This window comes from Balearica regulorum, chromosome 3 (assembly GCF_011004875.1).
Source record: "Balearica regulorum gibbericeps isolate bBalReg1 chromosome 3, bBalReg1.pri, whole genome shotgun sequence".
In the NCBI taxonomy this organism is placed as follows: Eukaryota; Metazoa; Chordata; class Aves; order Gruiformes; family Gruidae; genus Balearica; species Balearica regulorum.
This window is the reverse complement of record NC_046186.1, coordinates 13,785,378-13,857,466: the sequence shown is the minus strand read 5'-3', so window position 1 is coordinate 13,857,466 and position 72,089 is coordinate 13,785,378. Positions and strand designations below refer to the sequence as shown.

The following is a 72,089-nucleotide window of genomic DNA, read 5'->3' as shown; positions in this document are numbered from 1 at the left end:
AAATTTAACCTGAAGTGACCTTGTTTAAACCTTCCCCAGTAGTGATCTTAAAAAGTACTCAGGTACTGTTGAACCAAGATGTTTTCCTAGTCAGGGAGGAAGCAGCAGTATCTTGGAGGACAATGGGTGTCTTTTTCCTCACTAATTGCTACCCCTCAGACAGCTGGATTGTGCTGGGGACTAGGACTGTATATGGTGGTCTGTGATGGAAACAGCAGTGCAAAAAGGTTCTGAGTTTCCAGTTATGATCCTCCTGTCCTGCCATCCCTTCAAAATATCTTTGTCTACCAGCTGCTACCCCAGGACTTTCTGCTCTTCACTTACCATCCTACAATGTGAGAACTAGATTCCTTTCTCACTCCTACCTTTGGGCTGAAGATCTCCACTGATTATCTCCCTGATCCCACACTCTGCTCCACAGCAGAACTTGGCTGGGGAAGGGCAGAAAGGCAGCAGAGACCTCACAGAGGCAACAGTGCCCTGGTGTGGGAGGGGGGGCAGAGGTGTGGGTCAGAAACTCAGGGCAATCGGGTAGCACAGAATGAGGAACACAGCTAGCACCAAGAGTACCACAACTGAACTAGTGACTAATAAAATGTGGGGGGTTAATACAATATATACTTAGAACAGCAGAACTATCATGAGACCAGTGCGCTGTTCATTCCCAGTTCAACCCCATAATGATACTCATTTCCATCTACCTTCTGCTTCTGCCTCACTCTACGCCTAAGTACAGGGAAGAAATACTTGGTTTTCATGGAATCATAAAACCGGCTCCCACCCAAGGCGATGCATCTGCACATGCTTTCAAGCAGAACACAGTCATGGGTCTGGCTGGACATGGAGGGATGATCTAGCCCACTGTTCCTCAACTCTTTTTAACGCTACTTCCAGATAATCTTTTTGAAATTATGCCAAGGATCATCTAGTACAGCATTCCCATGATGGTTTTCATTTATATCTGAATCAAATTCTGCTACCCTGGGAAAAGTCTACAGTGACTTTTATTTTTCCCCATTTTGTTTTCTTGCTTGCATGCCTGGAAATATATGTGTGTGCATTTATATTTAAAAGCTTTTGAAGTTGTTTCAAAACAATTGTGAAATCACCTTGTGATGTCTTACAGATCACCAAATGGTCCACAGATCACAGCTTGAGAAACATTCATCTACATTTGATGTCTATATTGGGAGGAGGTGAATTGCACCTTAAAGCTATCTCTACGCTAACAAATTAAACATGGCCAGGAAACAGTGCTGGGCACTGGAATTCAATCATCCCAACCAAAAAATTGCTAGAGCAGTTTCTGGCACAGCATTGGCCCGCACCAGCTATTGGTTTGCTGGGCACAGCTCAGAGGTCAGCATGGGTGAGGAACCATTACCAACATGAATTTTCTGTGTGGCCACTCTGTTTTGGATGGTAAAAGAAACTGCAGGTGCAGACCTAGACAGAATAACTTCGTTTGGCCTCACTGCGAGGAATAAGCCTGATACCATTTGTGTTACTCACACATATTGCAGTTGATGTGACAGACAATTAAATGTGGTCAGATGAAATACAGACTGTCTGTCTGTCCTCCATCTCAGAAGCTGTCACTACATCTTAACCTGTCACCTGCCACTACAAAATCAGAATATTTCCTAATAGCTCAGTAGGAGTGATAGAGTCTCCACCAGATTTCATGGTCTCTAGGATCAAACTGTTAAGCATAGTGTTTTCCTTTGCCATTGCCTTCCCTTTAACAGGTTTAATGAAGCATTTCTTTCATGAGATTTAGGAGTTGAAAGGTGTAGCAGAAAAGCTAGTATCACATTTATGGAAATTAATTTGCTTTCATTTTAGGTCTCCAGAAATAAGCGTTACAGTCTAGGCTAGTAAAAAAGACTTTCACAGTACTTGTGGACCATGACAACCTCCGCCAGAGGGTGATTCCTCCCAAACAAAGCAGACATTTGGGAGATGTAGAATTACTCTAGGGAGGATTTACAGACACTTCCCATGGTCATAAAAAGACATGAGACCAAATTTTAAGGTGAACTAAATTTCAGTCATGCAGTACGCATTTCAAGCCAAAATAGTGAAAAAGAGTTTCAGAAAGGAAGTGAATAACTGAAACAGAACAGACTGTTTAGGAAGGCAATGCTATCAAGGCCAGAGTGATTTCCCCCATATTTTGCTTTGAATTAAGCTAAATGCTGTACAATTGTATCTCCATAGCAATGAAAGATAACTTTATCTAAAAAATTGAGAAACAATGGGTTTGAATCTTGACTGTGCTTCAGCATTCTACATAAAAAAATGTATATTTACATCCTTCTATACTTTGTGTGCTTCATTCTTTCAAGCATTAGTTGTTTACAGCAAGGAGTCTGTCTATGTTCAGTGAACAGTGCAATAATGTCTCCATGGTCAGTTGTTCCTCAAAGTGCTACCATAAATAGCTAGAAATAAATAATAACCTGTGTCTTTTCTCTCTCTGTTTTGCCTAGCTAAGAATGCAGTCGCTCCTTAACTTGGATATTTCCTCAGAAGGATTTTCTGTGATTATACAAAACACACGAGGCAGGGAGGAAAGAAAATCTGTAGCTCAGTACTTGCTTAGATTTCCATCTGCTCCCAAATCACTGTTTTATATCTTGAATACATCTCCTGTGTTGTCTTTATTTTGTAATTCAGCAGAAAACAAGATTTATCCAATTGCCAGATTAGTCCTGTGTGTAGCATGAACATAGTTCAAGAGCCCTTATCAAGTTTTGGAGCAGTTTATCTCAGAGAGCTCAAATGGTGACCATTCATTATGCTGCAGCTGTGTTCTCCCAGAATACAAAGGACTCATGAGTTTCAGTACAAACCAACACGTGATCTTTCTTGGTAAAGAAAACCCCACTTTCTGTTGATATTTTCCAATGGAATTGAATGAGGAAAAGAAAACGGCACTTGGGCAGATGGTGGGGACAGGCTGAATGCTACTTATTCTGCTTCAAAACATCTGTCAGACTCACTGTCAGGAGCAGTCCTTGCTGAAAAAATGGTGTTTCTGTGCTATTCTTCAAACATAGTTTTTAAAACCTTAGAATTCCTGATCTAGCCTGCAAAAATGCCAAAACCTGAGCTACACCTCGAGCCATTGTAAGCCTTCTCACCACAGCTATGCTCAGCAGCTGGAGGCTGGGCTGCCTCGCCGTGGAGAAGGGGAGCAGAGACCACCACGGCCAAGAACAGACGCTCTCATTAACAGTGGACAGGTCCAAAGAGATGCTGAATTGCCCACTGAGTTCAGCGGAAGCCAAGATCATTCAGCATCTCAGCTGATCAAGTCGTAGGAACTTTACACTCGCAGCCTTTATTTTGCACAGCACCCAAAAGCCGTTAGTCTTGTTCCTTTCAGCAGGACTGCACGCGTGAGTGAGCTCTGCTCAGGACAGGAGGGTTGTGAAAACGGGCTCAGCTGTGAAGTACTGACTCTGTTATTGCGATGAATGTCACCGGTGGGAAATCATTGTCGTAGGAGTCTGTAAGCCATGTCCCTCCATTATATCTGGTTTGAATATATTTGAATAAATTTAGGAAGCAATTCATTTCAGCAGTAGACAGTACAACATAGACAATAAACAATAACACTATGCTTTTCAGACATATTAATTGTAGTCAAAGACTGAAGCGAAACACGAGGATTTCCAGTCCTAGCAGCGCTGAGTTGTTTCCATTTTCACGGGGCCAGCCCATGGGTGTGAAGGTGATGGGCATGCTGTGTTGAACCCAGCACACGCTTCTTTTCCCCCAGTTTTTCTCTGGGACCAATTGCTTGCTTTTTCTTTTTGCATTCCCACTCTTTCTTTCATGCCTGCTGTAGGCTGTCAATGAGGTACTTGACCTCCCTTTGAGGGTCCAGGTATACTTGGTTTCCTGTGCAGCTGGTGCCAACGCTGCTTCATGGATCACTTGACAGGGGAAATCCTGAGAGCCAGCCAGCTGGCACCATCTTTGCCAAAACCTAAAAACGTTGTTGTCTCAAACTTTTAAGCCCCTATCTGGAGACTCATAAATCCTACACTCTTGTCCAGGCTACGATCGCATGTGTAACAGCACGCAGCATGCTTGGTTTTGCTGGCGAGTGAAGGGGCGAATGCTTTCCAGGGCAATGTGCCACAGATGTAAAAGGCTGTGCACAATGTATTTTCATTGAAGCGACCTGGACTTACTAGTAACGTTTCAGTCTGAACTATTTTTGTTATGAGAGAAGATTTACTTTAAAAGAAAGACATTTGGGAAAATAAAATGTTGGTTTTCTGTTTATTTCAGCCTGTTTATTTCCTGAATTTGGCAGCATTTTCTATATAGTCAGCAGCGTAGTTTCCTAAGCCCTGGCAGAATTATTTTCCCCTATTGTCTGTTTGAGTCTTTCACACAGAAACAGGAAAGAGAAAAATGTTTTGTTTTGTTTTGTTTTTTTAAAGTTTTTCAAAGCTTGTGAAATACAAACCACAAATTATTGTTGTTATTCTTGTCCTTCCTCTTCTCCATCCTATAGCTTATTACATTTTTATCACAGTACATCTGCAGACTTTGTCTACATTTTATCCGCCATGCTGATATAGCTGTCTAGGTGAAGCTATGCTGGTATAATCCCCAATGTAAACAGCTTTGCTCTGCTTTAAGCATAGCTTTTCAATTTAACTTAAACCTCTTCTCAAGAGGCATAAACAGACCAAAAAATCCACTCTGATATTTGATTAAGACTGATCAGTTTGAGGTTTATTTGTATCCTACCCTCAAAACCTTTTGCATATAGACCAGACCATATCTGAAGCTCTTTTTGAGACTCAGGTTTCAGTCCTGTGAGATAACTAAAATGCAAATAAAGTAGCTTACTGCTGAAATGTAATTATCATATCTATGACAAACTTTTTTTAGCATATGACCTGGCATACCATATTTTGGGCCTTGAAACAAAAACAGTGATCAGTTTTTTTATAATGCATTATCTAACAGGGAATAGAGATATGATAGATTTTAGGCACCAATGATGTGGAGAGGTAACAACCTTTAATTAGGTTTCCCTTTGTTCACCTCCTGTCTAACGAAGCAGCAAATTCACAGTTCAGTAGCAAACGAGACGTAATCAAAAGAAAAATACTCATTTGTTTAACTTGTGCTCATGTCTTTTTCAGATGAAAATCTTTTATTATTGTTTGCTTTTCACTTCTTTTACAGGATGAAGAATAGATCTTGTAGACAAAAAAGCCTCAAAACAAGTATTCAGAACTGGCACCCTGTCAAAACTTTCAGATTGAGAAAATCTCGTATAAAATGTTGGAACCTCTTTGGTCTTCAGTTTCTGTGAGACAAAGAAAGGCTCATTACCTTGTCCTATTATAAATTAGAATCAAAGAATCATAGAATGGTTTGGGTTGGAAGGGACCTCAAAGATCATCTAGTTCCAACCTCCCTGCTACGGCCAGGGACACCCTCTACAAGACCACGTTGCCCAAAGCCTCATCCAACCTGGCCTTGAACACTTCCAGGGATGGGGCCTCCACAACCTCTCTGGGCAACCTGTTCCAGTGCCTCACCACTCTCACAGTAAAGAATTTCTTTCTAACATCTAATCTAAATCGACCCTCCTTCAGCTTAAACCCATTACCCCTTTTTCTGTCACTACACTCCCTGATAAACAGCCCCTCACCATCTTGCCTGTAGGCCCCTTCAGGTACTGGTAAGCTGCAATTAGATCTCCCCGGAGCCGCCTTTTCTCCAGGCTGAACAACTCAAACTCTCTCAGCCTGTCCTCATAGGATTGTTTGATTCCCAAAAGATGACTGTTTTTTATGCCATGTCCAGTGCAAGTTGACATGAAGAGGGAACACCTCTCGACACGGCCAAGTGCAATCTCTGCATGTTAGGGACCCAGCTGATAGAAGTGTAGCTGGCACTGTTAGGAGAAAGAAAGTTATTACCATCTCCCTCAGGAAACACAACTGTCCAACATTCTGGAAATATTTAGATGCTTTGAAGGCCCTCTCAGGATAACACCAAACCTACAAGAGCACTGCATGCAGCATTCAAACCATGCTGGAGATTTCTTGGCATTCATGTGGTACTAAACTGAGCTACAAATGGACTTTTTCCCCATTCTAAGGCTGCCCCTAACTATAGCTGCAGATTGGGATGAAGGCTCTTCACAACTTTGTACATGTTTCAACAACCTGTTCTTTCACTTACCGACTCTTACTAAATATGCCCATTCAGCTTCCCTGTAAGAAATAAAAAGAACGTTATGTAGAATATTCTCATGCATAGAGTAGTTATCTCAATAGCTAAAACCCACATTAATTTTCAACTTTGGGATGTACGTAACCCTCTTGATGTTTGGCAAATAGCCTGCCAAAATATGTCTTTGTGTATGCAAAACCATGGTAAATCATGTTAAATCTGTGGAGTGGTTATGATGGTATAACTGAAAGCAGAATCTATTCTTTTACATATAAGTAATATTATTAAAAGAAAAATAAAGAAAATCTCTTCGAGATTGCTTTCTAGCTCAAAATATCTATTGCAGAGTTGCTTCTTGTTCAGTAATGTGAGGTTCAGGGTACAATGGAAATGAATGGGAAGAAAAGCAGAATAGAAGAGTGGTAGCTGTTTTACAGGAGTTGCTTTCAAAGGAATTCTTACTATGCGCATCACTAGTACAAATTGTTGCTTTGAGCCAGCTCTGCAGACCTTTAAGTGGTGATTGTATATTTGTTTGAGCTCCATAGGTCTCTTTGAGCATAAATATTCTTTCTTAGTGACTAAACATGTGCCTGTGCTCTTCTTGGCTCATTAGGCATAGTTCTTGACTGGGGAAAAATATTCAGTGATGGCACCATTTAAATACAGTAGGCTGTAGAGCTTCAAAAAGACAATTCATTCACAGTAGATGACACAGATTTGTAACCTTTCTTATGCCCTTTTTATGGAAATGAAATGCAAGACTGACTTAAAATAATTAACACTAGAAAGTGAGGGTTGATTTCCAGTTAAGAGGAATGTGTTGATTTAGCCCTGCTTTTCTTTTGCTTTTTTTTTTCTTTTGCTTTTTTTTTCTTTTGCTTTTTTTCTCTTTTTCAGGACCTCTTAGATTCACATTTGTATTGTTGTGTTATACTTAAGCTGTACTGTTTGTGACCTTGTTTCCTAAAGCTGGACTTGTTTTTTTTTTTTAAAAAAAAGATAATAAATAGAGCTGAGATTGATAAGGATTGCAGCTTGAGAGACATGTCCGCCCACAATGTTACCTGAATTTAAGCTCTGAGTATAAAACTATGTAACTGAATTTGGGGAAATTGCATATATATTCTCCCCATCAGTCTTCCCTCTATGACCCTTAAAATATTCCCTCAAGACTTAATTCTCTCTGCCATGAGGACAAGGGCTTGCAGTGTCAGTGCTATCAGGGAAATGGAGTTACGAGAGATGTTTAAGCTCATCGAGCAGGCAGGTGAGAACCGAAAGACCTCGGAGAGCATCCGCTGTACAACATTGGTGCATTTGAAAACAAGCCACTGCATTACTGACCACTGAGTGACCCCTCACTGCCCAGGCCGATGGACATATAAACTCTTCATTAGTGTGGTGGTACCCATGGACCATGAGGAGCGTTCATCATGACACTGTGAAAGGGTATCACCAACATCAGTTTGAGTAGGTTGTACTATCTTCAAATATTAGTTAATCTAAGTCTTGGAAACCCCCCAAAACTTTAAGATAATACATATACCACAAAGTCCCCTCTCCAACAACAGTAATTAGTTTAGTTTGTTTTCATGCCACAAGCTCAAAGGAAACACCACCACAACCCCCCAGAAAAACCAAACTGAGCTTGATTTTCTGTTGCGTTTTATGTCCTTTGTGCTGCTTTGGGGCAGGTTTTTATTGTAAGAAACCAGTGAAACAATGTTTGTAGATAGTAACTTGCCATTGCTATAACCTGCCTGACCCATCAACCTGGGTGTAAAGAGGTGGGATGAGCAAAGCGGGCTATGACAGAGCTCCTGCTGCTTTTCAGAGACACAAAAAAGACACACGAGCAGTGTAATACAAAATGGAGAGTCCATAGCTAATGTTCTCACGTCCCTCTTGCATCCCAGGTACAATGGAGCCACATTTCACTCTGCGGTGAACAAGGGAATAAACAAGGTCCGTCTTATTTATAAAATATTCAAGGATACTCTAAGGTGAAAGTGAGACATGATGGTAAAGAGCAGAATTTGCCTCATCCTGCACATATGTATAAATGTAGAGATAAATCAGAAGGCAGACAGTGTTGGCCTTTACCGACATTAGATTAAACTAGCATATAAAGACTCGTTTCTTTCTTCTGGCCAGCAGGGGAAGATCCAGTGAAGACAGGAGAAGCCAAGGACAGAGGGCTGCACAGCCCACTGATGAGTGCTCTTCCTGCTGTGGAATGCTTTTTCCATCCACAAAGCCAGCTTCAGTAATCCCTCTTCCCATCATCCCTCCACAAGGGTAGCAGTATAGACAAGTAACCTAGCCCCAAATACTACTGCTAGCACAGCATACTGTAGATGACAACAAAATCATCTAGCTTTAGACAAAGAATTACACTGGACTGATTTTCCTAACTCTTACACTCAAACTACACCCTTTTACCCTAGAACTGAGACAAAATTTCTTTGAAATAGCAGTATGACCTGGAAGGGTTAGCTGGTTTATGAACTGCAGCTTACTTTGTCACACCTCCAGCTCTGCAATAAGATTGTCATACCAGGCACTGTCATAACAAGTAGAGTTTGAAATGGGACGTTTCTTCTAGGCCAGGTGTGTAGCTCAAAAGATGTTTGCCCTGGAGACAAATCTGAAGAGGGAAAGGGAAAAAGTCAACGAAGCAGATCCATTTTCATATGAATAAGCAATTTAAAAAGTAATTTATTAATTACAGCAATGAAAAATTCCTTTTAAAATCTGGTTGTTTCTTATTTCAACCTCTTTTACAATTAAAAAGGTAAAAATAGTAATTACATGGATATTTCATTTCTGGATATTCATGGATATTTCATTTCTGAATTTCTATTTCAGTAAAAATATGCAGCTCATGCCAATCATCCATCTCTGCTTAACTCTTGATAGTGCAAGCCATGTCTGACAGCCGTGTGTAACCGAGCTGTCTTTATTTGCAGTTACACATACACTGTCATGGAATTAGCCAAGCTGTAGAATTCCCAGACTTAAATCTCAGCAATTAAAGACCCAGGCTTTACCTGAGTCTACTTATCTTCTGAATTTAAAAGGCATTGACTTTTATTGGAGAAATCATGTATGTTTGATTCCATCAATACCATTTTTTGCTTAGAAACCTCTTGTCCTAATACTGACCCGGTGTGACCCCAGCTAGCTTGCACGTTTTCATAATGTCCTAAACAGGGCTTAGCACATCTACTGGCACAGGGGTGACAGCAAAAGTGCTGCCAGACTCTTTTAGCGAATTATCCACACAACACAGTGTCGTGCTAGCGTGAGCCCAAAAGCAGTATGTGGTGGCAGTAACTACACAAATATCTTTTTTACTGAAACAAAAACTGAACAAGCTGATAGCAGTTTCTACGAATTAAGCTTTCAAGGAAAACCTCTTGGTGGGTTCATTTCATGAAACCTGCTCACAGCGAAAGGACATTGATTATATCTCCCCAAAGCAAGAGTGTGTGTTTCCATGTAAACTCTTACCATATCAAAAGAACATCATGCTACATAAACACGGGGCGATGTGGTCAGCCAGTAACTTAAATGAAAGGAGTTACAGAGAGGTGTGACTCTGAGTTCACAAGCAAAATACCTTTGCTTTCATAATCACTGATGTAATAACGCAACTATCCACTTTTTAAAAAATACAGAAAAGAAAAAAAACAACAACCAAACTACACATTTGAGGCATCAGGAAATGATTCATCTAGTAAAATATTTCATCTCCACACATCAAAGTATTACATGCATGCATTGCACTCCTTGTCTTCTCCACTCATTTACACTCTGCTAAAACTGACATTTAGAAAATAACTAACCTCTGTTATCCAGCTACAGGCACTTCACTAATCATGAAAGAAGGAAGTTCATTAAGATTGAAATTATTGAGATCAGGAGAGATACATGTGACAGGAAGTTTGAGACCAAGAACAAAATTTCCTTCACTCAGCTGCAATGCAGATCTTTCATCTGTGGTACGAATCTCACTTTTTTCCCAAATGTCACTACATTTGCATGATGTGGAGATACTTTGCCTTTTAATGTCCTAGTGACATCAGCAGGAATCCAATAAACACATCATAAGCATGACTTGAGTTTCAAATTTGAAACAATTCATACTTCTTCTTTCGAGTGAGTCTTATACGAGCAAGAAAAGCAATAAAATGCATGCTATCTTTTTGCAATTTTACCTTTTTTAAACTTGTAAGTTTTGTGTCATGAATAACATCTCAGCCTTTCCACTGGACACTTTTGTATTACATTATGTTTACTTGGGTAATGCAAATAAATCCCATCTCTAGCATTATTCACACTTGGATTCTTGCTCTATGGCTTGGCATTTATTTTGAAGTGGATGCATTTCAGTTCCTCTACCACTTGTTAACATTTTCATTTGGGGAAAACTGTTTTCACTAGACTTGTCCTTTGCAGAGGCAGGTCTATCTGTCACAATAAGCTTGCTTTGACTTCATTTAGCATGAAGGGTTTCATCTTTAACTATGGAGCTGCCAGTGCTTTAGTTCTCATGATCCAGCTTTATTATTTTTCTTCCTAACAGAAGTTGTTGTCATCTGCGGGCTAACTGCTTATGATTTTTTTGTCCCTTGGAAGCATTTTTTTCCTACACTTGGTTTATCTTTCTACTCTTACTCTCCCTAGAATGGACTACGTACCTCAGGGTCTGCCATAAGAAACCCAGTAATACTTTGTGTCACTGCTTGATTACAAAAGACTTGGAAAGCACTGTAATAATATAGAAAGTAAATTTAGGAACCTAAATAAATTGAAGGCAATAAGGAGCAAAAAGAATGAAAGATTCTTTGACACGTTCAAAGTCAGCTGACATTCTATAACGCAATGCCGTGTTCCAATCAGGACTATGCTTTTTTTTTGTTTTGTTTTGTTTTTTTAATTCATAGTTGTCTTCATTCTCCTGTTATTTGTGGATAAGACACATGGTAAGAAGTCTGCTAGTCATCATATGTCTAATCTTCAGTATTTTATTCTCATAGATTGAAGGATAAGCATTTGCAAACTGAGCTACTTGACTTAAATAACGTCCCTAGTTACAGGTTATCTAGTGTGATGATAGCTTGTCTACTTGCTGCCTGTCTGAATACATTCCTGACTAGCTGCAGATTATTCCATGCTCTGCGTTATGCTAAAGCAGAAGAGCTACCTAATTTTCCCCTCCTTCTTTCCCTCCACAGCTGTCCTATCTATATAAAAAAGATGGGAAAATGATGACCCACTTGCAGTCTTCACATGCTGTGACCAGCAACGCTGGTAGAAAGAAAATCCAGAGTACAGAACCTATTGACAGAGGGTACAATTTGTTTTGTAATACAGCCAATTTGCTGTCAGCCTTTGCATTAGGAATCTGTTTATGAATATCTGGGTATAGTTGCCTGCTCGTCAGAAACTAAAAATAATTGCTTTAAGAGAGGGAACAGAATTTGCAAATATTTCTCTTTGACATCTGTGGTCTCTGATGCTACTCTAGCCAAATGGGGACTGTCAATCACTATTTGAAAAGATCCAGAAAATAGCAGAGTTAAAACAACTCCTTTCTTCCCTTCTGAAAAGCAGTATCATAGCTGGCTAAATAAGGTCTATACTGGAGGACAGGGAAGGGGAAGAGGGAGCATGTGCTTGTGTTGCAATATGACTCCTTACTCATCAGATGGCACCCATCATCATCACAACCACAGCCTTTCAGTGTGCTGGAATAAACTAATTATCTCACTGACAGCTCAGGTTTTAATCCCCATTTGTAAGCATTTGTCATGAGCCTTGGTCAGCCAGTTTTTAAAGATTGCCATGAATTATATATTTCTCCCTTAAGACTGCCTAAATAAGGACAATTACAATGCCCTGGAATGGGTTTCAATAAACACATTTGTGCGTGCTGCTGCCAGACAATGTGAATAGGACAAAGCTTTTTACAGTGCTGATTGTAAATTAGAGTTCTAATATTCAGTTCTTCTAGAGCTGAAGACTATTCAATGCCCATGACAATATGCAGGGAGAGATCCTCATCGTGCTGCAAATCAATGGAGCCACACTTTTAAAAGAGTAAGACACTGGCCCCACAGAATTTATTGACTTCAGTAGAGTGCATCCAAGTTCACATCTCCCTTCATTCTTCCAGTCCAAATGTGCATTACATACACTTACTGGAGAGCAAATGAAAGCCAGGCTTCATCCCCCTTATCTCTAGGCACTTAACTGGGATGTTGGTAGGACCCTGCCTACCCTTCATCTATCCTCAGTATGGAAGTAGGGCATATTTGTCCCTCAAAGACACGGGCAGGTGGTCCAAAAGGCAGAACCAATAGACAAAATTAAAGCAGAACTATTTTTATTTTTTTTCAAGAGGGAAAAACAACATTGCAGTAAAATTTATTGTGGAATATATGTATCTGATGGTGTGATGACTATGTGATATTATTCAGTTGTTAATATTGCACTCATTCTCATGATGCAGAGCCTTTCTTAAAGAAAAAAAAATGCAATACTGAAGTGACTAAATGAAACATTCATAAATCCCTCTTTTTTTAGTATCTGCTCACAATGCACTGTTCTGTAAGGTCTTAATGAATCAGTGAGGCAGTTTTCTTTATGGTATGCATTGATATTTAATATATAGGTTCAGGAAATACCTTCAGGAAAAGGGCCATTTTCTCTCTTCTCCATGTTGTTTAGCAAATTAACAGCTTGAGCCAGATTCATCACTGATGAAATTTTGTTCACCTCTGTTACATTAAATGGAGCTACAGCACAAAGGAATTGGTTGAGGGGGTTTACATTCTAGATCTTGAGCAATCTTTCCACGTAGTGCATGCTTTCCCTGTGTTTTACGCACATTTTCGGACACCTGGAAGGATAAACAAATAGTAGACACAAGCTGCAAGTAGAGGTAATGTACCACAATGAAGTTATGTTAGTTATTTAAACACTACTTCCAGCAAATCATCAATACTCAGAAACAGGCTGTTCTGTGTTTATGCACTAATTTTGCATGACCGTTTCAGTGACAAAAGTACCATTGCTTTTCTGGTTGCCTACCCAAGCAACCTATGTGACACTAAGTACTTTCACAGAATCACAGAATGGTAGGGGTTGGAAGGGACCTCTGGAGATCAACCCCCCTGCTAGAGCAGGATCACCTAGAGTAGCTTGTACAGGATTGCATCCAGGTGGGTTTTGAATATCTCCAGAAAAGGAGACTCCACAACCTCTCTGGGCAGCCTGTTCCAGTGCTTGATCACCCTCAAAGTGAAGAAGTTTTTCCTCATATTGAGATGGAACTTCCTGTGTTCCAGTTTGTGCCCGTTGCGCCTTGTCCTGTCACTGGGCACCACTGAAGAGAGTCTGGCCCCTTCCTCTAGACATCCACCCTTTAGATATGTATAAGCGTTGAGGAGATCCCCTTTCAGTCTTCTCTTCTCCAGGCTAACCAGACCCAGCTCTCTCAGCCTTTCCTCACAAGATGCTCCAGTCTGCTAATCATCTTTGTAGCCCTTCACTGGACTCTCTCCAGTAGTTCCTTGTCTTTCTTGAACTGGGGAGCCCAGAAATGGACACAGAACTCCAGATGTGGCCTCACCAGGGCAGAGCAGAAGGAGAGGATAATCTTCCTCGACCTGCTGGCCACACTCTTCTTAATGCACCCCAGGATACCATTGGCCTTCTTGGCCACGAGGGCACATTGTTGGCTCATGGAGAGCTTGTTGTCCACCAGGACTCCCAGGTCCTTCTCTGCAGTGCCGCTTCCCAGCAGGTCAACCCCTAACCTATACTGGTGCTTGGGGTTGCTCATCCCTAGGTGCAGGACCCTACACTTCCCCTTGTTGAATTTCATTAGGTTCCTCTCCACCTAATTCTCCAGCCTGTCCATATCTCACTGAATGGCAGCACAGCCTTCTGGTGTGTCGGCCACTCCTCCCAGTTTTGTATCGTCAGCAAACTTGCTGAAGGTACACTCTGTCCCCTCGTCCAGGTCATAGATGAATATGATGAACAAGACCGGACCCCTAGGGCAACTAGCCCAACTAGACTCTGTGCTGGTTGTCACAACTGAGTGAAAAAACTTGGAGTGAAAAAAGATTCTAGTATACAAAAGCAGTAACAGTTAAATACAAAAGAAGCAAGTATCTTAACATTCCCTCCCCTTCTAACATTTTTTCAGGTTGGAACAGGTTCTTCCTATTCACCTCTTAGCTGTTGTCAAGGGTAAGTGTACTTTTCATTCAGTATCAGGTAACATGAAGGTATTTACATGTTTTTACCCAGTCAGCTTTGATAAACAGACTGGTTTATTGTATTCTCTTCAGTCCTTGAATATTATTATGATTCTTTTCTATACCGCTTCCAATTGTTCACCATCTCTTTTGCAAATGTGAACATCAAAAGCATACATACATTATTTTTCTTTCTCAAGGGGAAAAGAAATGGGTAGGTAGTTCCATCTAATGAGCAGGTTCACTTGCAGAGATAAAATCAATTCCCTGCCTGTACTCCCTGGCTATCTATCCACATATCTTTCTAAAAGTTCATGTTTAACTGTATGTTAGTTATGGTTTATAAATCCATAACATGCTGTCTATTATATGACTCTCCCTGTGCTCCAAATCCCTTCCCCATTCCAAGGTGCACTTCATATTCCCTGGTCCCAGATAATTTTACCCTTACTATTCATTATTTTGTTAATTTTTGTACTATGAGTGTAAGCTGCGTAGGGCTATTGATGAACCTAGGCAGGATACAAGGCTTGAGGGAGAGTCTAGGGTTGAAGGCGATGTTCAGATTATTATTCTACATGACAGGCAAAGGTGGCAGAGATCAGGAAAACTGGTAGCTGTGAGGATATATTTGTTAGCAGCGCTGATGGCAGGCAGGGAAATACATGTTTCACTTCATCCATGCTGAATTTGATTTGTCAGATGAGTATACATTAAAAGATGTCAGAGAGAGAAGGCAGGACTTTGGTTTGCACGGAAGGGTTGTAACCGCACTAATATATAGTGCAGACCCAGGCACAGGTTCCATCCCTGGAACTCGTCCACCCACACTGTTAAACCACTCAGCATCCCCTGCCAGCATTTTCACCTTGCCACTACTCCAGAAAACAGCCTGGGAACTAGCAAAGGTCAGGGACCACTCCCAGAGGGCAATTTAGATGAGACCATCCTGATGTGAAAGGAAAGAAAATGTAACAGTGTGGAAGTGGCCAGATCGTGATAGTTGCCCTCAAAAAGAGAGAGTGGCTAGGTTTTTTGTACAGATGTAGCCAAGTAATCTTGTGTGGAGTAGACTGGTATATTTCTGAATACAGAAAACTCATAAGACCTCTAGCAGCTGAACCACTCTATGCCAAGGAGAGTACCCAAAGATAAGATGCAGAGGGACCAGGGAAACTGAAAAAGAAAGGGAAGAAAATTTTCAGAAATATTCAAACTGAGTACTTGGCATTAGAAACATTGTGGCATGGGTCAGTTTCCTAAGCAATTTCAATTTCTTTTTCTGACTGTACTGTTCACCTCAATAGTCTGCAAGGCACCTTTGATTATATTGGATGGAAATATCATCAGTAGTGATTTTATCAGCTTTCAAGACACTGATGAAAATGTGGAAAAAGATGATGTCTAATGCAGAAATACAGACACCTGCATGATGATTCTCTATTGACAGCTATTTTTGTGATCTGTCAGTTAGCCATCTCTTAATCTAGTATTATGTTTTATGGTTAGTGTACCGTGCTGTATTTTGAATAATAGTGTCAGGCAATATGAAGTCACTCTACAGGAGGCCAAATATAGCTGCACAACTGTTTTCTCAAACAATCATAATCTTATCAAAGTATCACATCAAATTCTTTGAGAAAAACTAATTTTCAGAAAATAATTTTGATCAGTTACGTTCCTCACCCTTTATTCCTTCCGAATCCCATGTCAGTCCTCTCGCCCCCTCCCTCCTAGGATTTGCATCAAACTATCCAGCTTGTGGTTACTCCAGTATTCCTATTCGCCTTTAATGAATGGAGGTACTACACTAATGCTTTAGCAGTTTCATGAAGTTGTCACATTTTTTCTGTAAGTTAGAGGTAAATAACATCAGGCAAGGTATATGAGGAACCAATTCTTTAAGGACTCTTTGATGTAAAAATATTTTAAAAAGACTATCTCTAGAAGATGTTTTTCCAAATCCTTTTTTTGTTTCCATTTGGCTGGTGGATGGATGAAGGACTTAATCTTCCTCAGATGATACAAAGTCATAGATCATCTTTCCAAATTCAGGAAAAAAATATGTATACTGAGCAATTCTGTATTTTCCTTATCATTTATACTTTGATCATGTCCAAGTGCTTCACCACTAGAAATTCCAATTCTTACTGCTTTTCTTCTGGGTTCCTAGCATTAGTATGCAATTCCTTGACTCCTCATTTTCTTTATCACATCAATTTAGTCTATTCACATCTCCTTCAGCTTGACTGTACATTGTATTTGCATTCCAGTGAGGAGATTTGATCCCCTAGCTGTGACTCACAGAGCATCCTATTTTTACAGCGCTCTCTCCCACTGGAAAATAGCCCAAAGCTCTGCTAAAATAAAACTGCACAAACAAAGTTTTCTGCCTCCTCCCTGTACTTGCTCACTTTCTGAAGTCCCAGCAGTCTTCCATTGTACTTTCTATAGATTAAAAAGCTTGACACACTCCACTGTCAAAAACACATGAAAAGTGTAGAAGTATTAGAAAGGCAAGTAAGATGTTTTGAAGCAAGATCTATAGAGGTAAAGACCTTCAAATGTAAATATTAGACATTTAAATAGGGGCCCTAAGACATTTTCATTACACAATTAGATTGCATGCAGAGTATCTGAATAGCAATATGTGCAGTCTAAGGGGGAAAAATTACATTGCTCTTTCACGCTTAAGAAACATACCAGGTAAGCAGAAAACTCTGGCTCCTTTTTTGCCTTTATTTTGGTTAGTAGAAATTTTGACATTGTCCTAAATGGGAAATGGAGCAGGATTATATCCTAATACATGCTTCCCCTCCTGGGTTCAGATTGTTATTGCCATGACCAAGCTCATTCAGCTTCTTGCAGCTGTGAGAAAATTGTAAAGAATCATTTCTCCTGCAGAAAAAAAGGAGATGGCTGCTGAACAGCAAGCAAGGAGATCGATCTACATGCTATGCTGATGTTGTGACTTCCCCGGTATCTAAAATAGTTCTGAAAATGTTTTCAGGAATCTGATATGAGGTGCCAGTAAAACTGGCTCTGCTGGCAGTTAAGTGTTTATAATTGACAAAGGTCAGCTAGATTGCATGAGTTTCAGTGATGGAAGAATAAAAATCAACGTATATATTATGAGTGTTCAAAAGTTATAGAACATTTAAAATCCATTAGATACAATTATCTTTCCAGATAATTTCAACAGGCATAAACAGTAAGTACATACTTTTCAGAGAATTTGTGCTTTCAGATTGTCTTAATGTTGCAAAATTAAAAAAAAAAAAACAAAACCAACAACGCAACTGTTACTGTTGGGGGGGTGCTGACACATTCCAGATTGTGAACTGTCTGTGCCCCTGAAGGCAAAGTTGTTTCATAAACTTTAGCAACTTTAAGTCTTTTTTCCCCCACAAAAAAATGCCAAAGACATCAAAGTAGGATATTGTAAAGGTGACAAATTTGATGTTATCTATCTGAATTGCTAGGAAACTGCGTTAATTATGTACAAATCTTTACAAGCTATAGCTGTCTCAGCTTTACATTGCCATACTTGTTGCATGAACCGTTAGGATATAAGACGATAATAAGGACTTACTAATTTAAAAGCTTATCTGAACACAACATCTTGATCCAGATAGCTAGGTAGATTTTTCGTCAAATTTCCTCTGCTTTTTGTTCCAAAAGTATTGAAATGAGAACAGTATATTGTGATGTATTGAACATCTTATCACAGTAGGTTACCTAATGTTAGGAGAAGCATAAAACAGATTTTTTTTTTTTTTTTTCTGTTTGGGGAGCTTTTTAACACTGGTGTTGTGGTTAGGGTCGAGACTTAATCAGATCTGGAAAAGAGCACTCATTTTCTCTTTTAATTATGTCCATGCTACCCAGCTCCATTCCCCCCCCCGTCCCCCGTGTTAGGAATACCTATGATGTTCTGATTAGTCATTTTGCAGAACAAAAATATCTGGAAAGGACCGGAATCACTCACAGCCACACAACTCTATTTCCAGCACCGGACAGCAGGGTGAGTGCAAGCATTTGGCATGTAAACAAGACCTCTCTGTTTATACACATATTGTAAGTATTAGGTGCTGGTGAGTTGTTTCTAGCAGACGTAGAACATCCGGACACTATTATACGTGGGAAAATAAAAGGGTTGATGGCTTACTTGGAATTAATGTTCACCCATTTTTCTCATCTATACAGGAGAATGCAAATCTTTTGTAACCTGGTACAGGTTGCTAAGACTATTTCAAAGCCAGAAGAGAGATCGTACAACTTCACAAATGCAAGAACAGGCAGCCAAGAAGGCCCATTGACAAAATACACCTCACTTACTTAGGCTTCATATTGTGTCGCACAGCCGTACATTTCTATACATGGTCAGAATACAAACATTGCCCTTGAATTGTGAGGACAAATTTGGTCACCCACCTGAACTTTGGAAGTGTGACCTCTGTCTTAAAAATGGCAGCTGAGTGATATCATAAAATAATTCTTCAGACACTTTGGACAAGAAATTAACTAAAACATCCAGCACTTGCACTCTCCGTCTTGCCTGATTTGGCTTATACTGGCCAGTGCGGAAGAAAGGATGTTGACTGGTCTGGAAATAATACACTGTTTTGAGCACCTTCTCTTAAAAAACAGAGAAAATGGTCATTATCAGTAATTGAATTAAGCACTGAAATTTTATCAGTTAGCATATCTCTAGAGCCAGACAGAAAACAAAAACCAAGAAAGAAATAATGAAGAGACATATTTTTAAAGTTCTTAGAAAGTGAAACTTCTGTCTACTAGCTTCTATTGGTCTATAATGCAGTAAGTGTCAAAATATGTTTCTATTATAACTTATTATCCACATCCATCTACGTAACCGTTATAATTCAAAAAGGCTATAAAAAGAAACAGATTGCATGCCTTTTCACAACAATTTTATTTAGATGAACCTAACCTGTTTTTACTATATTTTGGTTTAAGCGACCCATTTTTTTGTCAGGGTGATCATTACCATTAAAGTTTCAGAATAATCACCTCTATGACTTCACTGGCACTTTGTGTTAAAACACAGGTAAACGCAGTCATCTTCAACCCAGAAAAGGCGAGCCACCTTCCAAAGAAATGTCTGCTGAGAATGTCCAGACCAATCTGTACAGTAGCTCCAGCAGCAGCCAGCAAGTTCAGAATAAAACCAGGCAAGACAGCTGGAAACCAGCCAGGTGGCAGCTCTAATTTACACATAAGCAGCAGCTCTTACATTTAATAAACCCACATAGCTTCATGGCACTGTGCCGACATACATTAGCTGAAAGCCCACATAGCCTGGTTTTTTTTTTTCAGCGCTCACTCTTTTTTTTTTCATGTCTGCTGGCTTCCAAAGAGCATATGCCGTGTCCACCAGCTCGACAGAAGTACGCCTTTTCTATAAGCAGCGCTGCCGTACTTGTTGCAGAGCAATGCATGCCATTCCCAATGGGATCACCTGGATTCTCCACACTGTAATGACAGCTTTCATAGTGGTCCTGCAATGCTCCACTGCTCCTTGAGGGAACATCAATTTAGGAGCTAATGGTTCTAATCCCAAACTCACCCACAGATTAGGCAACTAAACCTTTTTCCAGACTGGCCTCAGAATTCTTACAATTTTATGTTCAAAACAAAGATGAAGTGCTGTAGTGGAAATAGATACTACTGCTGAAGGTCATCACAGACGAAATAAGCTATAAAAATTGGCACAAATAATACAGTAAGATCACATGCAAAGCTGTGATTTGGATTTTTCCTGGAGTAAGAAAACAAGACTTTAATGTGATTTCTATTACCTTCCAGAACACGACCCAGATGTCGCTCAAATGCATCTTACACCTTCGTCTGCTGTTTTCTCCTATTGCTGCTCTCAAAAAAACCCACAGCAAATGGAGAAAAAAGCAAACAAAATATTTTATTAACAACTAAGACATCAAATAATAAGTTTTTAAATTATTTTCTTGGTATTAGCAAAAATCTGTCTGAAAGACTTGGAAGCCTAACAGTGTAACAGTACAGCAGACTGTAGTCCATGTTTTGTAAAGGTTCCTTTTGTGGCCACCCCACGTTTATTTAGCTAGATAAGGAGAAATTGAGGTTAGAAGAATAATGACAATTTGTTCTATCTGTGACAGGAAATACTAATGAAACAATTTGCCAAAAGACAATTACAGGGGTGATGCTAAGTGTCTTCTTGTGGTGAGAGAAGAGATAAGAAAACAAGAGATACATTTTATGGATTTTTTCTAAGCATTTTTCACATTCCTCTACCTGCCACCAACAGTGACTTTAGTAGCTGACCAGCATTCCTTTAAGAAGCAAACAGATGGCTGGCATTTAAAAATCTCCACCCTCCTGTGTTTGGATCGGGACCAGATTCAGTGCTGACACAGTGAGTTACACATTGAGTGGAAAGAATATAATGGTCAACAGGACAATGGAAACAGAAAGAACGTTTTCTAATAATACCATTTCTTTTCTGAAAGGCTGTTCTTCCTTAAGTAGTCACAATATTTGACATCAGAAGTTGTTATGTGATGACAGTCAGCTTAGATTTAATTATCATTTAAGTGGTGTCGCTCTGGGAAATATGCCTTGCATTGGTCTGCTTTCTTGGAAGACCAAAAAATTGTATGAGACTGCCTTGCCTCACTCGCAAATAGTAGGATTGTACCGTGTGACTAACCCAATCACTGTATTTACTCACAGGGTAAAACACTACCATTCATTTATCATACCTGTGCAGATGAGTTCTAGTAATAGTACGTAGTAAAGATACGTGTATGTTTAGTCAGTGACATTTTATGGTGCGGGGACATGCTCTTCTAACTTGGATGGCTAAATTTACACATTTAAATGCTGTTTCAGGAGATGGCCAGTGTCCCCCACCTCCTCTTTTTTAACCTAGCTGAGCTGAAGTCCACACTCACAGGGGAGTACTGTTGCACAGCTCTCCTGCATCAAATGCTCCGTCACTCCTCAGTTTGTCCTTTTGGGAATGCTGCAACAAATCAGGAGAAATACATTTATTCTACAGTAAGCAACTACTTCTGTAATCTCTTTGGAGAGTAATGACGCGCCGATATCAAAGACCTTGGGTCCATTCCTTTCTCTAGCAGTTAGTTATCAGGCGTACTGAGCAGCCATGGAGACCAGATCAGACACTTTCCCTCATTCCCTCTGCAGAGGTACGAGACTGAAGGGCCCCTAACATAGTGTGTGTTCTCTGTACTAGCTGCTTATTACTCTACTGAGAGCAAAATGGACATTTCTTTTGTCTGTTTCTTTTTTTTTTTTTGCTCCTGTTTTTGTTCCTTGTGTCTCAACCTGCCCAGACTCCCAGTTCCTCCATTCTGTGCTGAACTGAGCTCTATATGATCTGTGTTGAGATACCAGCCTTCTTCAGATATTCAATCTAAAGCTAAGTTCTAAGGCTGTAGCACATTTCAAATGAAACAAGGGGTTTATATGAATGCAGACCAACTCAGCCTACCTACAGCCTTGGTTCTAGCAGAAGACATTTATACCACCACTATGAGCCAGCTTGCGTGTCCAGAGGATGTTATATTTGCTGATCTTGCAAGTACGTGTAAAGTTAAAAAAAAAAAAAAGATAGATTTGTGCTCGTAAGGTGAATAACATCATCTTTAATGTTTCTTTAAGTTAAGACTGAAGGTGGAATGGATGAAGAATACACTATTTTGGTAGCTGGACTCACTGAGGGATGTTTAAAGGCATCTGATTTGTGACCTTTATGAACCAAAGCCATACATACTTACAGCTGAGTGTGAAGATAAATAGCTTATTTGCAATTATTGACTTTAATATTGTTCATTTTTAAAATATATGCAGCCGTCCATCTAGCTATGTGACAGTCATAGTCAGGAAATCACTGGCTCTTCTGGCTGTGACGTAACACTTACTTCTTACATATCTAAGTTCAGATGAATAAGTAAACAAAATGTCATAAAATTCTGCATGCTTTATTGAAGAGGATGCACTAATATGACACGTATGATGACCTAACACTCATACTGCTATGTTTTTTGTTTGCAAGTGAAATAATTTTTTAAATGTTGTATTGGTTCGCATTGATCTGAAATAGAAAAGATTGATGTTAAAAGAGTCAAATGATTTTAGCATCATGCAACATGAAGTTTTACAATATACTCTTTGGCTCACTCGTCCTTATTCAGACAAAATGGCAACTATAATCAAAATAGGTTAAATAAAGGATTATGAAATCAGACCCCAAATGTTTGTTCATTTTATGAGAAAAAGTGATTAAAAGTCCTAGAACACTATAAAGTATGGATCAGATATGCAAGTGGTACTAATGAATTTGAAGAAAGCCTTTTAGTCTCCCAAGTAAATATAGAATTAGGCAGTTTTTATTTACCCAGGAGATAAGAACAGGTTGAAGAAACTGTTAAGGCTCTTTGGTAGCTTAGACAAACTTTTCCGTCTACTGCCAGTCTACTCTGGAAATAGCTCTTTACATAGTGCAGGTAAAGGCACTACATAACAGCAACTGCAGCTACAGTGGTATGTGGATCAAAAAGTAACCTGAAAGGCTTTTTTTATCTACAAAAATCTCACCTAAACTTGATGTGCCCTGATTTAGCAATCTATTATGCATGTGGTCTTACAGTTCTTCTTGTTGTTCACAACCTACTGTTTTCCAAGACAGGTAGATAATATGGACTGACATGGCTACAAAGACTGAGACAGTTCTCTTGCAACTCAGGTTCAATTTCACAATAAAATCTGCAAACTCAGTTTGAGCTGCACTGAGTTGCATAGGAGCCCTTAACTAAGCAGAGCGCTACTCTGGGACACTACACCTCTCTAACAAATCAATGCTTTCCCAGGGTGTGCAGAACATCCCAAATGCCATCTTGCAATTAAGATGTTCTTCGAGTCGTAAGTCCATTGATCACTTGCAATTTGAGATTTCCTGTCTTTTGTTTATAGTTCAAGTTGGCTAGGATAGAGTTTGTCTTTTCATTCTGTCACACAGAACCTATTTTGGTGAGGCTGTGGGCTACATTTGGGGCTTCCAGAATATTTGACAACAGAAATAGTCAATATTAACATAAGTTAACTCAGCCTTTAGTACCTGTGATGTATCTACCTGTTATTTCAAACTATAAACCAAACATTATTAAAAATAACCAGATGATGGATTCTACTGGACACAGCCTGTCAGGTAGCAGCAAGAGCAGGACTGGTGCAGAGGGGAGATGAGCCAGGAGCGGGTGGTGATCACAGCACAGGCAGGGCACTGACCACCCGGGCCAGGGCACAGTCCCCAGCAGGACCAGGTTGGCTGCAGTGAGAGGTCTCGTCAGCACTCCGAGACATGGTGAGGAAACGAGTTGGGAACAGCGGGAGGCAGGGCTGGAGATGGGACTGGAGACAGGGCAAACAACAGTGCAGGTCCAGGGTCCATCCAGTAACGTGGTCAGTAAGTCAGGAACAGGACTGGACTGGGCACAGACTGTTCTGAACATTCACTCTTCCTAAGAAAAAAACAGCCATTTATGCCCTTGTGGGCTGGTCTTGCTCCCCAGCTGATGTCTCTCAACCTACAAACTGCCCTTAGGACATCTCTGACTCTGTTAGCATGAGTACTCATAGCTGTACCTATTCATGTACATTATTAATCAGTCCCGTGAATGGCCAAAAGACATGAACACTGCTTTTTTTAAGACTTTTTGTACCAACAAATTGTTCGGCACTTACTCTGACAGATCCACCTTTCAGATCAGTTCAAAATAAATCAGTATATTCAGATGTCAGATTGTGATGAGCACCTTTACCACCAGCACAGATGTAAAACAATCCCTTTCTTTTACCTGTCATGAACTTTCAGCCTTAGATTCACTGCTCTTTGCAGATTAACTTCCCCTGAGATTCTGAAACATCAGCTATTTGCAGAAGTATTGTAATATCCTGGGCCAACTTAACTTCCTTTAATGTCAGGATCTGAGATTGCTGACATCTTGATGGAGAAACGATACAACAATTCTTGGCCCCAGGCGTGATGTCTTCAAATTGTATGACCATCTCCCGGTCTCTGGCCAGCTTTCAGTAGCATATTCAGGCAATTCATTACATAACTGCATTCCAAATCCAATTTGTTCTTTAATAAAGTGTTCTACTGTTACTCATCAATATCGTATCTGGTGACTTTCCAGGGACAATAAAAACCTAGAGCAAGGTCCTTGGTAGATATTAGGAAATATCTAACAGCTCTCAAATGTTCCTAGAAGTGAAACGGGAGAGCACAGAATCTTTAGAAACTGAGAGACGTACATCAAGGTACAAAACAGAGAAGAATTAAAATGCTTAAGCATGTTGTCTATTAGTAGATGTTTCCCATGTTTAAAACAAAGATGGGAATTAAAAATAACAATAATAAGAGAGGGAAAGGATGGTAAAATAAGGAGAATTTTTTTTCTCATTACTTCTAAATGTTTCTAAAGATAATTTATGTTTCTAGCTCACAAATTATACTTGGAAAGCTGCACTTATTTGATTCAGTTGACTGTAACTGCAAATGCAGCTGTTGAAAACTGAATTGTTTATTCTTTCGCTGTGCTTTCCTGGCTGTGACCAGATGCAACCAGCTGTTAACCAGTTGCTTCTCTCTGCTCATCTCCTGGCAACGCGATGATCAGCAAGCCCTGCAAAATGGTTATAACTAACTAGAAATAGGAAACAGTTTAGACATTTACCTCCAATCCAATGATATAGTGATGCAGTATTTATTTATTTAAGATTATTAATCTGGTCAAAGATTGATTTTAGTATGACTAAATTTGTATTTAAATTTATAGTATGCTTAAAAATGAGCTTAAACACGTGCTCAGCGAAGCATCTGTAAAGCCAAACACAGGCAAAAGATGCAGAAAGCATGTTTTGGCATATAATCTTGCAGTAAATGCTTTAGCATATGACCAAAAACATTCAAGGCACTGATTACATTCCCATAGGTAATGCAGTATTTGTTCCTCTATTCTCTACCGTATGGCACACAATTGAGTTTCCCCAGCCCATACTTAATATGCGCAGCATTTAAACACTGGATTATTACGGGTTCCTCCTAAGCTTTTCAATACCACGATAGCACCTCAGAACTTTACAAAAGGTAATGAATTCCTCTCACACCTGTTCTGTGAGTAAGAGTTATTCCCTCTGTTTATGGCAGAATGCCAAAACAATCAAAATATCATTAATTCTGGATGTCTGCTTTGTTCCATATGCACCCTCTTTTTTATAATATTTTACACAGTACAAGTACAGACTCCAGTTGCAGCTGGAGTTTTTATTTTTTAGTTTAGTATTTTTTTTAAGTCTAGGCCCAAAAAATATTGTGGCACCTTGAAAATGAAAACCATGTAATTCCTTCCTAACTTTGAAAATCTGATTAAAAGTGACTTCCCAGGCAGAAGGAGGACTGGCATAAAATTAATTTTTTTGCACGGCATTTTATTACTTACTTGATCTTGAGATCTTTCTTTCTCTTCCAGCAATATTCTGCCTCTTTCAACTTCTGCAATCATTCTGAGCAACATTTTGCACTTTACAACACTGATTCTGGTTCTGGAGGAGGACATCCTTTGCACTGTGTAAGCCTGGGACTCTAGAGTAAAAATAGGATGTGTTGCCATGAAGAGAGACCATGACATAAACAGACAACAGCTGAACTAGGAATGTACAGTTATTTTTAAATGTGAAGTTTCCTTGTAAATTTAATGTTCCTTTAAGATTTTTGGGCATAACAGATCAAATCCTCAATTATCATTCAACACTGACATTGACATAGTTTATTGCTTGGAGGAACTGCAGTTAGTACAAATAAAAGATGTGAATGCAAGCAGAACAATGGATTCTGGACCAACTGAGGAACTCCAAAGATAATTCCATATGACCCCTCTTCAGCTTACACTTCATGGTGAGGTAATTTGCTTGTGAAAATTAAACTTAGATATCAACAACCTAAAACATCTTCTGCATTTATTCATGGTTTTACTGATTCATGAAAGAATTACGAACAGAAGACCTTTTCTACAGAAATTACAAATATGGCTTTCAAAGAAAGAAACTCTTTTTATCTTTCAAGTCCAAACTAGTTTGAGTAGCAATGAAGAAGGTTGACTCTTTGCAATCCTTTATGATTTCAAACCAACCAAAAAGCATATCAAATCTCTCCTTCCTGAACAAGCTCATTCAGAAGCTAGCCAAAACCCATGAATGTTCATCTAAGTGAAGCTAAGAAAGTAGATCTGGCATTTGCTGGATTCATAACAAGATTCAGAACTGAACACACCTTAGTGGTGCTGGAAATGGTCTACTATAAATGCACAGGAAGCGTTTTGGATCTCCTTCCAGTTTAACTTTGCCAGCCATAAAATCTTCTTGCCTTATTGAGAAAAAATGGCATGATACCACCACCATATGTAAGAGGCTCCTGGTCTTCTCTGGAATGACATACCCAACCATAGTGGTAGGGAAATCTCTCTTATTGCTAGAATCACATCTTTTTCTGCTTGTTCCAGCATTTTACATGCAACATCAATTGAACAAATTCAATGTCAGCAACAAGTGGTTTTAACTTTAACTTTTAACAATGGTTTTAACTTTTCCTCTATAACATTCAACGACCTCATTATCATCAACATAGCCCAGCATTTAAAATCTGATGCTAGATAAAGAACAGCAGGCTGAAACCAAACCTCAGGAAGACAAGATGTATAATGATAAAAAGCGTTTCAATGGAAAACATTTCCAAAGTTTATAGCTAAGTTAGAGGGGGCATGCATAATATACATGCCCAATTAACCAATTAAATCTGCAGCATGAGTAATGCTTTCTATCACCTCAGATTGGGCAGGATAATCTTTTTTCAGATGATTATAATCTGAATTCAGATGAATTATATTCATCTCAGTCATTTCACTACCCCTCACAAAATCCAGGCACCTTAGGATTGGTGTTCTGGTTCTTTTTTGTCTTTTTTTTTCCTGATCACAAGAAGCATGAGCATGGGCATCTAAGTTTACTCTGCTCTGAACCATTACAAATTTACTTGTGCATCATTTTCCATTTCTCGATGTTTGGAAGCTCTGACCTAGTACTAAAGATATTGAAAAAGACATCAGCACTCAGTGCACTCCAGTGAGAGAAGAACTTGTATGTTTTCAGAAGACAGCTCACATATATATTAACATTTTAAAGACTAATTTCAGAAATCTAAAGCTGACTCATGATACTTAAATGTTTAGAAGCAGCAATTATGATGTGGCAATTCTTGTGCCACGTTTGTATCATCATTAGCTGTCTTCATTTATATTCCACTTTCATAACTCATTAGCAATGAGCAAGGGGTCTGCATGGCTCTCCAGACTGGTTCCTACAGAATACTCTTCCACTTCCTAGAGAATACAGTGTAAATTCATGGTCTCTTTTTTTAACCCAAGGCAATCTATATCCAAGGCATTCAATTTCCTAGATGTATTAAATATTTTGGATTAAGAATTTGACTAGCAAATATGGTCTTATACAGTGAATTCTCATAACAAGGACAACACTTATTTCCGTAAGAAATTCTGCTCTGTTAGAATTTTCATGGAAGATGGATTGAACATGGTCAACCCCCTCTAGGAAGTAATTTCTTAGTATTGTTATACAGTACTTTTTGAGCTGTCTTCTAAAATAATATAAATATAAACAAAAAAATATATATATATATAAAATCCTTAAACCTTACCAAACCAAGACATTTCACTGTATGTGAATTTTCTCAGCGTAGAAGTTCAGTTTTTGAAACCAGTCAAAAGCCATTTCAGAGACTGTAAAAATTGCATCCCAGAACAGCGTTTACCACAGTATTATGAACTCTCACAGGTCTATGGAATCTCATGATACTTTGTAATCTGCTTAAAATTCATGCTTCTGACAACTTGTGACTATTTGAAAAATCTCTCCATCAGTTTCTCAATCTCGTATTTATGACAGAAAACTCAGAAAGCGCACCTCAAAGAACAAAATCAATGGGCAAATAAAAAATAACCTGAAGTATGTTTTAATGGTTTTAGGATATCTCAGGACTGCGTTGGGACTTGATATATATTTAAATGTCTGGCATTGCCAACAGTGATATTCCTCTACACGGCAGTTAAGCTAACTGCTTTCATCTCCATTCTGCTTTCATAATCCAATGCCAAAGCACAATGCTATTCTTCTACATCTGGCATTTGTAAACCTCATTGTTGGGACATACACTGCTGAAACAATTCTTCGTTTTCTAAAGCACGTGCTTTTTCTAAAGATTCAGAAGCCATATTATTAATTTCCTAATTTCTTTTTAGTATGCTCATAAAGACAGACTTCTCTATGTCTGCAAATACTGATACAAGAAAAGGCCCTGAAACATGATAATGATAGCTAATAAAATATAAAAGCAAAGCTCTGCTTTCCTGTTGCTTTGCATACACAGTAATAAAACTACTTCCCCGGTAGGATATAAAGTTAACATCTCTTTCTAAATTGCTCCAGCACTTGTGCTCACAAATGGTATGGTATTAAGCCTAAAGGAACATAAACATTATTTTATGGCACAGTATACCCTTAGTATAGAAATACTGTGCACTATTCAAGAAAGAGGCACTCTAAAACACTTTCAAAGACTATGGTTCCCATTTGATTGATGAGTTAGGAGATCACAGCGAGTGTTGTCACATACAAAAAGTCAGGGCTGATAAGCCTACAGGACACACATTTAATCCTTGGGAGGAAGAAAGAAAAACTAACAGCAATACTGAAATGCAAGAGGCAAGAAGCAGCTGGCTTTAAATTAATACCTATTTAAATGGCGTAGATGGAAATAGGCCAACTTTTAAAGTAATTTAGAGGAATCCTATTTTTACCATATAACTAATTACTGAACTTCATGAATTAGTTCTATACTTTTTAAAACTCCATTAGTCATATCTACTTAAGAAAAAAGTAATCATACATTATTTCTTCAACACAGTGAATCATACTACAGTTGCATTTCAGGGTGGGATACCATCATTATGAAGCTTATAAGCTATATAAAGGTCTACAAGGTACTTGTGAAAAAGAGCAAGCACTCTGACAGAGGAGGAATTTCAATTTGAATGTACCAAGAGTGCAACTCTACAAGAGTGCTGCTGTTAATTACTAGAGAATCACCACATAGCAAGGGAACAGTATTCCCTCCTGAAGTGCCTTTCTTACCCTTCCTCCACAGGGAAGGAGGAGGCAGGCTATGAATTGCACAGGGTGCATAAGAATGGCTGCACTAAAGCAGTTCTAAATTGTTTTCCAACTTTAGCTTCAAACCATGCAAGGGGTAGCTAATGTTGCATAACTCTCAAATCCTGCATGGTCATCTAGGAAATGAAACAACCACAGTTACTATTCCGATGAATCTCACTGATATACTTTCACATTTACACTCCTTTGCTTGAGAACAATCAGAATCTAAATCATGCTCCTTGACTGTGATTGCTTACCTAAAATATACTGTTCTGCCAAAAACCATGCTGGCTGGCCAATGGTTTGCACGCACATTCTTCCAGTACTGGAAGTAATGGTTCTTCACCAGAAAAGTTGTTGGATAACTGTTTAGCCAAACTCCAAATAATTACCAGTTCTTTGAATTGCAGTAATTCTTAGAAATTCCATCTGATTTCAGCATCACATTGTGGTACGCACTTTACAAACACACTAAAGTTTAGGACAGTGCTGCCAAGTCTATTACCTGAACACAGTGAAGGTGAGACACAGGAGGAATGAGTAATTTGATCAAGGCTGCACAAGAAAGCTCTGGGAAAACTTACAGAAGCTAGATATCCTAATATAAGGGTTTAAGCATTACAGCATAAACTATAATAAACACTCATGCAAATGCAAAAAAAAATAAAATCCCAAAACTTTCAGACACAATAATTAAAGGAAAAAATATTCCTTTTAGAATACAAGATTAAGTGTTTTCTTTTCCAGTGACAGAACCCAGAATCCTTTTAACTAATTTGTTGAGGAAATATGCCACAGTGGAATTTAGTATGACTGATTAAACTATGTTAATACATTTTCCAGCTTTGGGTCCCCAGTCCCATTGCCCTATCTATGACCTTTCTAACTCAGGAATTATGTTACTTGTTCAACTAACAAGCATCCATCCATGCCACAGGATATCATGGTTGAACAGACATTACTTGAAGTGCAAGCCCAAAACAAAGAGTACATGCCATTATGAAGCGCTGAGTATACTATCTCTGATGATATTACTGCCACTATATAACATCATGATCTAAAGTGATTTTTAGAAGACTGATCCCCCTCATTTCAACTAACTATGACCTGTAAATCAACTCCATACACATCACGATCCCAGTATCTTTTCTAACAAGGTGTTCCCATGCAAAGGTGCCGTGTAGGGGAAAACAGCAGCTGGAAAAATCATTTACCTTTATACGTTACTTGTATGGAAGACTCAGTATGTTACTTCTCCCCTTTATTTCTTCTCATATATATCTCACTACCACAAAACCACACATACATAACAAATGTACACACATTCTGCTTGGTGAGGGTTTTCATGACTTTCCTTGGAATTATTACTAATGGTCTGACCAATTCATCCCCAAGATCGGCTTGTTGGAGGATGGTGAGCTGAACATCTGATTCTGAAACTACCAGCAATCCTCCACGCCTTTCCTCTTCAGGCTGACACTCAATCGTAAGCTCCAATTTAGCATCTACAGGACAGAAACAGTAGCAACAGACTGGAACATTAGTCTATGCAGCTGTATCATGAATCCTTTTACCACATTCAAGCCTCAGGTACCAACCTGGCAAAACATGTAAGCACATAAGATAGCTAAACCCATGAGCAAGAGCAGGACAAAACAATCTTAATGCAGACCTGCTCGTGGCTTTACAGTTTTTCTTAAAAAAATAATATAATATAATTCCAGCTGAAGCCTGCCCATTCTTGCTGAACTCTATATGGCTTTTCTAATAATTTACACCAAGAAAGATGTATTTCTCTTCTTGGTGCGCTGCTATCTCATCCTTTTGCCATCCCTTGGTCACTTGGTCCTGCCTTTCTTTCATAAAATCTTTTAAAACTGCATCACCTCAGCAAGAAGGCTGCAAGCTGCCTTTCATATCTAACGAAACTAAGACAACGGAGTTGTCTTACCACCATCTCTTGATCCCCCGTGGGAGTAGTTGTGTTAATCGCCAAAACTTGGAGGAAATTATTCCCATTCTCACTTGTTTTAAGGCCCCTTTAAGGCCAAAGCAGTGTGAGCTGACTCAGTATAAATAAGGCTCATTAAGTTTAATGCTGATGATGTCTGGCCAATGTTGGTGCAAGGAAAAGTTTTGCTTGCCATTTCACTACTATTTCTACTGCAGCACCTTCTGTTTCCTTCCTGAGACTAAGGCAATTTTTAGCTATTTATGGACAAATAATACAATCTTAACCTGGATTGGGAAGCAAAGGGTGTGAAAGAGGTGCTGCCCCATCCTTTCTCATTCTTATTGCTAAGGGCAGATTATTCTGAAGGAGGAAAAAAACTCTACCTTTTTTTGCCATCACATTTTTTTTGCATTACATCAGACAAACTTCTGGAAAAAAGGTAGAATTCCTACTGTAAATTGTCTGTGGTAACAAGAGGGTTTTTTCATTCAAAATGTAAATGCTGGTAGTATCAACATCTGGAGGACTGTAGCCTTAGGCACCATTACAAGAAGCAAGAGATTTGGACAGGATACATTCAATCTTGCTTTAATGGTATGATGTTCTGCCAAGATAAACTTCTAAGCTTTGACATATTTTATTTTGAAAAATGTTATCATCAGGTGTAAAGGAAATTCCTCTTCACTGAGGAGAGTTTTGTAGCAGTGTATCTGATGACATAATTACTATGTGACTACATATTTCATGAACATCTTTCCTGACCTGAATAAACAAGAAGCACCAAACATTCTTTCTAGTGACAACCCCATACACCAGTAGATTTAAATAACAACAAAAGGAAAGAACTCAGATTCTCACTGAGGGCTCTATAAGGGAATTATTTTCCATCAGCGTGCTGAACTTTCAAGCCATTGCTCTTAATTAAAGCAAGTCAGCCACTCCAAAGCTTCTTACACCAAGCCTCTCTGCCTTCAGCCTTACTCAAAATCTCAAGTCCTCACACTATTCCAAAGCCTTCACTTTTGCCATGCCTCACTTCCCACTTTGATTAAAAAACAGTCGCCTCCTCCTGCTGTGACTGCTCTGATGTTATGTGTGCCATCTTTCTCTTCAAAATTGTCATTATGGGCTGCTGAAAACTGTTGCTGACATTGCTTAGGCTTCTCTGTCCATCTTTGTCCACTTGATTCAGTTGCAGCTTTGACGGGACTTCAGAAAATTTAGAACGAGAATGCACTCACCACGTACCCTGCCTGGGGCTCTAATGGCAGAAAAAAAAAAGTCATGTCTGGGAAAAGTGAATATACAATATAGCCTTACGTGTTTACCTTATGAGCCTTCAACCACTGAAGAAGTGGGAAAAAAGGAGGATGTGAAATTCAAGTAGAATGATAGGAAGCATACAGCTCACCCAATCCCAAAATTTCCAAAGGCAACACATAATCACGAGGGTGACCTAGGTAAGGCTAAATTCAGTTCTGCAATGCCTAACTACTGGGCATCCTCAAATTAGGATGTATGTTGCTGCTTCCAAAGAGACCTAAAACCACTTTTCTTAGGGTTTTGGAGCTCTCTGTCCCAGACGGCTTATAGTACAGGACCATACCTCAAGTGAATAATACCGTGATGATAGTGGAAAACATTCTCAGCTGGTTTCAATCAGTAGAAGTTGACTGAAATCAACCAGTTAAAAGTCAACTATGATGATGTGAATTGAATTCTTAGAATCATGTTCAAGTAGCAATGTTTTGTAGTAAATCCATCAGAAACACTATTAAATCCCCCTTTTTTCTTGGACCGAAGAAAAATTGGACATTTCGCTGATAATCACACTGCACCCCCATAATCCTGTGTACTCAGCAGCAGCTGTTCCTGGGATGTCATTCCAAAACCTGCCTTCCAACAACTCAGACACATAGCTTCCACTTTCTTGGGTCATCTTTGCCTCCATAATCCACATGCATCACAGATGTAAAAAGTCATATCTTTTATATCTAATTCAGTTTGTACTTTTTCACTGTAGCATTAATGTAACACAACACGAGTATTTCCCAGGAGAAGTATTTATCATTATAACACAGGGCTCAATTCATTCACTAAAGGAGAAGTTTGCAGAGCTCCTGGAAGTGGCCAGCTTCAGATAACGAGACCATTGGATTAAATATAGGTTTAGACTTCTTTTTTTAATCTTTCCCTTTATCTCCATCCAAATCCCCACTCCCTTTTGGCTGCTGTCACTACAGCAGTTCAGATTCTGGCACAGAACCAGTAAAGGAGGTATTTCAAGAGATGGTAAATCAACTTATTCAACGCTCTCCCTGGCTTCCTTTCTCAGAGGTCAAATATGTTTTCAAACCAGTAAAAGAAGGGAAAGTTCTTTCAAGTTTCGCTTCTCACAAGGCAGGACAAGCAGAGGGTTTTTTTCCAATATTCACTGCTAACGACACGCAAGTCTCAGAAGAGTCTCTTTTCTTCTCTGAGCCATGGGATATGCACAAAGGCTTACTCATTATCTTTTCATATTTTCCCCAAAATGCCAGATACAGGGCTATCAGCATAATGGGACAAGGAATGTACACATACGTCACGTTTCATTATCCACCTTTATTTTTAACTCAGATTCCCAAGCCAGCTCCAAGAAAAAATGCCAGCATTTATGTGTATATGGGAACTCTCTCAAAGATAATTTCATGAGAACAAGCTTGCACAAATATCACAGTCTTAACATGTAGTTACTCTCTGTATATAATAATATCTCAGTTCCAAAGAGGTCAAAAGATATATTTTTGTAAGTATATTGAAAAACCTTGTATTCACATTACAACTAACAAGTAAATGACTGTAATGGCACAATTCACAGACCAGGTAGAAATGCCATTGCATTTCAGAAGGAGGTGCAGAAACAGAGCACACATTTTGACAGCCTTGTTAAACAGTGACACATCTTTCTATGTAATTACCCTGACTTCAGTTCAAATCCAAAAGTAATGCAATCAGAATAATACAACAAAATCTGTATACAACCATCCTGACAGCTGGCCAAGCCAGACTCATCTATTTGTCAAAAGACTAATCACCACTTCAGCATTTCACTGCTGCATGCCAAATTTACCTTTCATTTTTTACGGCACTTGCTGACCGACACTCAGCACTTATTTTCAAACATGATGATATTCTATGAGAAGCGGTTTATACTGCTATTTATATGCTTCATTAACTAGTTTTGAAGGTTAACATAAAATATAGGTGGGAAGGAAAGGGGGGAAAAAATAGCATCACTACTATAAATATTGGATTGCTTGTCCAAATTAATCTTAAAAAAAGGACTTTATGAAAGTGGTCCTTTAGCCAAACAAAAGCAACCACAACCAATATAGAGCAGCTGGAGTTACCTCTATGGCAGGACGTAAGATTAAATTATATAATGAGCATTATTCATAAGGTATTATTCATATCACCTTATGCAGACCTCTAAAGAAAGTCAAATGGATTGTGGCAAGTGTTCTCCACTGACTAGAAAGGCAGCCTGTAATGAATACCTCGGACACACATGTCTGCACTGCAGCCATCCCCTAAGGTGCAATGAATTCCTCTGTTTCATTCCAGCATTTAGCCTTACTTTCTATATAGCAGAGCAATTCTACCTTCCTTGCAGAGGATTGTTCCCCCATCACATTAGTAGAAACATACTACAAAACAAATATCAGGTATGTTTTCACTAGCTTAATTAGGAACATTTAATTTTGCTGAAGTTCTCAAAAGACTTCACAGAGGTGGTAACCATCATTACCCCCATTTTACAAGTCAGGAAAACTGAAAGTTAACATGAAAGTTAACATGACCTTGCCCATGATCTGCTACAGGCCAAAAGGTTAAACTAAAACTAGAATCAAAACCCTAGCACACACTCTTCAATACTACATTTCATCCTACCTTAGAATTATCATCAAGTAACATCAGTCCAACTCTGCTGCATACTATTCAACAAATTCACAGGTCTGAAAGGTGAGTATGAAGATTAAAAAGAAAAATAAAATATACAGTGAACAAGATGAAATTTCCTTTTTTTTAACAGCTTAAGACCAGCACTATCCCTGTCTATCACACGGTGCATCCCCACAGCACACTGGAGCATGATGCAGTTGCCTGGCTGGCATTGGCTGAGCTAGTGCCAGAAGGAAACCCATTACAGCAGTTTCAGAATGACGCTGAGCCCAAGTTACTAGCCTCGTGAAGAGACAAAACTCTCTATCCTGAGCAGTGGGCCAGGCAAATACAGTTTATATATCTTTAAGTACTTGAGCTATCAAAAGTACTGTGTGCTTCATAGATTTATCAGCCCAGGCTAGGTGAGCTGGGGATGGTCTTTGTGCTCTACTGCCCCATGCAGACATGTTCTAAATTCTCTGTAAAAGCAGCTAACTAAAATAACACTGCAGATTGTCCTATAAAAAAGAAAATCAATATAGATAAGGATTCAATGTCTTTTTTTTTAATATACATTTCTGAAACAGATAAACAGTTTTAAACATTTACTATTGGATAAATTGGAGTATAAAACCACACCTCTACACACACATACATATAGGACATCAACATATATACAGATAGATGCTTGTATATAAATAGAATATTCTTCTCCCACTGATCTGTTTACCTATATCCACTTTGTTGTTGTACTCTTGCAAGTACATTAAACGACCAAAGCATGATCTTTTCTTAATTGCTTACAAAAGAATCATTTCAGTAATATTTTTTCCAGAGTAGGCAGAAAACTAGTCCTCAACACCATGATGGACTAGAAGGAAGATGCCTTCCAACCTTGTATCCGTACTGCTCTCCTGCCAAGAACAAGTCTTTACCAGCAGTCTGAAACCCTGGCACACGAACATGATTTTCTGCACTGATTAATGCTGATCTAGCTGCCTGCACCCAGAATACAAGTCAAAGGAGCAGGGATGCCAGCACAATACTAGTATGTTTGAGGCAATGATCTTGCCAAAATGCTACATATTTAGCACTCTGGAACTGATGCAATGAAAATTGTTGTTAGAAGACTTGGGTAATGTCAGGATAGAAACAAAACATAATAAATTTTCATTGTTATTTTCTTCCTTTAATATAGATTTCAGCTCTTTTGAAGTAATGTACATTTCTGTAATTCCTTTGCTAATGTGGCCCATCTATTGTAAACTTCAATATTATACAGAATTATATTTGCGGATATCAAGAACATTTCAGTTCTGTTAAACATAAAATGTTCTTAGCGATGAAATGATGTCACTGGAAAACAAATATATACATTATCAGTACAGAAAACCTCTAGCTAAACCTCAATACTGTAATGGCTCATAAATATTAGATTACTGATGAAAAAACATTTAACATGTAAAGTCTGATCACATGAACATAGCTGTTCACAACCAAAGCAGGATTATCGTTTTGGATATTTCAGTTAACAATAAGACAAGGTTGTCCCTCCTATATGATGATCAAAAGACAAATTAATAAATAGTCAAAAATCAAGGATATACTTGTATAATACACATATATAAAACAACACTATATATATGTTTTTGCTTTTCCACAGCTCAAAGTGAAATAGCAACATTTTTAAACTCTTTTAATTAAGGGATGCAAGGACATTGTGTATTTAACTGCTGCTTCTGCCTTGACATTTCAAGGTACCCAAATCAAAAGTCATTAAAGACCACCAAAAAATTCCTTTTGATAAAACCAAAACAAGTAAGCAGTTTTAAAGGAAAATTGTTTTGTAATGATGCTTTGTAACATCATTCAGCCAAAACTGCATGCAACTTTTTCTTCTCTCATTCATACCCTCTTCTGGGTGGCCACAAGACTAACATACTGTCCTCTCTCCTGTCTTGTACTGTCTTTTTTCCAACTGCACTTTGGCTTGCCACATATCGGATGCTTCTTGTTCAGGTTTTCTCTCCTTTTTCCCTGTCACTTTAGGTACTGAGGAGTGAGGCAGCAGAACTGCCTTTATAATGCCATAAGAGACAGGATTAGAGGGAAGTTGACAGCTCTAGATCTTATAGTATGTGCTCAGATACTTCAGCAATATGTGGCAACACAAAATCTTTAAGACACGTGGACAGCCAAGGCCAAAGTTACAATGCTGATAAGCCCTAAAACATTCAAAGCAGAACACTGCAAGCAACAGGAATCCAATGTTAAATATGATCAGTGCAATAAATGGTTTATTATTCATTGAAGAGAAAAAAAATCAAAGTCATAAGCCACATTTGTTGCGGCACTTGCTTCTAAAAGTCTCTACTTCTGAAATTCTGTAATCTGTCAAACAAGTTTACTATAAATATGTACAATGATCAGAACGAAACGCCTCTTTCAGCCTCCTATTGATCATGGCTCACTTCAAAGCAATTTTCTGACTTACAGACTGTGGTTCATACAAACCCCTCTTTCCAGGCATTTGCCTGGAAAAACATACGAATATGTTAAACATATGAATAGATTGTAGGAGTTGCCAAAACAGATGCAAACCTGGGTCTGTTGAGTCTGGTATCTCATCTCTAGCAATCAGTGGTTTTACCAGAAGGCGAACACCTTTCAAGGCTCGGGTGTCCATGTTTTGGCAAGGGAGCTGAGAGTTTCACAGAAGCCCATGAGGACATGGCCAGCTCGCTCTGGGACACTATGGAAGGCATACAGAAGGAGGAGGAAATGGTAAGACATCCAAAGATTGTGGCATAGCCCTTCATATATTTCTGTTTACAGTCAGAGATACATCAATAATTTCTGTGACACATAAATAAACAAAACTTTGACACACTGATTTACTAAAGCAGGAATGGCAATAATAATAAAACCATCAAAACTTCATAAAGGCCTTTAATGTGTCTGAAGATATTTTCATTACTGCAATAAGTGTTAAGCGTTTCCTTTGCTGTTAACAGTTTTTATGGCAAAGCTTTGAAGAATGTCCCACAGGTTATCAGTAAAGGCTCTATCTGTTGCATATAAAATAAGAACAAACTAAACAATCCAGAAAACCACTTTCAAGTTGTGGCTCAGGACTAAAGTTGGAATCACGACAGGACAGATCTGTTGCTGGTCTCATCTGGCAGAGTCCCAATGGAAGGAAGCCATATCAATTGACACCAGCTGAGAATATAGTTTGATGCATCTCCTCATTCACTCACTTAAGTCTACATTTTTCTTTTTTTTCCCTTTTATGTTCTAGTCACCAACACCATTCTGGCCAGTCACTAATAGTCCTTAAAGGCTAATCTTCCTGTTAGCTTGCATTTAAAAATGAATCTCAGATGCAGGAAATGAAAGCCTTCCTCTCAAACATAAAGCAGATTGCAACTGAAAACTAAAGAATTCACGCTTCAAACCACTCTCCGAGGATGTCTTTCTCTATTGGTAACATTTGGAGATGTTTGAAAGGGAGCTAATGAAGACAGGTTTATGTGACTGGTTATAATTTTACCTTCCCGATTGCACATTTCACATTTGTCTCAGTGAATTATCTGGTAAAATATTTCACGATAATTATTTCTTTAAAATGCTTTGCAACCAGTGAAATATTTTGAGACGAAGTTTCAAAAACAGTCAGTAAAGAGAGCTTGCATAAAAGCACACAAATGGCTAATTGCTCAAAAAAAACGTTAAAACATTTAAGCACATGTAAACATAAAATGTTGTAATGCTTCAAACCACTAAATGATTGAACATAAGATGACAAAGCAGAGGGGGACAACTAGAAGAGGAACTGGGTAAGAATGAAGGACAAGCTATATAAGTAGCCCATTTTACAAGCCGTGCGAACAGCCCCAAAGCTCTTCCAGTGTTCACTGCCCGATCTTTCTTGCCATGGCGTTAAGAAGATTTTAACTAAACTAAGCTTTTCAGAGAATTAAACTAATTGAGATCAACTAGTCTTCCAAATGAAGTGCATTGCGGCATTAGCATGGGCGACTGTGAGGAGAAAAACTTACCCGATGAAGCTGTCAGACCTCTCCAGTCCTCTTCCCACCTACTACCTGCAGTGGGTCGAGAGAAGCAGGCAGCTGCCCTTCAGTGTCATTCTCTTCTCTCCACGCTGACAAGCTGAAAAATATAAGGGTGACTCTCCTGGGCTTCACTAAATTAATTTTCCAGAGAGTTTTCCCCTAGCTGTAACACGCAGTGGAGTGGGTATGGACTGAATAGGCTCAAACCCTTGACTTTCAAAGAAAAACTGAAGACGTGTGATGAGATTATAAAGATGTCCACCCATGCAAGAGGTCTACCATATTTGCTGCACCTGAAGGACACAGTATAAATTTGCATTGTTGATATCTTCAGAATTATTAGTAGGTGACAGTTACTGTTTATTTGCAGCATAGTAATACAGATTAGTGTCTCAGTGTGCTGAACATGAATTACGTTCACCATAACTTTAAAAAAAGTGAAAAAAAGAAGCAACTGTACTGATCTACTTTTATTAACTTTCTGCAAAAATTAACAAACTATTCTAACAAAAAACAAGTTTATCATTGCTCTGATTATGTACTGTCGAGCCATTTTTAACTGGCCTACTCACCTGTTACAGAAAAAATATTTTGACACAGCTCTTGTCCTGAAATGCATGTGCATATCGAATGTGTTCATTGTGTCACAGGTATTTATAAAAACAGGAATATAACACAAGAACAACCCAACTCTACTGTTATGTCACTGATGCTGTATGTCACTAAGCAGCAGACACTTCTGCAACGATTAAATTTAGGAAAGTTATACCTTCCTACTCATAAAGGAATACTTGCAAGAATGATAAATGCTTGTAAGTGATTTTACAATTAGGCTATATTTTCATCCACCATGTATACATTTAAGAGGAAGTAATTACTGTAATAATGCGTGGGGGTTACAGTATTGTAAAAGTGAATTTATCCACACATTTTGTATTAATAATGTTTCTTGTGGCAGCCTGACTAAGAGGAGCAGTGAGGTACTTTTCTCTATAATCACTTTTTGTGCACAAAGAAAATATTTGAATGCTCAAATTTAATAAATTCATAATTTTTAAATTCAGGTACTTGACTTCCTCTTGGCCTAGTTTCCCATTGAAAAAAAGCACATTCAACGGAGTTATCTGTCTGTCATTCCCTGACATGAATTTTGAACTCACTAGGCAGTTTCAACCAAACTTTACTGAGAGGGAAAAGTCTAAAAAAATATTAAAACTCTTACAGATTTCTTTGAAATTGGAAATTGGAGAGAGGAAAGAGTTCCTATTCATATTTCAACCAAGAAAAGCTCATTCTTAATTAGACATCAAGAATTCTCATAAAAGAGATATCAGAAACGAGGCTCTCAAAACTCCTCATTTCTATTACATCTCACTTAGTGGTCTTATCTGTAACTTTTTAAAATTCTTTTTGTTTTGTTTTGCTTTGCTTTAGAATACAACTGTAAGATACCAAATGCCTAGATGTTTATCTAGCCATATATAGGGTTTGAAAAATCTGTTGCAAGTAGGATGTTTTCCTGAGCAACTGCTATCAGCTTCTGCCAAATCTAAAAAATACATTTCTAGTCCTTCTGGTTTTAATGAAAATCTTCCCGTGCTCTCTGAGCAGCTAGAAAGGAAGCTGAGGGAGAAGACCAGCACACAAATGCCGGTCTGACCAACCGTCTTTGAAGAAACCAAATGTATACAAAAAGCACAGAAGGAAGCAAGCTTTTTCTTTTCACTATTGAAAGGGGATGTCTGATATATCTAGGAACACTTAAAGGTGGAACATTCAGCCACAGGACCCAGTTAAATCCAGTATCTCCTCTGTTCTTAGCAGCCAGAGTGATATTTGTAGAATCATAGAATCATAGAATGGTTTGGGTTGGAAGGGACCTCAAAGATCATCTAGTTCCAACCCCCCTGCCATGGGCAGGGACACCCTCCACTAGACCACGTTGCCCAAAGCCTCATCCAACCTGGTCTTGAAGACTTCCAGGGATGGGGCATCCACAGCTTCTCTGGGCAACCTGTTCCAGTGCCTCACCACCCTCACAGTAAGGAATTTCTTCCTAATATCTAATCTAAATCGACCCTCCTTCAGCTTAAACCCATTACGCCTTGTCCTGTCACTACACTCCCTGATAAACAGTCCCTGTTCAGATTTCCTGTAGGCCCCTTCAGGTACTGGAAGGCTGCTATAAGGTCTCCCCGGAGCCGCCTTTTCTCCAGGCAGAACAACCCCAACTCTCTCAGCCTGTCATCACAGGAGAGGTACTCCAGCCCTCTGATCATCTATTCTGATAATATTCTATCATCAGAATATTTCGTATGAATAATATGACTTCAAAATTAGTTTTAATTAAATAGAATTAGTTCTCTGATTGCTAGGTACTTTTTAAAATGTTTGTGAATGCACAGGTGAGATTGGCTAGTGACGTCTGTGGTGACTGTAAGTGAAATAACTCAAGTCTTTCAATGTCTGTGTTTGTACAATGTCTTGGTCATGTGAATCATTAGACAAGCACTAGGTATTACGGCTATTCAAGAGTATTTGAGAGTTTTCATGTCGCAAGAACATCTATGAATGTAGCACTGACGACGGCATTCTTTGCAGAGGCGACATCCAATGGCTTTGGGAGGCTTTCATCTTAATGGATGATGATGACGCGCTCTGCAATAACTTGTGGGGAAGCAATTGCTACCTCAGACTGTCACAGTCTGCATTCTGAGGAAATCTGCTTCCATTTCCATATGTGACACTGGGCAAGTCCCTCACCCCGTCTCACCTGAATGACAGTAAAAGTAATACCAGACTCTACCTTCAGGGAGAGTGTCAAGAGAAGTATTTTAGATTACAAACACTCAGCAGCTGCACAGCAGAGATCAGTACAACTACCAAGCAAGTTTACTGAGGGTATGCAGGAATAAATCTGCTGCTCTAAATCTGGCACCTTTTGTAACTGTTAACAGCTACCTCCAAATACTCAATCCACTTGAAAATGTGACTACTGCTATCTAATAGGTAGTGTATCAGGTCCTTGTTTAAGAAAAAAAAAAAAAATCCCAGGTCTGTGAGTGTTCATACTTATGTCCTTTCTAGTCCTACACAAAACATTTCACATGCCATTTCTGCTGGCTGAGACAGAACAGGGATAAATCACTCCAATACTGTCATGCTTTTGCCAAGTGCTCTCTGAACACGCACCTCCCTCCTGATTAAGGAAACCCTTTATAAACCTTTTTTACAATTTAACATGGAGTCGTGAGAGTATATATACATTACTTCTGACTAGCAAAGAAAACTCAGAAACGTACTGAAGTTTGGGTGCCTCTGAAGAAGACAACAGCATATCACACATCAAGTAATACTGTCCTGTTTCTTTTGATCTCCTTGGTAGTTGCAGGCTGTAAGGGTGAAAGAGAACTATGTGTAGCCAGAGAAATTTGCCTCGCACAGCTTTCCTTAATGAATCAATAACGACGAAAGGGCAAATGTTCAGTAGCCCTGAATACCAGTGCCTTACCCAGGTATTATGCCCAGGTGTGTATGTCCAAGCTTGCAACACAGTGGCTTTGTCAGGCTCCTTGTTAGGCCAAATTAAAGACCGCATGATTTTATAGGCTTTTTTTATACATATTTTTCTACTTTTCCAGACAGCGAATTCTTACAATGCCTTAAAATATTTGCTACGCAACTGGTCTGTATTGGGACCCAGTTCTAGTATCAGCACATCTTAATTCCCAAGTTTTTCAGTGAAATGATGTAATAAATTCTCAGTAACTACAAGTAATTTCAGGTTTCCATTTGCCTTGAGGCTTCTTGACATATGCCATTTCAGGGACAGAAGGGATCAGAGAAAAAAAAAGTAAATGTTGACAAAATAGCCCAAAGTAAGTGTCAGCCAAAACAGCGCAGATTTGTGCAGTCCTTCTGAAGGTTTGCACAGTATTTTCCATGTCTTTCTCAACTGTGTAAGACAAAGCAATAGATCTGGGGTTTTAACGAGTCTTTACCTAAGCAAAGTTAGTGCTCATAAATGGCAATGTTTCTCAGCGTACTGCTTTCCATTTCCTGTTCTGTGGGGGTTTTGGGTTTTGTCTGGTTGGGGTTTTTTTGACAATGAAAGTTACTTTAAAAGAGTTGTCTTGAGTGTTACCCTTCATTAATGTTCACATCCAGGGTACTATAAAAGATATAACACGCTACAGTAGAACTTTCCTAGAAGTTGATAGCTTTATTTCCACATACACACATATATACATATATGTACATATAAATTTTAGAAGGCTGCTGAGAAAATCTAGGTGACAATTTATAATGAATTAATAGGTGAGAATTTATAATGAATTAATAATTAATCAGAGAGTAGCCCACGTCCATCTCTAAGGTATGGACATATCAATATTTGTGTATATAAAAGCATTAAGGGAAAAGCGGAACACAAAAAGAATTACTCTAAAGGAGCAAATCATATGTAATTGTTTAAGCTGAGAAAGGTCCTTGATTGATGAGTATAAATAAATTGTTCACACATTCGGTGAGACACATATTAACTGTTCATGTCTCCTCACAAGCTGCAACCTGTTCAAGGCTACTGAAATGTGAGGGGGAAAAAATCCCAACCACCCACACATTTTTTGTCCAGCCAAATCATCCAAACAGCAATTAATAAAGCTCAGCATTTTCATAAGACTTCACATCTTCAAAGTACCGAGCACACATTAGCTAATCAATGAATTCCCCTGTCTTGAATCCAAAGTGCATTAGAGAAATGGAGGCCAAATCACGAAAGTTCAGGCAAGCCTGACCTCAAACATCTCACCAGCTGACTGCCATGGGGGCTGGCAAAAACCCCTGGCTCAGCACCGCTCTGCTTTATGGTGCGTGGTTCCTTCCACAGCTGACTCCAGCCGCTACCCCCCAGCCAAGTCGTATCTCATAGCAGGATACCTACAAGCCACCTTCAGCACCCCTACAGAGGATTCGCCGCCCAGGTGCCCTTTCTGCTCTCACCCCGAGCTGACCGAAGGCTCCACAGCAAAACTGCACCCAGCCACCTCTGCTGAGGGGAAAAGGTGGCCGGGAGTGAGCTCGGGGAACACAGAGTCTAGCAGAAGCTCACTGCCCTGGCTGGAACCATTTCAAAGCAGTTGCCACCTTTGGTCAGCCAACCCAACCAGCCTGGCCTCCACGGGCAGCACGGGTGGGCCAGCCCCCACCACCCTGCCACCTCCAGCAGCCCGGTGCTGCAGCCAGGCCTGCCCGGGGCTGCGGGCCAGCCCTGCTGTGCCCGGGACACCCGCCGGTGTCAGAACCGCACCGGGCACCCCAGCCAGTCTTCGTGGCTGCCTCAGGACACCGAAGGGTGGCGGAGCCTCTTAGCCTTGGCCACTGAAGTGCAACATGGAGGTCTGGTGGATCACTGCATGGGACCTGCAGGACCTCCCGGCACAGCTGGCCCAAAATGCCCCGCAGGCGTCTGGCGAAGGGGCGCACGGACTAACCCTGCCTGCCTCGGGGTTTATTCTCCCCTCCGAGGAGGAGGAGTCTCCATCGCCGCCGAGTTCCCTCCCTTCCCGCCATGCCTCCCGGAGCCGCCGGTTTTGAAGACCCCGGGCTCGCCCCCACCGTCGGCCGAGGCGGGTCGGGGAGGCGGCGCCCCGCCCGCGGCGCCCCGGCGGCCCCCGCCGCCGCACACAAAGCGGCCGCCCGCCGCCACCAGCCTTCCTGCGAGCGACGCCCAAGTCCCCGCCTCAACCTGCAGCCTATGAGCGAGGAGGCGCCGCCCCGAGCGGCGGCCGGATCGCGTTTGGGATCGGGATCGCACCCGCCGCCGCGCACCGCCGAGGAGAGCGCCGCGCTCCCGTCCTGTCGCGTCCCGTCCCGCGGCCGGCCCCGCCGCGGCCCCCGCGCCCGCGGGGAAAGGAGGCGAGAGAGCGGTGGGTGCCCCGCCGCTGGAGATATGCGTGGAGGCGCCGGGCGAGCGCCGCGCCGCCGCTCCTGCCGGCCCTCCGCAAGGTGTCGCCGTCGGCAGCGGAACGGCGGGCCGCGGCGGCTCCCGCCGAGTGTCGATGTCCAGTTCCGCGGGGCCGGGCCGGGCCGGGCCGCGCCGCGGTGGAGAGGTGTGCGCGGGGAGCGCGGGCCTGGCCGGCGGCCCGCCCGAGGGCCCACCCCGGCGGGCGCGCCAGGGGCAGCCCGAGGAGCGGCGCCGGTGCGCCAGCCCCGCTCGCCTGAGGGGAGGCGATCACTGCAGGATGATTATTACTAATTATTTCAAAGCCCAGAGTCGAAGGGACTCCCTCGTCCAGCCACTTCCTTTATGCCTCTTTTTTTTTTTTCTTTTTAATTTCCCCGGGTGCTTCCGCGGGAGATCGCGGCCGCGGGTGGGGAGAGCGGCGGCCCGGAGGCGACGTTTCCTCCGAGCTCGGGAGCCGGGTGGCGCGGGGAGGGGGCGACACAAAGGGGCAGCGGCCGCGGCGGGCTCCGCGGGCCGGCGCGCAGCGGGGGGCAGCCCCACACCCGCCTGGCCCCGGCCCCGGCCCCCGCGGCGGCCGCGCGCCCTCCCCGGTCCGCCCCCGGCGCTTTTGCACCGGGAGTGGGACCTCATTCTGCTCACAGAGAATAAAGAGCGAATGGGGCTTTTGGCGCCAAGTGCCAGGCACCTCCCTGCTTGTATGGAAATCGGGGAGGTGGGGTTAGTCTGCTCTCGCTTTCCTTTTTTTTTTTTTTTTTTTTGTATGCTCCCTTCCCCGGGTGTGTCACCTTTTTTTTTTTTTTTTTTGGGCGTTTTTTTTTTTTAATGCCTTTTTGGGGGGTTAATAATATCCAGCAGCTTCAAAGCCAGCCAGTGACAGTCATCTGTCTGCAAGCAAAGGGTGAATGCAGAGGCTTGGGCCAGCCGCGGGGGCCGGGCGGGCTGGCGCTCAGTAAAGTGCAACATACAAGATCATCTGCTTTTTTCTTTTTTTTCCTCCCCCCTTTTTTTTTCCCCCCCTTCCCCCCCGCCACTCCTCCCCCTTGCAACACCCACCACCATCACCAAGGAGGTAAGAAGAGGAAGCTGCAGGGTCTGGGCTGTAATAAGCAGGACAAAAACCCAATCAAATAAATACAATTCCACATCGCATTTGAGTTGCTAAACTAGGGAGGATGGGAAGGGAAAGGAAGCGCAGGGGTATTGCAGTGCGTGAATGGGTTTTTCATTGAGCAGAAGAAAATCCTGGAGGATATTTTTGTTTTGTTTTGGAGCTGTAGCACTGAGATCGCCTTGTGTTTTGTAGGTGCCTCTTTACTGCTTTGCATTTTTAACGGTTTAATGTGTTTCACGAGTAGAAAAATGTACAATACTGGAAGTGATCAGGGGGCGGGGCAGGGGGAGAGCAGCTGAGCCGGGCTCGTTTCTTTGCATTTCATCATAAGGCTTTTAATGGATTTTTTTCCCCCCTTTTGGTCTCCGTTTCAGCGTCAGCTGTTCTGAACCCAGCAGAACGATTTCCCTTCGCCTTACCCTAGCCGGGCTGAAGGGAGACGCTGAATGTCTCGTTTGGACTTAAAGTCTTTTTTTTTTTTTTTAATGTCTGATGCAACTGAGGTCTCGGAAGAGGAATGGGGCTGTGGTTGACTGGTCGTGGCTAGTGAGTGGGGGGTCCGGCCGAGGTAAGGGCAGCAGCGTGCATTTTCCGGAGGTGAGAGGGCTGGAAAGCTGGTGTGTTTGCAGGAGGTTTGATTGCATGAAGTGGCAGAATGCACAAAGTTGTTGTCCTTGCAACCTCTCCGTTGCTGTTGTCTTAAACTGGAAAAAGGAGGAGAAAAACTTCCCATACCTTCTTGGCAAATCAGGAGGCTTTGTTGGTGGCGCCGGCGTGGTTTTAATGCATTTTTGTGCGTGAGATTATTACATAAGGTTGATAATTTCTGTTGCTGCTGAATTTCCCCTCCTCCTCTCCCCCCACCCTTGTGTTTTGTGCGCATTTCCCTGGCTCGCTTTGAGTGAATGAACTGGCGATTTGCGAAGTTGCAAAGAGCCCCTCCGCCCCCTTTTTTGCATCCTTCTCTCTCCCCTTTGCACTGCTCCGCAGATGACAAAAGGAGTAAACTTCCTCTACTTTTGCTGGCATATTAAGAGGGCTTTCTGGAGAGATTACGGTATCAAAGCCTTGCATCTGTCTACAGTTACTCCGCTGTTTTGAGCGTTTGAAGCAGTTTGGGGAGAGCGGGCGGGTGCTATGTGCAAAAGCACAGAGGTGCTTTGCATCCTTGCTGTACCTTGCCGGCTGGTTTTGTGTCCTCACGGAGAGCTGAGGAAGGCGGAAGGCTTTGCATGTGGGAGAACTACCTGATCGCTTTGCTTTGAATATCTTGAGTCGGGAGGAAAGGTGTGTGACATGCATTTTTTCTCAACTTGCAAAAGGCTCCCTCTTTCTTGCTATTGATGATGGGATTGATTTTTTTTTTCTCCTTCGGTAAAGAGGAAGGGAGTCACATTCGTGTCTGTTTGTTTCTTCGTGGTTTAATTGTGGTGTTTTTTTTTTTTTTATTTTTGGTTTAGTTTTAGGTCTTGGGAGAACGTCTCTTCTTCCCCTTGGTGGAAATACCCATAAAACCTGTCTCTAAAACCATTGCCCGACCCAGGGATCAGCAAGAAGAGACCCGTAATGCCAGGAATGGTCAGTAAAAACCCAGACCTCGAGTTCGACTCTTTGCAGCCCTGTTTCTACCCGGACGAAGATGATTTTTATTTGTGCGGGCCGGACTCCGCTCCCCCCGGGGAGGACATCTGGAAAAAGTTTGAGCTGCTGCCCACCCCTCCTCTGTCTCCCAGCCGGGCCGGGCTCCAGGAGCACCCCCCGGGGGGGGGCCCGGTGCCGTGGGGAGGAGCGGCCCTGGGGGCCTGCCGCCCCGCTGACCCCCTGGACTGGGCGTCCGAGCTGCTCCTGCTGCCCCCCGAGGCCGACCTGTGGGGCGGCTCGGACGGAGGGGATTTCTTCGAGACGGGCCTCGGCGTGACCAACAACCTCAACTCCATCATCATCCAGGACTGCATGTGGAGCGGCTTCTCCGCCCGCGAGAAGCTGGAGCGGGCGGTCAGCGAGAAGCTGCAGGGCAAGGCGCTCACCGCCCCCGCCCCGCCGCCGCCCCCGGGGGCCGCCGCCGCGGGCAGCCCGGCCGCCGCCAGCGGCCGCACGGAGCTGGGCAGCGCCGTGCCCGAGTGCGTGGACCCGGCCGTGGTCTTCCCCTTCCCCGTCAACAAGCGGGAAACGGCGGCGGGCCGCGCCGGGGCGGCGGCGAGCGGCGAAGCTCCGCGGGGCGGCCGCCTGCAGCGCCCCGCCGGGGACAGCCGGGCCAGCAGCAGCTCCGGGGACGACACCCTCAGCGACTCGGGTAAGCGCTGCGGTACGCGGCCGCCCCGTCCGTGGCGGGAGTGTGGCGGATCGGCGGGCTGCCCGGGCACCAGGCGGGGGCGGCTGCGCCCCGGTTCGGTGCCCGTCGGCGGCATCGCCGTGCAGGGCCGGGCGGGGCGGGGCGCGGGCCGGCCGGCAGGCGGCAGCAGGCGCGGCGGCAGCGGCGGCGCGGCCGAGCCCCACGGGGGCAGCAGACCCGGGGGCGGCCGGCTCCGGGCCTCGGGCCGGGCAGCAGCAGCAGGCCCGGGGGAGCGGCGGGGCAGGAGACTCGCGGGGCAGCAGGCCCGGCCCGTGGGGCTGCGTGGTGCTGGGGACCCCCCCGGGGCTTCCTTCCCTTCTCCTGCCCCCTGTGGCTGGCGTGCCCCGTCCCAGCGGCCGTGCTGGAGGGGCTGGTGGGCAGAGCGGGCTGCCGCTGTCACCCTGGGGACGGGGTTCGCGGGGCACGGCCGTCTGTGGCTTTAGGCGTGATTTGGGAAGGCTGGAGCAGGCTGGTGACCCCTCAGAGCAGTGCTTGGTTCGCACTGACAGAACCTAAAATGCCCGGAAACATCTCCTGTCCATGCCTGCGGACAAGTCCACTTGGGCTGAAACATGGTTTTGCGTCTGTAGATGAGCTGGTCTGTATGACCATCGCCGTAAAGCTGGTGATCCGTCCCGGGTTTCAAAGCCTGCTGTCCCTTTAATGTCTGGTTTGACAGCTTTGGGTGAGGAAGCACTTCCAACAGCTGTCTTCTTGGCAGTGCACCAAGCGCCGGCTTAAAGGGTCCCCGGCTGGAGCAGCTTCACCTTCTGCCTCAGAACAAACCCAGCAATTGTTTCGTTTTCCGGCTGCTTTCCTACCGAGCAAGGGCTGTGTTGTGGCACTGTGCATGCCTTTTGTACCACAGCTCTGCAATTCCATTCAAAATACATACATTCTGTCTAAAAACTTTTTCCTGCCGCTACGGTTATGTGGGTGGGAGCCCTGCTTTGGTTGAAAATTAGAAGTGGTTTGGGTTTTGTTTTTTTTTTAAGTCACTAAACTTTCAGAAATAGCTGTTCTTCAGTCATTTCATGTATATTAGATACTTTTCTAGATCTATATCTTGACTACAGATGGTGGGCACACCCTGGTTTTGCCATCACTTATTTCATTGCTGCTTTTACTGTACATATTTTGTCAATAAATACATCTGGGTTGATACTTGCTAGGAGTATTTTCTGTGAGAATAACATCTATTTTGGTTTTCATTTTCTATTACCAAAAGATGATGAAGATGAGGAGGAAGAGGATGAAGAAGAAGAAATAGATGTTGTGACAGTGGAGAAAAGACGCTCCTCCTCCAACAAGGCTGTTACCACCCTTACTATTACAGTGCGTCCTAAAAATACCACTTTTCCCTCAGTCAGGACACAGCAGAATGAACTGATTTTAAAGCGTTGCGCACCAATTCACCAGCAGCATAACTATGCTGCTCCTTCTCCGTACATGGAGAGTGAAGATGCTCCACCACAGAAAAAGTTAAAAACCGAGGTGCCCCGTCCAGTAAAACCCATGATCCAACCAAAGTCTAAGAGTTCAAGTCCTCGAAACTCTGATTCAGAGGATAGCGAACGTCGACGCAACCATAATATCCTGGAGCGTCAACGGCGTAATGATCTACGGTCAAGTTTCCTCACATTAAGGGACCATGTTCCAGAACTGGTTAAAAATGAGAAAGCTGCAAAAGTTGTGATCTTGAAAAAAGCCACTGAATACGTTCATTCCCTTCAGGCAGAGGAGCAGAAGTTATTGCTAGAAAAGGAAAAATTGCAAGCCAGACAACAACAATTGCTAAAGAAAATAGAATACAAGCGGACTTGCTAAACTTTGTTTTGTTTTGTTTTGTTTTGGCTGACCAGGACAGTCATTGCCATTTTGCACATTTTTGATTCTTTAAAAAAAATTGTGTTTTTTGACGTTAAGAATGTTGGTTTTACTTTCAATCCAGTCCCTGAAGTAATTGACAAACTATATTATCCGGGTACGGAGCAAATGGATGTTCTTGCAAGGAGTTTATTGCAAGACTACCAAACAACAATGGACTGCCTTTGTTTTTCTTCTTAAGAACTGTAGATGGTGGGGATTTTTTTTTTTTTTAAATTGTTGTGAGCATTTGGAGCTGCTGATGACATCTAGTTGAGTTTTAAAACATTCATTCCTAAGTTTTATGGTGCTTATGTTCTAACAGATGTTACTTTAGGGGTTGGCATTTGTACCCCTGTGGGAATTTTCTGTAAATACCATCTACACACTTGCCTTTTGTACATGTCTTGGGTTATGAGAGGTGGCTTTTGCTACCAGTATTAGACTGGAAGTTCATACCTAAGTACTGTAATACCTCAATGTTTGAGGAGCATGTTTTTGTATACAAATATATTGTTAATCTCTGTTATGTACTGTACTAATTCTTACATTGCCTGTATACTTTAGTATGATGCTGATACATAACTAAATTTGATACTTATATTTTCGTATGAAAATGAGTTGTGAAAGTTTTGAGTAGATATTACTTTATCACTTTTTTGAACTAAGAAACTTTTGTAAAGAAATTTACTATATATGCCTTTTGCTAGCCTGTTTCTTCCAGTTAATGTATTTGTTAATGTTTGGTGCATAGAACTGGGTAACTGCAAAGTTCTGTGTTTAATTTCTTCCAACGATGTACATTTAGTGCTGCGTCTTATAGCACTTTGAAATACCTCATGTTTATGAAAATAAATAGCAATTACATGATGTGCCATTTACTATTTTTCTTTTAACTGAAGTTCTTTTAAGTAAAATCTTTAACTTCACAACGTTCATGAAATACAAAAACTAAGGGACTGGCTTCACTGTGGTAGGCAGGTGGAGAAGTAAATGATGGTGGTACACTTTGCTACAGCATGGAAAATGAAATATTTGTAGTAAACAAAGATCTTACTTGACTGCTGCTCTTAGTTGCAATACAAAAGGCTTATCTGTAAACCGGTCCATCATTGCATAGGAGAATTAATGTTCTTGCTTGTAGCTGAAGATTCTGTTTGTTACTGCTTGTACTAAGTTAGTAAAATTACAAATTCCAGGATAGATACAGTTCTGAGGTAACAGAGAGCTGTGAAACATGCGTCAAATGGCATGTAGTCTGAACAATGAAACTTGGCAGGTGGTTGTCTAAAGAGGTGTGATGGCATTTGCTGTGACAGGAGCAAAACATGTAAGTCTGTGAAATATGTTTGGTTATTTTGGTAAGCTTCCTGAGACCAAGGAGTTGTTTCATTTTCTAGTCTGTGCAGGTATTTTTGACATTGTTTTTCCCCACATTGAAAAATAAGATATGGATTAATGACCAAGTGGCCAGTAAGTAGTTTAAGGATCAACTTGCAAGGGACATCTGCCCCTACTTTAGCCACGAAGGAAGTAATTGCTTGTGATGGAGGTACAGAACATCTCATATTTGCCATGAAGTAACAGGGTCAAAGCAGTATGGGGGCAAAATCGCCACAGTTATGGATGTGCCATATGTCCATGCCCTGCAGTAGCTTGTTTGTGTGTACCCATAACCTGTGCATTCTTGGGCCCCAGCCAGCTCCTGTACCAAGAACACTGGGAATTGAACCTACTAATCATTCAGTGCGGTAAATCCAGATCCTCAACAAGCACAAATTGGTGTAACACTGTTCAGATTCAGCTAGGCCTATGCAAGGTTATGTCACTTGAAGAATTGGCCTGAACAGGCTTAATATCTTCTAAATTCAGACTTGAGGACCACAATCATTCCAAAACCAGAATCATTGTTTTCATTCCCTTGATGTGGACTTGATCATAGTTCTTCCACTTTCCCAGTACAGTGAAAAAAACAGTAAAAGACAAAGCCTGAGCAGATAAAAATTGGTGTGGACAATCATAGAGTACATTTAATTTTACAGCAATTTTACAATATAATTTTACAACAAACTATTTTCAAACCCCATTATATCAGTTGAACTGCTGTTCTGTTTTCAAACAAGGTACAACTCACGTGAGTCTTCCTGAAGGAGAAGGAAAGCTTTTCAAACATCCATTGTATTGTCTTTCTAACCTGTGCCTGCTTGACTTCCACAAGGGCTTCTTAACATGAATTTACAGTTAGACTTAGTATAATATTTAAAAAAAAAAAAAAAGTTACAGCTGTATACTGGCCAAATACTTTCCTACCAGATGCAAATCATATTCCGAACAAAAGTAAATCACAGAATGATCTGTCACCATCTCCTTACAGTCTAGGAATGTACTGTCTAAGGATTGAACATGCAAAATTGAACAGAGATTCCCCTTGCCTCCCCTCCCCTCCCCTCCCCTCCCCTCCCCTCCCCTCCCCTCCCCTCCCCTCCCCTCCCCTCCCCTCCCTTCCCTTCCCTTCCCTTCCCTTCCCTTCCCTTCCCTTCCCTTCCCTTCCCTTCCCTTCCCTTCCCTTCCCTTCCCTTCCCTTCCCTTCCCTTCCCTTCCCTTCCCTTCCCTTCCCTTCCCTTCCCTTCCCTTCCCTTCCCCTTCCCTTCCCCTTCCCCTTCCCTTCCCTTCCCTTCCCTTCCCTTCCCTTCCCTTCCCTTCCCTTCCCTTCCCTTCCCTTCCCTTCCCTTCCCTTCCCTTCCCTTCCCCTTCCCTTACCTTCCCTTACCTTCCCTTCACCTTCCCTTCACCTTCCCTTACCTTCCCTTACCTTCCCTTCACCTTCCCTTCCCTTCCCTTCCCTTCCCTTCCCTTCCCTTCCCTTCCCTTCCCTTCCCTTCCCTTCCCTTCCCTTCCCTTCCTCTCATGGAGAACATCAGCTCCAAATTCTCCATTCAGCACAGTGCCAAATTCTAGGTCAGATCGGGTTGTTCAGGGTCACGTGCAGCCAAGGTTTGAATGTCTTCAAGGATGGAGATTCCACAGCCTCTCCGGATAGCACATTTCATTTTTTTGACTACCATGACTGACAAATTTTCCTACTATCTTTGGAATTTTCCTTGTTGCAACCCCTGTCCATTGCCTACCTTCTTGTGTTTAACCTCCCAGAAGAGTCTGGATCCACCTTCTCTGTAACCTCCCATTAGGTAGTTGAAGACAGCAATTACTTCTTGCTCTTCTAGCGACAACCCAGTTCTGATTTCTTGTGGTAGCCAAGCATTTAAAGTATAATGAAGGTGTCAAATAGTCAGATTTGTTTGGATATTCAACACAAATCCCATTTGAAAGCCTTTTTCAGTGTGGGAGCCTTGGCCTGATCATTTTGGATTCAGTGATGAATGTCCAACTGATGTCAATGCCCCATACAGTTCAGAAATGCTCCCATATACTGTAGTTTGCTGCTGTATGCTGTACTGCCAGTACTTTGGGGTTGTCTTTTTTTTTTTTTCCCCCCTTCTTTTAAATAACTTTCAGGAGTTAATAGGTTTGTTTTCATATTGTTGCTGTAGGGAGCAAGTTGTCAAGGACAAAGGTGTTTGTAAACAAAAATCTCAGTTGTAGGATGTTATTAACTTACAATTGTTAAATAGAAGCTAGTGGGTTTTGATTCTTTTGTATTTACATGATAAAAAGAATTGAGAGGTGCAGGAAAGATACCTTTTGAAAAGAAGAGGTAAACAATTCATTTAGTAGTAATCTTCTGAAGAATCAGTACCCAGAAGGGTACACAGAGAAGGACGTACAGACATAGCAACAAGAGTAACAGATCCTTCTGCATGCGTATCTAGAGTGAAGAGCCCATAAGGACTCAGCCAAATAATGAATTGAGATACTATTCTTTTTTTTAATATGCATACCTACATTTGCATAATAAATGCAAACATATCTGTCTGGAGAATCTGTTAGAAAACGTGGCAAGTACCTAATAACTGCTTATTAAAAAGTGGGTATTGCCACTTCCTGAAGGTAAAACTGAATTAGATTGATTGCAATCTTATCTGATCTGCTATAAAAATTCCCAAGTTCTTTTTCGTACAAGGCAGAATCTGCTGATGGAATCAGATGGTTTCCTTCCAAATCACATATCCCAGAGGATGGTCTCCTTCCACTTTTCTGTTTGCTTTCTTAAAAATACCACTAAGAACACAAGGGACTTGAAACACCAAAATGAAAGGATTCCTCCATAAACTAGTATAAGCAAAACACCAGCGGGAGAGCTTAAAAAGGTGAAATGTGTTAATGATGTCATTACCACTAGGTCACCTGTTGCCATGAGTGTGAAGCAAAGTGCATTTCTTAAACCCCAAGCTACTGTTATAGCAACTTATCACCAGGTCTTGGCAGGACTGCACGAGATTTCATGATGTGTATAATATGCAGAGGGCATATTTGCTCCTGGTAAGTATACTGATAAACCAAGCTAGAATTAAATGACTTTAAAAGGATCCCATTCTCAAGCCTGAATTTCCTGGCTTGTGGCTGGTTTAAATCAGGAGATTTATTTAAAGTTTTAAGTTTAAGATCATGAGTTTAATGACCTTTAAATGTATGATGTTATCAGACTCTCAGCAAATGTTTTGTGATTTATACTTGTGTTCCCTTCTTTTCTTTGTGTCCATTTCCCCTTTCCTTTTTCCCTTTCCTCTTTCTCTTCCCTTTTATACCTAACCTATGTGTGGTGCCTCTTCTCTCAGGAACCCAAAGCCATCAAACTTAAAGGGATTTGAGGTACCACAACAACGCCTTTAAAGTAAGCAGGGATTCCAGTAGAAACAGGAGATATGCAGCACTTCCAGAAATCTCACAGGAAAGTAATGGTGCAAAACGTGGAAGAGCAGCTGGTTGTAGGGCCAGCACAGCAGTTTTTGCCCCAGCACTTCTGGCTAGTACGGGATCATTGATAAGCAGAGCACCAGCTTGCCTCAGCAATTGCCTGAATCCAGAGCCCCTGGTCTGTGCCCAGACAAGCTTTCGCTTCTGCTCGACTACCTTTTCCAACCTAGGCAGCTAGTTTTTGCTGCCTATCTGCTTGTGCTCACCCTGCAAGGAGGCTTGGCCACAGTAAAGCGGGCATTTTGCTGTTAGGTTGCATGAGGCGATAATTTCCCCTGCCTGCAGATGTGAGATTCCCATCCAGCTTTGTGCCCTTTCTGGTCAGGTCCTTCTTTCAGTGAAGTTAGATACATATTTGAGCAACAGTTGACTCAGAGAAGATAAAATGAATTCTTGATCTCTGAGCTGTAAAGATTCCTTGTATGTATGGTGTATGTATAGATTGACAGACATTCTGCATGAACATAAGGGATTCCATATGTGTTGATTCATGAACCCTGCTAAATAAAACCAAGTGTATATTTTAACAGAGGAGGTAACAAGACTGTCCACTTGGTCCTCTGAAGAAAAAGCAAACAAAGGTATTTTGTTTCCTGTATTTCTGATCACAATATGAAACGCCTAAATAATACAGAAATGGGAAAAAAAATGTACCTACAAAGTAAGTACGATTAATGGCAAGTCTGCTTTCTATCTTCTGTAGTGCATGCATTTAGGGAGAGGAACTGTCTTCTATGTTATCTGTCTGAAGTGAGGTTAGAGTGTGTTCCTGTGAGTTGCTATATCAATCATTACAAAATTATGACAAGAGTCCTCTTGTCCAAAAGAACAGTGTCTAACAGCTAAATACAGTGTAGTTTTGTATTGGAGGTAGGATGAATCATGTTTGCTACATCTGTTTAGTTACACCTCGAAATCTCTAAGCGTTGCAAGCATTACACAGTTTGAAGCACCTAGCTGCTTAGCTTCCTCATTCTCCTTATGGGGCCAGCAGAGAGGCACAGGCTCTTCCCAGAGGACGTTCAGAACGTCCGCACTGGGCTCTTACTGGAACAGCCCAAGCACTGCTCTGTACCGTGGGGAGAGAGTGATTGCAACGAGAAAGGGGCAATTACGTGAACTGTGTTAAGCACTTCTTCATTGCTGCTGGGTACCATCAGCAAGTTGCTTGATCCATAGTTGGTCTTACTTACCAGATGAAATTTAAAGCAATGATTTGGAGAAAACTGCAGGTTAATAGATTTATTTCTTAGAATAAAACAGATGAATATGGAATATATAGTTAATTTAATTGGCATAGTAATTTTAGTTGCAATTAAATAAAATATTTCAATGGCACTTACCTCCATTTTACTTCCTAAAACCATCAAAAATGAGTATGTAGTGTTTTAGCATTCAAAGATTTTGCCTCCTCATAGAACAAAGCAGTGTATGTGTGTAACAAATTAGAATATTATTTGGATCGGTATATTTAGTATCTGTATACTAATAGCTTTTTTCTTGTGCAATACATGGCAATTACATTTCTTTACCTTGTTTCTTCAGTATGACATAGACTTAATAATAACTACATTGTAATTAATACTATAATTAATTAATTTTAATAAGTAATAGATATTGCAATTCATTATGTAGGAGAAGAGGGAACTATCCAATATCATATATAGAGTTCAGTGGTGGCTAGTAGCTGGGAATCCTCATAAAACATTTTTAAAACCACTTAGATAATTTCTTTCTTTTAAATTCCTAAGATCAATCTTAAAATAACCTTAAAATATGGTTATGAATTTCCTTTTTAATCTAAAAATTATCTCTGTCTTCTAAAATTGTCATTAGATTGGGCACTTTATTGATATTCTTTTTGGAGCAAATGTTTGGAAAGGAACAATGTCAAAGAAAGAAAATCACACTGCCTTTGATATTTGCATCCTTGGAGTTACATGCCAGTGTCTTTAAGGTAGAAATTCATCTGTAGACTGTGTGTGGGGTTGTGAGATAAACATTTATGTGATATGAGGAATGTGAAGGAAAAAAAATGGAAAAAAAAGGTGCAAATGAAAAACACTTCATTATTTTCCCCACAAATGTAAAGTAACTAACAATGCAAATGAGGAGATGAAACCAGACCTAATAGCCAGTGGTGATGCTTGAGTGTATTCTTGCAGGTGTTCCACACCACGTATTAAACTGTATGTTTTATTGAATCATAGAATCATAGAATGGTTTGGGTTGGAAAGGACCTTTAAAGGTCATCTGGTCCAACCCTCCTGCAGTGAGCATCTTCAACTACATCAGGCTGATCAGAGCCCTGTGTAACCTGACCTCGAATGTTTCCAGGGATGTGGCATCTACTGCCTCTCTGGGCAACCTATGCCAGTGCTTCACCACTCATTGTAAAAAATTTCTTCCTTATATCTAGTCTGAATCTACCCTCTTTTAGTTTAAAACTATTACCCCTTGTCCTTTTGCAACAGGCCCTGTTAAAAAGTTTGTCCCTACCTTTCTTATAAGCCCCCTTTAAGTATTGAAAGGCCACAATAAGGTCTCCCCGGAACCTTCTCTTCTCCAGGCTGAACAACCCCAACTGTCTCAGCTCATCTCCATAGGAGAGGTGCTCCAGCCCTCTGATCAGCTTCCTGGCCCTCCTCTGGACTCTCTCCAACAGGTCCATGTCTTTCCTGTGCTAAGGACGCCAGAGCTGGACGCAGTACTCCAGGTGGGCTCTCACGAGAGCGGAGTAGAGGGGCAGGATCACCTCCCTTGACCTGCTGGTCACGCTGCTTTTGATGCAGCCCAGGACACGGTTGGCTTTCTGGGCTGCAAGTGCATGTTGCCAGGTCATGTTGAGCTTTTCATCCACCAGTACTCCCAAGTCCTTCTCCTCAGGGCTGCTCTCAATCCCTTCATCCCCCAGCCTGTATTGATACCGGGGGTTGCCCCGACTCATGTGCAGGACCTTGCACTTGGCCTTGTTGAACCTCATGAGGTTCATGCAGGCCCGCTTCGCAAGCCTGTGCAAGTCCCTCTGTATGGCATCCCATCCCTCAGGCATGTCAACCACATCACTCAGCTCGGTGTCATCTCCAAAATGACTGTCCTACAAAGCAGCATGTGCAATTTCTGTATTTTTTGTGGGGTGTATCATACAGTCTTTCTACCCATCAGCTAGTTCCAGCTGACACCCATAAAGTGTTAATGTCTTAGATGCGATCGGAGCATGTCTACAGGATTTTGCACTACTGGTGAGATGGCAGTTGTCTGTCTCAGTTCACGAATATTACAAAGCTTTGGCTTCCACTACGTATGTCTCTGAGCAGTTCATTATATTCAGAACTTCAGCAGTATTTTGGCCACTTTACAAATGTGATCAGTGAAAAGTCAGGAGACTTTGGAGTTAGTAGCAGTTGATAGGATCAAGAAAGTCACAATTATTTAAACATAGACATAGATGTGACAGCATGTAATACTCAAATCTACAAAGTTTACTAATGCCAAATGGTTTTGATAAATGTTTGTCCTGTGAAACCAAAAGGAGTTTAGGCACTTCCACAGCATCTGTGAATTTGGTCCTAAAGAGCTAGAAAATATTTAGATTCCTATATCAGGTGCTGAAATGAGACTGGTGATTTCTAACAGCCTCTCCCTGAAAGTGACAATGCTCTTTTATTTTTTATTTTTTAAGAGATATTTAGAGGCTCATGTTTGATATTCCTCCACTCTTAGAAATTTGGAACATGTTTGGTTGATCTCTTTAGAATTGCACGTACTCATAAGTAAGAATTAGAAAATTCTTGATGTAAACCAGAATCTAACAGAGATGCAAAGATAGTCAGTTTTATCTAGAAACCTGGTCATCAAAAATATACTGTAAACTGTTTTTCTGAGGACTTTTGTTTCTAATTTTTTTCTACAATCATTACTTTTGGTCAGGGTTCCCAGGCACCATTCCTGAGTCACATCCTCAATAATTATGATATTAGAAACATTTCTCTAAAAGCTCCACTTCAGGCCAAACAAGCCTCGATAAACCACAATGATGTGCTTCAAATCCAATGTGTTATTTCTTGCATAAGTGGAATAGGAACATAGGTGTACAAGATAACATTGGACATATCATAGTGTTGTGAACTTTTATATTTATGAAGACTTGTTTCAAACGTATGTTTATGCTGGTAATGAAGCTATGTAATGATGCAATGTACTTCAATAATTTCTATTATCTTCAGCCTTTAAACATTTTCATGCTGATCTGTTTTATTACTTCTTGTCTTTCCTTTTGCCTCTCTCAGCTAAGTAGCCGTGCAGGAGACAAGGGGAATTCATCTGACCAGATATCAACTCTTTTTAGTCAGTAAAGAAAACAAGTATTTTTAGTGCACAATTAATTCCATCCTTAAATAAATATTTAAAATAACACAAATTAATCTTACCCTAGAAGTACTCATTTTTCTGTGTTGATTATAGAGAAGCCTTGGGTGACCAAATACATGTACCAACATTGTAGATGTCTAATATGAGGTTCAGCTTAAGAGACCTAAATCTGGATGTCTGTTTGTAGATATCTAACTGAAAGCTTGATATCTAGGTGCTATTATAGTCAGTGAAGTCTGGAGAGTGATCCAGTGTAGATGTCTGTTTTAGGATAAACTGAATTAGTTCTCTACCTCCAGTTCGCTGTATTGATTAGCTCTCCATTGGCTATAAGAGGAACTTCAGGTATATAGAGAACAAGTAAACACCTATGCATTAACACCTAACTTCAGTGCCTTAAATTACTAGTTGAGTCCTACTACTCCTGTCTTCCGCTCGTTTTATTTCCCTTATACATCTAAAGGTTTTTCTTGAACTAGTCAAGTAATCTTAAACCTGGTTCTGTCTAGTTCATCTTTTCTGCAACACTTAGATACTTTTTGCTTTGGTTGTTTATAATGGTATCTCCATAACTTTAGCATCTTTGCATTTCTTTTATCACACATCCTCCTTATCATCAATGTATAGTTATATTCATCATTGCCAGAAAATTGCTTGCATTACTGATAACATTTCCTAAAACATCTCTCGTGTTACCATATTGCATGGTGGGCAGGACCTTATTTTCTCTTTCTCACACCTACACAGAGCTAATTTACGGGGCATGTTGATACATTTCAGATGTTGATATACTTACGTTTTAAATTAAATTAAATGATAGCACATATCACATTCTTTGCAATGTAAAAAAAAAAAAAAAAAAAAAAAAAAAAAAAGACCACCACAGAAGAAAAACAGAAAGTAGATGAACATTTAGAAAAATCACTATTAACTTTTACAGCTACATCTGTCATTAGACCTCTTATAGTTCTATTTCAGTGTTTCTTTTCACTTGTTTCTATAACCTTACTCCAGTAGTCCTTATAACTTTACTTCTCTGTTCCTTTAAAAAATTACTTCTTTTCACAGCTCCTGTGGTCTTCAGTAACTGTTCCATATCACCCTATGTCAATTCCTCCTTTCATTCAAACACTTAAATGAGTCACATCTTTTTTGCTTTGCAGTCTCACCTTTCCTCCTAGTTACATTATGACTTAACGTATTTTTTTTATTTAAGTCTAAAATACAGGGTCCCATTCTGCGAGCTGCTGAACACTTGCTGAGTGGCTATAGGTCTGTTGACTTGAGTAGGAGTGTATAAAGTAAGAACTCAAGACCTTCCAAGACTTCTAAATGGAAATTGTGGGTATGCCAAATTAAATTGTGCTGTATTTGATATTCTTTCCCAGTTTTTAGTTCTTAATTTCTTACTGACATTTGTTTGTGAAAGACTACTTTATGAAAACACAAGCATGCAGTTAGAATAAAATAGAATAGTGCATATTAATATTGTTTCACTTTTGTCAGTATGTTTTAAAGACTGAGTGTCATTTTCTGAAGTAATTTAAGCATATGCATTTGCTATTAACCTAGGAGCAGTTATCATGAACTCCTTCGGTAAAGCAAATCATACCTTTATTTTCTGCTGCTCGTGTTGATAATATGCAGTGCTTGGATGCTTTAGTTATGTAAGCACCAGTGAAAACAAATAGCTATGAGAAGTGGTCAAAAGTAAGGCATTTGGCCATCTGTCCTACTGAAAATTTTTTATACTGATGTTTTTCCCCACTGTTAGTAAAGAATGGCAATAAAACAAAACAAATCTTGGATGCCTAGTGTATTTCTTATCAGAGTTCTTTAATTTTGAAATTTCAGGAATCAGTCTAGTAGCAAGTGTTAGAGTAAATCAATACTTTCTATACTGATCCATGTCATTTACAACTTTGTAAGAGTGCCTTCAGCCTATGTGTGTATTATTACTCATGTGTTTCCCTCAAAGCAGACTCAGCTTTTGAACACTTGAGAGTTTGGTCTTAGAAGTGTCAACTGAAATACAAGCTGTATATTAACAGACATGAAGAAACAGAAGGAACACAGAGATTAAATGACTTATGGATAGTTAAAAAAAAGAATAGTAACTGTTGAGGGCTGACTTCATATCACTTGGGCCTATTTGATGACGTGTGTGACAATGAAGCATACTTTTGTGAGTGAAAAGTTCTAACTAATAATGTCCTAATTAAATCCCAAACCTTGATGATAAAAGTTCAGTGAATATTTATATTTTACACTGGAACAAGGGTTCCTAAACTTACTTACTTTGGGCACAACCATACTACAACATCGAACCATGTGGCTGGGATGCACAATGACCCAAGAAGGGATTTTACTTGTGTGTTTGTTCTGGTTGCCCAGAAAACTGAGCTGGTATAAAGTAGTGTAGCACCTTGGGAATCAATGGCATTAGGACAGATTATGCCAGCTGAGGAGCTGGCGTTGAAAAAAATTGAGAAACCTGATTATAACTGTGCCATTGTACATGTGGAAAAGTATTTGAAGTCCTCCAGTGTTTCATTGTGACCACATGTAGATATGATTTTTAATGCCCTAAACCTCCTTAATCAAGATCTTAGTTTTAAAAATTGTTATTAAACATCTTTGCCCGAAGTATTTTTATATTTGATATACCACAAATGTCGCCTACATCTCGGCAAATATGCACTGTGATTAAAGGGTATAATCTCTCAAGAGAGGTTTATAATCATTTTAATTACCCTGGACTTAATAAAAGGAGTTAAGGGATTTAATAAAAGGGCATTAAGAGATTGCCAAAGGGTTAAATATATATATTTTTATAAGAAAAATTGTAAAGCTTCTGTGGCTTTGAGGTGGGAAGGTGGGAAGGCTTAGTGGGAAAAGAGGAGGAGGTGAGCAAAAGTCAAGATGAGGATTAGTGTCAATTAAGCTTCCCTTTGAACCTCCTAACTTGCATATGCAGAACCTGACACAGCTGAAAATATTTGCAATTTCCTGGACTGCACTGGACCAGAGAGGTTGGTGTACAGCTCACTGACCTACAGGAAACTGCAAGGGAGCAAAAGAAAGATATAAGCCCAGCCAATTTCTTCTAGCTCAATCCTAAGATATTTTAGCACTAGTTCAGGGGAGAATATCTGGAGTGCATGAGAGAATTTTGAGAGTCAGTAGATTCATTTCTCAGGCCCCAAAGATTTTATTTGGTTTTGATCTACCTCAGATCAAAACTAAACAAATTCTCTGCCATAATCCTCATCCTCTGCTCCTAAATTTCAGGTTAGCATAGGATTTAGTTTATTTCTAGTCTTCTGGAATATAATAAATGTAATTAGAGATCAGAAGATGAAAGTGAAACAACAATCTTCAGACAGGAAATTCTATAGCTTTTACAAAATAAGGCAAAATCCAACATACAAACACCTAGAACATTCCCTCACTTCACCTTTATGCTGAATCAAACCTGAAGCCTTATCCAGAGAGATAAGGTAGAGATCCAAAAGTAGATACTGAAACATAAGTCAGCAGGAGTTTTCTTGAAGGTTTTGTTGATTTTGTAAAATGAGTTACTTAGGTTTTCCAGCTCGGAAACACTTCTAATGTGTTTTCCATTTCCTAACACTACAGTGTTTCAATGCTGGGATAAATCCTTTCTCCTGGTTGTGGGCATTCCTGTAAGCCTCAGGGATAGACATTCTGCACGAGGAGGCACAGAGGAGTGCCTTGGGGCTTACAATGCCTGTTTTCTTCCATACAGCATCCTGGATAGCAACAGACTCCTTGGACAATTTTATATGACCATGAATAAGATCCACATCTTATAACCCTTTCCCCTTCCCTCTGTCCCCAGAGATCACACCGCTGATGTGCAGAGAAACCTAGTGCTGAGGTCAGCATTCAGAAATGAAATTTAAACATGAGAGAATGCAAGAGAATCATAGAATCGTAGAATGGTTTGGGTTGGAACGGACCTTAAAGATCATCTAGTTCCAACTCCCCCTGCCATGGGCAGGGACACTCCCTGTAAAGTATCACCAATAGCATTCATGTTAAGTGGTGCTGCTACAAAAAATGCAGCATGCTGAGCACAGATGGTGTGCCCAAATACTGTGCTGTTCCGACTGGCACTAATCTGTGCCCACTTTTATAATTCAAAATACCAAGAAACCTTCAGATAAGTGGGGCAATGTAACATCATTTAAAAAATCAAAGCCAACATCTGTTCATATGTACCTCTGCATGTTTTTCTTTCTTCTCACCTCTTTATTTATGAGTGAAAGTTAGAGAAACTGGGCCAAAGGCACTTAACTCCTCCTATATTGTGTAAAAGGCATGAGGATGTTCTTTAAGTCTATACTAAGCAAGTGATAAGTTTGAGAAAGACATTTTCTCTAGCACGAAGGCATGAGGGTAGCTGAGAGAATACGTATGATCAGCTCATGCTCTGTTCTTTGATCAAAAGCATAATTGTTTCCTCACTTTTTTGAGATGTGCTAGAAATGCAAAACAATAAGCATTTAAAAATTATTTTTGGCAAGCAGTGACTGGAGATGGCAAGAAAAATGGAGCAGCAGAAAAACTAGTATATTTTAGATAACTGGTATGTTTAATCAGGTCTTGTAGCAGTAACAATCTAAAACGGAATTTTGAGAATTTTGAGCAGGTCCATGCAGCCACGCTAGCTTTGTTCTGAATTCCATGCAGTTGTAATTCAAACAAACACTAGCGAGCAAAATATATGTATTATTCTGTTAATGAATGAAGCCTAGAGGTTTTTAATGCTTCTGTTGAAAGAGATTGATTCACTGCAGAGTAATTCAAGAAGGTTGTTTCTGCCAAGAGCAGAAACAAACAAGCATACAAACAAATAAATCCCTAGGCATCTAACGTGCAAAACAAACAGCTTTTTTTCTTTTTTTTTTTTTTTTTTTGAGTGGAAGCTTCTTATAAATAGTAAATCCTGCTTTTACTGGCTTTTTTTTTCCTTTCTTTTTCTTTTCCTTTGGCTAAAAGCTTAGGGTCTTTACAGTGGAAATATAACATATGGATTGTAAACCGTCTGAGGAAGGAACTGCGTTTTCCTTTTACTGTGGACAGCAGTCAGCTCTACTGAGTTTCTGTGTCTCTGAAAAGGTTCTCTAGGTCTGTTAACATTGCAAAAACTCATAAAAATTCAGTAATATCTTTACACAGGTTAAAGCGGTGAGGGCTTTAAGCACTGTTAGCATTTCATGTTCCATGTTAGCCAACTCCAGTTACCTTGTCTATCCTGGTTGCAGGTCGAAGTTGGGGCTGCAGCATGGCAGCGGCTGATGCACATCTAACTGTTGGCTGACGTGGTTCTACCCTCTCTGGCAGCCAGTAGTTAGATTGGTTTAAATTGCTGTACAACCGCAGCTTAAATTATCCAACCCGGGTTAGGTAACCCAAGTTAAGAACACACCTTTCTTTGTGGTGTGTTTCAGCATGACTTTCATGTTGGTTTTATGTTTCCCACTAAAACAGACATTGGTATGGAAAGCGAATGTACTCGGAGGAACACTACTGAGTTCCACTGGAGATTTAGCCTTTGGCTACAACAGGCACAGCCCTAAGTCCTGAGAAAATTCCATGTACTCCCTGTGACTCATTTCTGCATACCTTGCTCAGGCAAAGCTTCCACTTAACTTAATAGGATATTTTTAAAAAGGGCCAGACTAGCAGTTACACAGGATATAGCTGTCAGATTGTCAGATCAAGAAAAGTTAGTTGCCTTTGGGGGGGGCGGGGAGCAGGGGAGGAACTACACAGTGTTTTCATAGCATAGGCAGTGGAAAATGTCCCTTTAAACGGTATTAGGGTTTTTTAAATTGTGTGTGTAAAAATGCATGGGCCTTATTTTTAAGGTTTTTCATCATTGTGGTCCTGCTTTGTATAAAGCACTTAAGCCCATGCTGTATGTTAAATACATAGGCAGTACTATGAACTTAAATTTCATTTCATTACATTTAAGCACACGCCTAAATGATTTGCTGGACTGAGGCCAGCATGCTTGCTGAATCAAACTGAAATACAGCAATGTCTGTTCCTCCCCCTTAAACAAACAAGCACTAGATGAAATACAATAAAATAACATTCCCAGAGAAATTTTGTCCCATAGAAAGAACTGCTGCTTTGTTGTACTAGCAATTTGTCCTATGTTTGGTATCTGCACTGTTCCTACAAGTGTAATGCAGTAGTAATTAGGTAAGCCTTGTGATTTTATCCTCATGTTATATTGGGCATAGTTTTGTAGAGGAAGAAAGTAAAATGAAACTAAGTAAGAAAACAAAATCTGGAAAAGTCATTCCAAATTGCTTGACTTTAAGTAATGATATTGCAGTCTTTACAGCAGCAGTGGAACCTTAAAAAAATCTGGATTCACTTCCCCCAGTGAAGGGTGTGCAACCAGGACTTGTAAAGTGAGACTCACCTCACAGGGCTACAGATGCTCCATCAAGGCTAGTGAGTTAATGTCTATTTCTGGTATAAACTGTAAAATGAGAATAATGCTAGTTATTAGATATTTCAATGGAAATGTGTTGATTTTTCAAACATGCTGAAAAATATCCCATCTGTTTTCTATTCTAAGTAGAGCCCATTCAGTATATTTTGATTTTTATTGTGCTTTGTTACTAGGAGAATTATATGTAATCTATTGACAAATAGGCCAGAGTAAGAGAGTAGAAAGATAGTAAAAAAAGGAATAACAATTGGACAATATCAAAAATAATACCAAGTACCTGTGAACCAAACAGTGAAACAGCAGGAATATTTTTTACTTCATTGGATTATGAATCAGGAGCTAAACAGTGAGCTGTTTCTTTAGGGAAGACAGTTTTATTATTTTTCTCCGCCTAAATATGCAATGCAGTGCAGGGTTTACAAAAATATTTTACATGTACATCCCCATACCCAAGCAGAAAAACATTTTTAGGGCCTTTCACACTGGACTTTAGGCCTCCAGTAAATCTGTGATGTTCCACTGACTGCACTGGAATTATGAGTACTCTTCCATGGACAGGCTTCCTTGGTATTTCAGACTAAGTGTTCCACAAAGCTTTCTGCTCTCTGCCATGCTGAGGTGGGCAGGTAAAGCAGAAGGACCAAGTGACTTGTGCAGAGCTATTGAAGAATAAAGTATTGAGGCTTCAGAGCAAAAGCTGTTGGTTCCCCATCCTGTGCCCAAACCTTCCCTCCTCCTCTCTTGTTGTCTTTCTTCCCCAATTTTCTTTCAAAGAAACAAAATAGCTTTAAAAAAAACCTTCTTCAGACTATGACCCATCTTCAGGTTTCTGCACTAAAGTTGTGAGTTTACCAATAGTCTCTTCAGTTGCTCAGCTGAGATGTGAGGTTCAGACGTATTTCCATGGACTCAACCCTGGATACAACAGTCTTGTAGTCTAGGTGCAGAGAGCAGGGTTGGGCCCTGGTAGAAAGGTCTGGTTTATACATTTTCAGAAATGTAAGATTTTGTTTGTTTGTTTTGAGCTTCTTAATCCCATTTCTTTTTTCTTTCTCTTGGTAATGTTGTTGTATTATAAGTAATTAGACCTGCAGAAATTAAGAATATAATTAGAAAAATTAAACAGGAAAAGACCAACTGAGCCTGTCCCAGTTCCCACCAAAGCCTATTAATTTAGTGTTTGGATCTGTCAGATTATCTATGAGCTAGCAGGTGAAAGAGGCCCAGGACACAGACATTGGCAGTGGCCTGTGATTGTCCCCACTGTTACGTGGTTGGCACGCATCTTGGCAGGGCTTTGACACAACCGGTGGCCAGGGACCACTGTGGGTAGCATAGGCCAGGGAGCACTTCCAAGGAGGAGGCTGGATGTGGCCACCCTGCGCTGGAAGGTGAGGGGACTTAGTTTATCAATGCAAACAGCTACGTGTAACTGTATAGGATGCACCATGCCATGCTAGTTCGACTTATGTCCAGAGACAGTCCACAGAAATTATTATAACAAATATAACCAATAAATTTTCATGCCCTAATGGACAAAGGGTCTTTAAATTTCAGTCTTTCAGTTACTTTTACAGCAATAAGACTCACCCAAATTTAGATGTCTTCTAAACAGAGCTTTTGTTTTTATACCAAGTAACTTAACTAATTGCAGCTCATGTTCATGTGTGGTGCCCAGAAGAGCTTTTCGAAGGTCAAAGGATCTCTCCTGCTGTCCTGGCATTTGGACATTTACAAGTCCAGGTAATGTGCAGAGCCAGGTACAAAATCCAGCCTCCAGTTTTGCCTCTCAGCTCCATCTCTCGCCCCTGCATCGCTCTGGGACTCTCTTCCTCATTCTTTTTGGTTCTTTTATGTAACAGGAATGTGGCCAGACAAGGCTGTAACATCTTACCTTCTTTCTTCACTTTTTTTTTCCAGAATTGGGTCTCAGATGCAAAATGCATATATAGTCAATGAATTACTTTCCCAATTGAAAGCTTCCCTGTGGTGACATGTGTATGGTATCTCTTAATTAGCACACTCTTTCTGCACACAGTGAACTTTCTTCAGTTCAGAACATTCCGAAGAGCATTACTACATTTTATAAATCATGATCATGATAAATATTCGTTGCACATACATTATATCAAACTCAAAAGTTCTAGTTTTCATTTGGATCTTCATAGGACTACATATGACATATTACCAATAGAGATGACGTACCTGGCATTTGGAGAGATTTTTCTGAACTACTTCCCTCCATGCTTTAGGTTAGGCTCTTGCCATCTTGCACACACACATACTCCTGCAGAAAAGTAGACAATTCCATATAGCCCTTTATCATCACACAAGGACATTTGTCCTTTATGAAACACAATTCCTTTAGTGACACTTGGTAAGTCAACATAATTATACAAGGATACGGATTTCTGCTGGGGAACAGATTCCCAAGAGATCTTGAGGAGACCATCACTGTTTCTTGGTTGTGTAATAAGAACCAATTGCTCTGTTGTAAGATATTCCACGGAAGACTTGTACAAGAGACATTGGTGCCAAAGGCCTAATTGTGTATGGAGAAAGGGCTGTGTTGTAAGAAATTGTGCTTTCTGAAGATTTTGTAGCTCATAGGGGGCAGGAGACTTGAGCATACTCCAAGGAAGTGTTGTTTATCTATAAAGCTTCCCCAAAATCCGGACTTACTGTCTGAATGGTGAGCAGGGTTTGTCGTCTGGATGCAATGATGTAGGAAAATACTTCACCTTGGTAGGAAAATACTTCAGTAAACTAACATTGGACTTACTAGGAGAGGATGGGGTTTTTTATTGGCATCTAGAGACTGCTGCTGTATTTTTCCAAGTTTATGACTGTGTCCACTCCTCTTATAAAGATTTCCTTGTTTGTGCACAGCTGTAGAGGTCTTACAAGTGGGAGAAATTCTTCCTGCTGCACGTGCATGAGGGAGGCTGCTGTTGCTTTCCCCAGGTTTCTGAGTGACAACTTCAGGACTGATCAGTTACTTGTCAAGAGGGTTTTGAGGTGCATTAAATCCATGCTTATTTTTGTTGCCTGGAGGAAGAAGGGTTACATTTGAAAGCAGAATCAAACAGAAATCTGGAAATTTTGGTGTAAAACTGAGAGGACTGTCCCCAGGTGGGGACAGAAGCCTCTCCGTCTCCCAGTGCGATGAGGTACAAACCAAAGTCTAATCTCTGCCGCACAGACGCAGGTCTAAAATCACGACAGGAGAGAGAAACCGCAACAAATTTCCATTGAAATCCAACCCTCATTTTTTTAATGCTGTGCCATCCAGTACCTACTGTTAAACCTGCCCCTCTGCCTGGGTGGCTGGGGAGGCGCAATCAAAATGGAGCCTGAACACCTGGATGGCAAAGGGGACCGTGCCTGAAGGGGCACGGGGGAGATAAGAGAGCCTGATACCATGTTGTGTGACTTTTTGTGTATTTCAGGGTGTACTCTTTTTGGGGGGGGTGGGCAGGCTGCCCCCAGGCTGGGCAACGGGCCCTCTCCCTCCATAGAGCCCTCTCCATACAGGCCGTGGCTGGATTTCCAGCCCATTGTTCCTCGCCGTTGCTGCGGAGACGGGAGCAGCTGCTGGATGACGGGCCTTGGCCTGCATCCCCGGGCAGCTCAGCCGCCCTGGCCGGGCCCTGCGCACCGCCAGCCACTCACCCTCCCGCTGCCGGCGGTGGCATGCCAGACTGTGCGGGATAATGTTTACTAACATCGGCCACATGGCTCCCTGCGTACCGCCGCTCTGCCCAAAATGTGTCAGTCCTAGTGGATTGCCAGGCATCGGGCCAAACTGCCTCCAACCTGCCGAAAAATCTGTCAGCGGGGGCTGCCGCCCGCCATGGATCCTTCCTCACGGGAGGGGAGGGCGGCCAGTGTGCGCCGCTTCTCACACCCTCCTCACGGGCCACCACGTATGTATGCCTATAGGCACACACCTATGCACAAGTGTGTGTGCTCAGCGTGGCCAGGCTCTGCTTCGGCTGACCTTGTGGGGTGTGCTGCGGGGTCCCTCCTGGCACAAGGTGTTCCCCTGAATATTGGGTTTAACGCTACCAATATCGCCGGCGGGGCTGGAGGCGGCCAGCGCCCCAGTGCTGACAATATTGTTTCATGTGTACTTTTACTGGCATGTTGTTTCTCTAGCAAATTTACAGCAGGAGATTACTGCTGGAGCTGACCTTTTTTCCTTCAGCTGGGGTAATGAATGTTGCTATTTAAATGCTCTGCCTCCACAGCCCTGTGTGCTTCAGTTTTTAAAAGAGTAGCATAGTACCCAGGGGAAGCCTTTTGTTGCCTGGCTGTGAAACCTGAATACAGGCTCTCCTATTGGAAGCTTGAGAGGCAGAAAATAACAACCAAGAATAGATTTATAGGGTGTAACTCTGCCTAAGTCATGTCACAGAGATAGAAAATATGGATCAGATCCTGTGCTCTCCCACAGAGCAATGATGCTTACTCCAGCCCAGGAGCTGGCTCTTGCTTCTTAAAATGCAGACTAGCACCACCCAGCAATGGTGAGGAGTGGTTTAAAGTGAGAAAAATGGCAGGGAAGTTTCCTGATAGGCCTAGCGTAATGCCTTAAATTAAAATATGCTAAATACAGGAATGTCAATAAAAATGCCTTGGAATCCTTAAATATACGCAACCACTTTAGGATCAATGTATTCCTTATTCTATATAGTCCTTCGCAGTTTGAATGGCCAGCTCCAGATATCTAAGGCCTTCTAGTGTATAATGGATATATTAACACAGAACTGTGGGAAAGAGCAGTATCACCTAACCATCAGTAGCAAATCATGGAGCTTGTCCCTAGAAAGCCCACTTTTCAGAAATAGTGTGTTGCAAATGGGTTGAAAATATAAAATAAGAAATCATAGAGTTAAATACAGATACTATTACATTTCAGTTTTCAGTAAAATATCTCATGAAAAATTAATATTCATATTATCCATCCCATCTCTCTATCCCTAAACTGATAGAGAATTATAGTCATTTTTTGTAACTATAATCAATTATACCAAGAAACATTCCAAGAAAGAATCAAAAGGTTGCAATAACATTTTTTTAAAAGTTTTAGGATTTCTGGTAAGGAGTTATTAAACACTTTTGAAAAGTGACAAGAATAATAGGAGATAGTTGGAAAACTGAAAACCTGGATTAATTTCCATTGTCTGTCCTGTATCCCCACTCCACTTCCTCTCTCTGGTGGAGAAACGTGGTTTTAGTTGTGAACGTGAATTCAAATGATGCTTTGAATATGGAGTTACTTGTTTATCACCTTAGTCTGGTGGTAC

At 40.9% G+C, this 72,089-nt stretch overlaps 1 protein-coding gene and 1 long non-coding RNA gene across 6 annotated transcripts; one reads left to right on the top strand and one right to left on the bottom strand.

Annotated features, from left to right (window-relative positions):
- Nucleotides 1-26,135: 26,135 nt before the first annotated feature.
- LOC142601352 (uncharacterized) lies at nt 26,136-38,341 on the bottom strand. Its single transcript, XR_012834952.1, has 3 exons — nt 38,290-38,341; nt 35,695-35,759; nt 26,136-26,166 (listed from the first exon to the last, which is right to left on the bottom strand). It is a non-coding gene; the product is annotated as an uncharacterized LOC142601352 (long non-coding RNA).
- A 7,148-nt stretch (nt 38,342-45,489) lies between these two features.
- Nucleotides 45,490-51,908, top strand: MYCN (MYCN proto-oncogene, bHLH transcription factor). Of its 5 annotated transcripts, none has more exons than XM_075750585.1 (3): nt 45,490-45,691; nt 48,301-49,133; nt 50,401-51,908. In XM_075750585.1, exons 2-3 carry the CDS (start codon nt 48,407-48,409, stop codon nt 50,997-50,999), a joined length of 1,326 nt encoding a protein of 441 aa, XP_075606700.1. In that variant the 5' UTR covers nt 45,490-45,691; nt 48,301-48,406; the 3' UTR covers nt 51,000-51,908. The 5 variants fall into 5 exon arrangements, with proteins under 5 accessions (XP_075606700.1, XP_075606702.1, XP_075606703.1 ...); XM_075750587.1 differs by lacking the exon at nt 45,490-45,691 and adding an exon at nt 46,557-46,798; XM_075750588.1 differs by lacking the exon at nt 45,490-45,691 and adding an exon at nt 46,805-47,028.
- Nucleotides 51,909-72,089: the final 20,181 nt, after the last annotated feature.

Bases quoted from the DNA above. Each gene is read 5' to 3' on its own strand.
- MYCN (XM_075750585.1), top strand. From the start codon at position 48,407: ATGCCAGGAATGGTCAGTAAAAACCCAGACCTCGAGTTCGACTCTTTG. The intron at 49,134-50,400 runs GTAAGCGCTGCG...TATTACCAAAAG, and splicing joins CGACACCCTCAGCGACTCGG to ATGATGAAGATGAGGAGGAA.